Raw genomic sequence first — 72,089 nt, forward strand, 5'->3', positions numbered from 1 at the left:
GCATGAATATTCGAAGTTGGCAGGACTCAAACCTGCGCGGGGAGATCCCAATGGATTTCTAATCCATTGCGTTAACCACTTGGCCACAACTACATCCTCACAGTGGTTTTGGTATCTCTCAGTAACATGACTGTAGGCACCGCCAAGCATTATTCAGCGTAGCTAATTTGCAGCTCAAGATGTTTCTCTTTTATATATAAAATGTGGCTCATGTCCCCTTTCCCCTGGGCAGTAATGTGGTAGACAGGAGAAGAGAGGATGGAGCAGGGAGCACTTACTGTATAAGAGAGCAGAGAACAACCAATTTGCTGCAGCCCATCTCCTTCTGGATGTGAATGCATAGGGAGAAGCAGTGAAAAAGGGAACCAATGCTTGGGGGAGAAGAATATTGTCTCCATTTCCATCTCCTTATAAGTCAGCATTGGATAGCAGGCATATCCTGAGATTTTTTACGATACGTTATGCTTTACACTCCTTGTTATTTGTAAACCGGGTTGATGTGATGCCTATCATGAAACTCGGTATAACAAAAACAATAAATAAATAAATATCCTTCTCCCCTGGGCTGATCATTTTCTTTTTACAGGTCATTTGTACCTCTCATCACGTCAAATGTTTACACATCCTACGCTGATGAAGTTCTTGATTAAAAGAAGATGGATTGACCAAGAGACATTCACTTCTCAAGATATCCACTGGTTTCAGAGCTTTGTACTCGGATTTTTTAATTTTAAGAATATTCTTTTTCTTTGCTTTACAAATCAAGCCCTAGTGCAGTATATGGAAGGACAGAGGAGTAATAGGTGGTGAGCGGAGAGGGGAGAGGGGAGGGGGAGAGTTTTGAAATAGGAACAGAGAGAGAGAAGAAAAAACAGAGACATGAAGGAAAGACAGGACAAAAGTGAGATGAGGTAAACACCGAAGCAAAGAAATAATTTAATCTTTCAGCAATGGCCTTATCTTCTCTAAGTGCCCCTTTAACCCCTCAATCATCTAACGGTCCAACTGATTCCCTCACAGGCTTTCTGCTTCGGATATATTTTAAAAAGTTTTTACTGTTAGTTTTTGCCTCTACAGCCAACTTCTTTTCAAATTCTCTCTTAGCCTGTCTTATCAATGTCTTACATTTTACTTTCCTACGTTTATGCTTTATCCTATTTTCTTCTGCTGGATCCTTCTTCCAATTTTTGAATGAAGATCTTTTGGCTAAAATGGATTCTTTTACCTCCCCTTTTAACCATGGCGGTAATCGTTTTGACTTCTTTCCACCTTTTTTAATGTGTGGAATACATCTGGACTGTGCTTCTAGAATGGTATTTTTTTAAATATGCAAAGACATCTGGATCCACATGGAGATGTTTCAATTACTTTTCAGGATGGCAGAGAGGTCCAAGGCGCTGTGTTCAAGTCATAGGCTCCACTAGAGATGTGGGTTCAAATCCCACTTCTGACATTCTGTGTTGCTTTTAAACTTGGTTCGCCTGTCCATGATGCACAGGATCGGTGTTGGAAACCATGGAGCAGCAATGAAAGGGGAGGATCACCTTGCTTTTGGCTGAAATGAATAATTAAGTTTGGCTTGGGAAATTGTAAAATTATTGGGGATAAGTAAACTACTGGGATATATTATTTAGTTCTTGTGCTTTTAATAGGAAGCCAGATATTAAAGAGTTAAACAGTAAGGCAGCTAATAAGCAGAAGTAAGTGTGTTTTCATATTTAAAAAAAATGTATAAAACGGTATCCACAAGCTAGAAATATGCTAGGAGCAGAGTACTCCTAAGTAAAAGGTTGAAAAGTTCAGTTACTTACCTTGGAAAGGTGGAAAGGTGGTGTGATTTGGTTTCTTTGGGTACCATTGTTTGTTAATGAAGTCAGCAGTGAGTCACTCAGGCTGAATAAATGACGTGATAAGGTTGTGTGATTGCTTTGTTTAGGAACCATCGTTTCTTAATCAGAACAGCAGGGAGTCAGGCAGTGCAACTAACTGTAGTGTAAATTTCCAAAGGGATTGTTTTCCACTAAGTTACCTTAGAAGCAGGACATATAATGCCAGAGCAGAGCTCAGTAACCCACAATCAAGTGGCAGCTCTGAGAGGAGAGGATCACCTTGCCGGTGGCTGAAAGGAATCAGTAAGTTTTGATGCTTCCCACAAGCATTGAGATTTCCGACCATACTAAAATGCTCCCCATGCTGTGTAGCAGGTCTCTTGTGTGAACTGGTGATGGCTCTGAATGCTGATAACTCCCGCTAAGCCCCTTACAAAGGTTAGCCGTTTAATACCTTCCTCCTGTATATCTTTATCTTTTCAATATGCGTTTTAGGCTTGGGAAATAAAAATGTCCCTTATTCTTCAGGATTAAATGTGGATAGTTTGTGCATCTGATTTTGGAAATAAAATCGGTCTCAACTGAGCATAACTCAAAAAGTAGTAGAGCAGAAGGCTCCAGTGATCAGAATGGAAGGTGAGGGGAAAGGATGGAAGGTGAGCTAGGTTGATATGACTTTTAGCTGGAAATGGAGTTGTTTTAGCTTCATGTTATTGTTCCAGAATCTGATTGGTGGGGGCCACTGGGTAGTTGGTTAGCATGTGTCTTGTCAGTTTTCCTTGGTATTTGGTTGGCATAGAAATGGCTTGGTGTTTGGATGCTGTTTGTTGTGCAGAAGTAGGCATTCATGCGAGTGGCAGCAGATGAGGAAATCCTTGAAGGACAGTCGCCCGTTGTTTCTGGTGTGCATGGTGTTTTCTTTGCGAGCTGGAAGTTGTTATCCATCGAGTTTAATTGTGGTGTGTTAGACAGCTTGTACGTAGGCAAGAGTGATCATAAGGGTGATTATGTCAAAGTTATAGGAAGCCAAAGAATAACGCTCATATTTCCATAGTGCAGAAAACAATTCCTATAAGAAGGAGTCCTAAAGTGGGGCATGCTGATAGCTCAGCTGGTAGAGCAAAGGACTGTAGAGAAAGAGTGGAGATCCTTAGGTCTCTGGTCCAATTCCTGCTCAAAGGAACATTTTTCCAATCTTTGTTTTGTGATTATGTCACCCAATTTTATTTAATCTTGAATTTGCATTGCTAAAAAAGCAGAGAAGAACAGATGATGGTATTCTCTTGGACAGAGAGCGACAAAAGCCCTGTTTTGTCCCATGGGTATTCATTTTCCAAAGCCTGTCTGAAGTGAATAGGCATCTTCTGACGTCATCCTACTTGCTGAAATGTTAAGAACATAAGAACATAAGAAAATGCCATACAGGGTCAGACCAAGGGTCCATCAAGCCCAGCATCCTGTTTCCAACAGTGGCCAATCCAGGCCATAAGAACCTGGGAAGTACCCAAAAACTAAGTCTATTCTATGTTACCATTGCTAATGGCAGTGGCCATTCTCTAAGTGAACTTAATAGCAGGTAATGGACTTCTCCTCCAAGAACTTATCCAATCCTTTTTTAAACACAGCTATACTAACTGCACTAACCTCAACCTCTGGCAACAAATTCCAGAGTTTAATTGTGCGTTGAGTAAAAAAGAACTTTCTCCTATTAGTTTTAAATGTGCCCCATGCTAACTTCATGGAGTGTCCCCTAGTCTTTCTACTATCCAAAAGAGTAAATAACCGATTCACATCTACCCGTTCTAGACCTCTCATGATTTTAAACATCTCTATCATATCCCCCCTCAGTCGTCTCTTCTCCAAGCTGAAAAGTCCTAACCTCTTTAGTCGTTCCTCATAGGTGAGTCGGTCCATTCCCCTTATCATTTTGGTAGCCCTTCTCTGTACCTTCTCCATCGCAATTATATCTTTTTTGAGATGTTGCGACCACAATTTTACACAGTATTCAAGGTGCGGTCTCACCATGGAACGATACAGAGGCATTATGACATTTTCCGTTTTATTCACCATTCCCTTTCTAATAATTCCCAACATTCTGTTTGCTTTTCTGACTGCCGCAGGACATTGAACCGACAATTTCAATGTGTTATCCACTATGACACCTAGGTCTCTTTCTTGGATTGTAGCACCTAATATGGAACCCAACATTGTGTAATTATAGCATGGGTTATTTTTCCCTTTATGCATCACCTTGCACTTATCCACATTAAATTTCATCTGCCATTTGAATGCCCAATTTTCCAGTCTCACAAGGTCTTCCTGCAATTTATCACAATCTGCTTGTGATTTAACTACTCTGAACAATTTTGTGTCATCTGCAAATTTGATTATCTCACTCGTCGTATTTCTTTCCAGATCATTTATAAATATATTGAACAGTAAGGGTCCCAATACAGATCCCTGAGGCACTCCACTGTCCACTCCCTTCCACTGAGAAAATTGTCCATTTAATCCTACTCTCTGTTTCTTGTCTTTTAGCCAGTTTGCAATCTACGAAAGGACATTGCCACCTATCCCATGACTCTTTACTTTTTCTAGAAGCCTCTCATGAGGATATTTGTCAAACGCCTTTTGAAAATCCAAGTATACTATATCTACCGGTTCACCTTTATCCACATGTTTATTAACTCCTTCAAAAAAGTGAAGCAGATTTGTGAGGCAAGACTTTCCCTGGGTAAAGCCATGCTGACTTTGTTACATTAAACCATGTGTTTCTATATGTTCTGTGATTTTGATGTTTAGAACACTTTCCACTATCTTTCCTGGCACTGAAGTCAGGCTAACTGGTCTGTAGTTTCCTGGATTGCCCCTGGAGCCCTTTTTAAATATTGAGGTTACATTTGCTATCCTCCAGTCTTCAGGTGCAATGGATGATTTTAATGATAAGTTACACATTTTTACTAATAGGTCTGAAATTTCATTTTTTAGTTCCTTCAGAACTCTGGGGTGGATACCATCCGGTCTAGGTGATTTACTTCTCTTCAGTTTGTCAATCAGACCTACCACAACTTCTAGGTTCACTGTGATTTGATTCAGTCCATCTGAATCATTACCCATGAAAACCTTCTCCATTATTTATTTTATTTTATTTATTTTATTTTATATACCGGCAATCGTTTGCACATCGTATATAGGCGAGGCCTTTACAAAGAACAATATGTAACACAGTAACAAAGCAGATAACTAAATAACTTGGGGAAGGAGGGATAGATACAACAAGGGGGGGTGGGGGAGGGAGAGAACAGATACATAAGGATAAGATATATACATGGATTTGAGGAGCAGATGGTATGTACACTGGTTATATATGGAATTATATAAGTGCAGATAAAAACAGACACATTATTTTAAAGTAAGGGTTGAATGAAGTGTTTGAAGTTCTTAGAGGGAAAGGGGGTTAAGTGTAGGGTGTGGATCCTGGAGGGGATTAAAGGATTTTAGGGGGGTATTGGTGAGAGATGAAGGTTGGGTGAGAGTGTTAGTAGGTGGTGAAAAGGATTGGGGGAATGCTTGGAGGAAGAGCCAGGTTTTGAGATTCTTTTTGAAAGTGGGAGTGGAGGTTTCTGTGCGTAGGTGAAGAGGCATTGAATTCCAAAGGGAGGGGCCTGCAAGGGAAAGGGCTCTATTGGTGGTGGAAATGAGTCTTGTGGATTTTATGGAAGGAGGAATAAGGGTTGCTTGGAGTGATGAACGGGTAGGTCTAGTGGAGGTACGAGGAAGGAAAAGTAAACACCGATTCAAATAAATCATTTAATCTTTCCACAATGGCCTTATCTTCTCTAAGTGCCCCTTTAACCCCTCGATCATCTAACAGTCCAACTGACTCCCTCACAGGCTTTCTGCTTCGGATATATTTAAAACAGTTTTTACTGTAAGTTTTTGCCTCTACAGCCAACTTCTTTTCAAATTCTCTCTTAGCCTGTCTTATCAATGTCTTACATTTAACTTGCCAACGTTTATGCTTTATCCTATTTTCTTCTGTTGGATCCTTCTTCCAATTTTTGAATGATCTTTTGGCTAAAATAGCTTCTTTCACCTCCCCTTTTAACCATGCCGGTAATCATTTTGCCTTCTTTCCACCTTTCTTTTTTTTTTTTTTATTATTTATTCTTTATTAATTTTTAAGCCATTTACAAAGAAATACTTTGCTCAGAAATTCTGTAACATATTTTCAAATCAGGGAAAATTAAAAAAATTGAAGCATCATCTAGTATCTAGACCTGAAACATTAAAAAAAAAAAAGAGAACAGAAATCTTAGGAGTCTTTATAAGAAAATGATACATATATATATATCTACCAAAATGCAACATGTCACACCAAATAAATTTACCTCACTTTTATATGACCTGTATGAATTTAGCCCAGTTCCTGATTTGGAGAGGAGGTTGTAAAGGCCCTTTTTCTAGAGTCTATGAACATTCTAAGCTGTTCTGGGGCGTAAAAAATATAAACATCACGATTTAAGGTAACTACCCCTTTACAGGGGTATCTTAGAAGAAACTTTGCACCCAATGTGTTCAATTCCTGTCTCATAGAAAGAAAGGCCTTCCTCCTCTCCTGAGTTGTTTTTGATAGGTCTGGGAATATTTGGATTTTTTGACCCATGAAACTTTCATTGATATGCTGAAAATAGAATTTCATAAATAAGCTAACATCCATTTCTGTAACTAAAGAAACCAGTAATGTCGCCCTATCATAAATTTCTATAGAGGATTCTAATATTTCTGTCAAGTTACTTAAATTTAATTGTGGTTGATTACTTTCTCTATTTCTATTACATGGGAGGAAATAGACCTTATTTATAGATGGAATCTGATCTGATGGTATTCTCAGTATTTCAAATATATATCTCCTCAAAGTCATTCAAGGAGATTCCCCTATTACTTTTGGAAAGTTCAAAATCATTAGGTTCAATCTTCGCAGTCTGTTTTCAATAAATTCCACTCTTCTATTAGTCACTTGTTTGTCTTGAATTAACGCTTGACAAATATTCTAGGTCAATTTTACTGCTATTTTAAAATCCGTGATCTTGCTTATATTTTCACAAATTTTTCCATCATGTTCTTGGGATACTTTATCCAATTTCTCAGACATTGAATTTAGTTGCCTCGTCAGCCCTTGGAAACGTGGGCTATATGAGGCTACCAATTCCCAAAGAGAATCTAAAGTCACCGGACCCACCTTAACTGGTTCAGCTGCCGCAGCTCCTCCCTGTGTCCCCAACAGTTCTTCTTCTATTATGGAATCTCCAGATTTCATTCAAGACCCCTCTCTGCCTCCACTGAGGCTTTGCATGGTCAGGGACCCCACATTCTGCGGAGCTAAACTTTCCAGCTCACTAGATGTACCCAGTTCCTGACACACCGCTTCCGCTCCCTCTAATTTGTTCACTGGACTCACTGGTACTGTGTTCAAATCAGCGGATACTGGTGGTGGAATCTGTCCTGGAGTGGTAGGTGTCCTCAGATCTGGAGGACTCAATATTGTTTCCCCAGACAACCGTGATGCTCCCAACAGCGCTTCTTCAGCGGGGATTTTCGCCACTCCTTAAGGGTAAATGGCTGTGAGTTCAGGGAAGGCCTTTTGCCCGGGCAGTAGAGAGGGTATCGAGGGATATACCCTCACACGATCTTTTCTTTTGGGGGGCATTAGAATCTAAGCCTCCCACCGGGAAACTTCAGGCAAGCTGAACCACTGCTCATGGTGCAACTTCTTCTTTCTCCTCTATGGTAGCTGGAAAGGACAAGAATTTTCTGCCTACTCCGTCTATTCCGGACTAAGCCGGACCAAGCCGTGCACTCCCCTTAGGCACGTGCGGCTTTGGAGGCGCGCCGGCAGCAGCGGCATGCCGCTATCGTGCCGCTTTTATGGCACGTGGGCCCCTCTCAATGACGTCAGGGCCGAACGGAGAGAGCGTAAATGTTGTATAGCTGAAGGGAATTCTCACCAGGTATTCTCAGTTCAGTTCCGGCTGCACCCACCTTTCTTAATGTGTGGAATACATCTGGATTGTGCTTCTAGAATTGTATTTTTTTAAATATGCAAAGACATCTGGATCCATGTGGAGATACTTTAACCTCTTGTCAGGATGGCTGAGCGGTCTAAGACACTGTGTTTAGGACACAGTTTTTACTGTGGGTTCAAATCCCACTTCTGACATTCTGTGTTGCTTTAAAATTGGGTTCGCTTGTCCATGATGCACAGGATCCATGTTGGAAATCATGGAGCAGCAATGAGAGGGGAGGATCACCTTTCTGTTGGCTGAAATGAATCAGTAAGTTTGGCTTAGGAAAGTAAACTATTGGGATATATTATTTAGTGCTTGTGCTTTTAATAGGAAGCCATATATAAAGAGTCAAACAGTAAGGCAGCTAATAAGCAGAAGTTAGTGTCTTTGCATATTTAAAAAAATGTATAAAACGGTATCCACAAGCTAGAAATATGCTAGGAGCAGAGTACTCCTAAGTAAAAAGGTTGAAAAGTTCAGTTACTTACCTTGGAAAGGTGTAAAGGTGGCGTGATTTGGTTTGATTGGGTACCATTATTTGTTAATCAAGTCAGCAGTGAGTCACTCAGGCTGACTTAATATGGGTAGCCAGGACTGACTTTTCCCAGCACCCACCCTCTCACAAATCAATAACAAGCAATGCAATCGATAACATGAACGAGACTTAGACAAGAGTGGGATCAAACAGGCCGCAACTTTATTGTACCACAATTAGGTGCCCGAACCAGTACTTTACATCAGCTTCACTGCGCACCCACCACCTGCCAGCAAGGTGCGCAGATATTAACATTGCGTTGTACCCACTACCCCCGCCACCATCAGCAAGGGGTTATGACCACCAGCTCCCGCCACTTGCAGCAAGGAGCCTTCCGCAGGACAACAGCACCAAATTGTCCTGCCCCTCGACACATTGCCTCTCAATTGGCTTGGGCGACCCCACCACTGGCACAGGATGGACCCATCCTGTAACCCCCCAAAGATGCAGCCTAGGTCCCTAACACAGCAAAGCTTCCAAGGCGTCATGAAATGAATTTAGGAACAAGTCCTGTCCTATGAAGGAAAGATGAACCCCATCTGGGCGAAACAGCCCTTTCCCACATTCCCATGACCATTCATGACAAATGTGCCGACCTCCGAATAGGGTAAGCCAGGAACCTATTTGCCTGTTTGCTTTGGCCCGGCAGCGTTTCCAAATCTTTCTATTCATTTCAGCAGGCCTTGGAATAATGTCTGACCAACAAATGATTGTAGACGGAAGCAAGGCCATAGCAGATGTCAAGTCCTTACGGACCATTGCGATAAACTTGCGTCCAGACATCGCACCCCAGTCATTACCACCTAGGTGTATAATCAGAATCTGTGGTAGCCCGAATCGCACTACGCTCCTCTGTAGGCAGGGAAGAAGTTCATCCCAGCCCATGCCTCTGTGTCCCAGCCAATGGATTGTCGCATTGTACTTTGTTAAGTCCAAATGGACCCCGTAAGGGCGCTCCCGGGCATGCTTGAAAGCCCACGTGATAAAGGAGTGTCCCACAATCCATATTCGACATCCCCGACTTCTATGACCTGAAAAGAGAGGAGTGTTAGTATATTGCATCGTTTATAGGAGACCCGGGCGTATGTAGCCTTTGAAGGCGCCCGATTTCCAGTGCCCAATCCGCTGAATCACTCCTCCCGATAATCCGGCTTGAGCGGCTGAGGTCGCTGCACCTATTCGGAAGGAATGTGTCCCAAAGTGGGACGCATCCACTCCGAGGTAAGTTAAGCACCTGCGTAGGACCGCCTCAAATTGAAATTTGGTAAGTGGTCTGCTATCTGAGTGAACCAGAAATCTGGATCCCTAAGCCGGGTGAAGTTCCGCGAAAGCCATGTAGTTGGCCATGGGACAGGTATTGCAGTTGGGAATGGCGCGAAGGACTATGTAGGAGCCTTTCCCCATCTGATCTGTTTTGGAACGGGGTATAAAAAGTATGATTGAATCTGTCTCTCATGAGACGAACTGGGAGCGCAAGCCTGAAGACTCCCAGCCTTTCTTGGCCCTGGCCACTAGTTCACTGACCCGAAACGTGCCGAAGAATGCGAACACAAAATCAACGCGAAACAAACGTGTTTCATATTCAGAACTACATATGTTTGCTAAACTGTCCCATAGTCTTAGTAGCATGCAATGGGTAATGGGATGTTTCCCCCCTGTCGCTCTTGTCTTCTCTACAGTGCGTGCAGCTTCTTTCGCCCATCCTGACAATACCCGGTGTATCAAAAAGTGTCTGACTGGGAAACCCCAACCATGAGCTCTCATGAAGAAGGAAAAACCCGTTAGTTGTCTCGCCACTGCTGCCCTTGTTGTCCCTTGCGCATTTGCCACCTCTATGTAGCGCATTGTGTCCCACTCCGAAACTGGTCCCCCACGCCACCCACTTTTGGAGAAAAAGGACACCACCTTCTCAGCCCCTTTCACATATGCAGACCACGTGGAGGGGGCTAGTGACATTTGTAGCAATCTCCAAGCTTCTGGATACCAAACTGCCAAAGGAAAGTAGGCACTGAAGCTCCCTGTGGATCCGCTTCTGGCGCAAGTTTCTGGAAGGTGTCCCACTTTGAACAAGAAAGAGAATCAGCCAAAGTGTTAGAATATCCTGGCACGTACCGTGCCCACACAGTCACATTTAATTCCATACAGCGAAGAATGAATTCTCGCAGTAAATCAGATACTAACATTTTTTTTGCTGCTCTCTTGTTGATAACCTCGACGACACCTTGGTTGTCGCACCAGAAAATTACTTTTCTGTTCCTTATCCGCTTTCCCCATAGTACGACCGCTACGACGATGGGGAAAAGCTCTAGAAAGGTGATATTCCTGGTAGTACCACACTGTACCCACTCCTCAGGCCACTGTGCTGCGCACCAAGTTCCTTGAAAGTATGCACCAAACCCTACCGATCCCGCCATGTCGGTAAATAGTTCTAAGTCGTGATTTGAAACAGCTTCGGACTGCCACAGTAATGTTCCATTGAAGTTGGACAGGAATCTGTTCCAGATAAACAAATCCTCCCAGATTCTCTTCAAGATTCGGATATGATGGAAACTTTTCTTAACTCCGCTCGTTGCAGCTGACAGCCACCGCAAGAAGGCTCTTCCCATTGGGATAACTCTGCAGGCGAAGTTTAGGCTACCCACTAGTGATTGGACCTGCTTTAGCATCAGTTTCTTTGCAGTCTGTGCTTGTGAAATCAGTCGCTTGAGTTCATTCACTCTTTCTTCCCATAACCGTGACAGCATGGATATAGAGTCTATTTCAATGCCCAAGAAAACCAGCCGCGTGGAGGGCCCAACTGTTTTGCTTTCTGCAATAGGTATACCAAACTTATTGGCAACCCTGTGAAAGCAATGCAATAGGTCTGCACAGTCTCTCGTTTGAGGACGACCAACGAATAGGAAGTCGTCTAAGTAATGTACTATGTTCGTAGATCCGGATTCTTGTTCGAGCACCCAGTGTATAAAAGAGCTGAAAGCTTCGAAGAAGGTGCACGCAGTAGAGCATCCCATTGGTAGGCATTTGTCCACGAAGTAACCACCTTCAAATTGAAAACCCAGCAATGGAAAACTCTCTGGATGTATGGGTAGTAAACGGAAGGCTGACTCAATGTCTACCTTTGTCATCAATGCCCCTTGATCGCATATCTGCACTAGCCGCACTGCTGAGCTGAATGACTGGTATCTTACCACGCAGAGCTCCTGAGGAATGAAGTCGTTGACCGATCCACCCTCTGGGAAGGACAAATTGTGGATGAGTCTAAACTTGCCTGTCTCTTTTTTAGGGATGACCGTGAGGGGGGAGAGTACCAAGTCCGGAAAAGGGGGCATGTGGAAAGGTCCAGCAATACGTCCTAATGCAATCTCCGCGGAAAGTTTATCTTTGACAATCTTGGACAGGCTGCGCGTAGAAGGGCAATTTGCACCGCCCCCAACTCCAGCAGGGCCAATGAATGGGATAGCAAAACCATCTGAGAAACCTTTCAACAGGAACACAGATGACTCCGTGTGCGGGTATTTAATCAGCCATGGCTTCAATGCATCGACTTGAACCAGCGTTGGTGCTCTGCCGAGGTCCTCATTTCTGAGATCCTTTTGGTGCTCCTCCCAAGGCACTGTTCCCTTCTCCTGAGTGCTTTGCACATTTTGAGGCTGGACGACCTGCTCCACAGTTGAGACAGCTGTGGCGGAACTTACATTCCGGGTAATTGCACGATGAGCGATTGAATCGACAGCAGACGTCTGACATGCCTTTTCCGACTCTGCTGGAAGCTCCCGGGGTGGTGCTAGCACAAAAGGGACGCCCCCTCTTAACTGTCTGAATGCCCGCTGCGCTGCTTGGCACATTGGAAGGGATTTTAGCATTCATCTGTGTCAACCATAGACCCACATCTCTGGTGCGCCAAGAGAGAAATTTATTCTCTTCCATCCGGTCTCTGAAGCGCTCATCATAGTTAAGCCAGGACCAACCCTTGTAGTCTTTGCTGGCTGCCAATATCGTATCTGCGTATGCCAACATCGGGCCATACTGGGAGCTGTCATGATGGCCTATCACACTAGCCAGTCTCAGGAACGCGCGTATCCAATTTAATACATTCCGTGCCATTCTGTTCTTCTGTGTGCCTGGGAATCGTTCGGTTCCTCTCTTTTTTAACTTTTTCTCTCTGGTCTTCCTACCTTCGAGGAGGCAGAAGAGATCGATATATTTCCTTTGTCTTATTTTCTTGCGCATCACCTTGGGCATGTCCTCCCAAAGTTCTGATAAGGTATCTAATGCAGGCGCACCTCTGTTTTGCCCTTTATCCCCTTTTTCTGAGTCCCCACTAGAGGACGATCCAGAAGAACTCGAACTTGACGAGGAAGAGGATGTAGAGGAATCGGAGGAGCTGGATCTACTTCGCTTGCGCTTACGCTTGGCCTTGTCCCGCTTCCTGTATTTATTGCTTATGTCATGCTCTGTTGCGGCCCCTGCTGACTGCGCTATGCTTGCATTAGGTATGTAAGGATATAAGTCTTGCTGTGCCCTAGCGGTTAATGAATTAGATACCGCAACTTGTGACCCTGCCCCGATACCCATCTCACCTCCGTTTGGGACCTCTCTTGCTGTGGATTCGGCCGCCAAAGTTGGACGTCTGGGGGTACCATCCATTGTCGTCATTTCGTTCTGTTCAATATCATAGTACCTCTCACCGATGTGGTTGGTCTCTGTGAAGAGAAGGAAACAACAGGTGCTGCAGGACCCAGCGAGTCTTTCATGAAGGTGTTATCATGTGGACTTGAAGTGTTCATGTAGGTACCACAACCTGGATGTGATCCAGTGCCTCTTATCGATCCCGGGGGCGGATAATGGTGAGGGAATGCTCCTGCTGTCCTGGATGGGTCGATGGGACCACTGAGGGGGGACACCGATATGCGCAGAGGTTCGAGACCGCACCTTGCCCCTAATCCCGGAGTGGGCCACCATTCCGAATAAAAGTAGGCATCATTTGGGACGGGGACGGGAAGACTTTGCAGCAGTTGAACCCTGGAGACAGGACGCCACTCGCCCGAGTGATCTGCAGTTGCCACAGTGTCCTTGCTTGGCCTTGCCTGTCTGCTTGCTGGGGATCTGAGGTTGACTGGCTCCTCTTGCGATGGTCTGATGTTCTCGCTGTACTGCCCCATCCTTGTGGAACTGTTGGTCATTTCCGTGTGCTCCATATGACCACGGCTTACAGTACTTTGGCCGAAGTAAGCGCCGCTCGTGGGATTGATAAGGCATCTTTCCCCCGTCTCAAGGGCGTATGCTTCGTCTCTCGTTGGTTCCAAGGGGCCGGCTATTTTGTGGAATCGTCTACCGGTGATGTCAGTACTGCCTGGGGCAGTAGTTCGTTGAACGTTGGTCGCGGTTGCCGATGACGATGTTGCCAGATCGGTCTTTCTTTTCGTGCGCCCTCTTCCTCTTTTTGGGACTGGTGGTTCTGTGATGTCTGAATCCTTTGGTCGAGTTGAGACCGATTTCTTGGACGCGGACAGATGGGGCTTGGCCTGGCGTCCCTTCCCACGATGCTTCTGAACTATCGGTGACTCATCCGTTGTCTCTCCCAGTACTACTGTGGCCTCCTCGGACTCCACCTCGCGAAGGCAGGGATTGGGTGCCATGCGGGAGGTAACCTGATGGTGTCCATATCCTGGCTGGAATGCCTGTGGAAATGGGACCTCCATCGCTTTGGGCTGATTAGCTGCCATCTCTAAAGCAGAGTTGAGGCGTGGGGGTTTCCATTAGGGATCGATCGCAGGGGCGCTGTAAGCTGGCTAAAGCGGCGGCGATATTGGCCTGGAGCACGGATGCGATCCCGGGAGCATCGGCAGGCAAAGAGGGAGCTGCCGGTGCTCCCTGGGAACCTACTCGGCTGGGTTCCATCCGATTGGTTCCCTTCCTCTCAGGGAGCCAATTAGGGCTCCCGGCCTGCCTCCCCGAGGACCGGATTCATCCTCGGGGATAGCAGCCAATAAGCGGGCACGCTGGCGCAGGCATGAGCACACAGTGGCTCGCTTTCCCCCTTTCAACCTCCCCCCCCCCCCCCCGGGTGCCGGCACGGCGTGTGCCTGGCACCCACATTATGCCCGGGCACCCCGATACTCCGTCAGGGTGCCCTTCTCAAATGAAGTGATAAGGTTGTGTGATTGAAACATAGAAACATATAAATGACGGCAGAAGAAGAAGACCAAACGGCCCATCCAGTCTGCCCAGCAAGCTTCACATTTTTTTTCTCATACTTATCTGTTTCTCTTAGCTCTTTGGTTCTATTTCCCTTCCACCCCCACCATTAATGTAGAGAGCAGTGATGGAGCTGCAACCAAATGAATGATGGAGCTGCAACCAAGTGAAAGTGATTGCTTTGTTTAGGTAACATCATTTGTTAATCAGAACAGCAGGGAGTCAGGCAGGACAACTAACTGCAGTGTAAATTTCCAAAGGGATTGTTTTCCACTAAGTTACCTTAGAAGCAGGATATATAATGCCAGAGCAGAGCTCAGTAACCCACAATCCACTGGCAGCTCTGAGAGGAGAGGATCACCTTGCCGGTAGCTGAAAGGAATCAGTAAGTTTTGATGCTTCCCACATGCAGGGAGATTTCCGACCGTACTAAAACGCTCCCCCATGCTGTGTAGCAGGTCTCTTGTGTGCACTGGTGATGGCTCTGAACGCTGATAACTCCCGCTAAGCGCCTTACAAAGGTTTGCCGTTTAAGACCTTCCTCCTGTATTTCTTTATCTATTCAGTTTGCGTTTTAGGCTTGGGAAATAAAAATGTCCCTTATTCTTCAGGATTAAATGTGGATAGTTTGAGCATCTGATTTTGGAAATAAAATCTGTCTCTACTGAGCATAACTCAAAAAGTAGTAGAGCAGAAGGCTCCAGTGATCAGAATGGAAGGCGAGGGGAAAAGATGGAAGGTGAGCTAGGTTGATATGACTTTCAGCTGGAAATGGGGTTGTTCTAGCTTCATGTTATTGTTTCCGAATCTGATTGGTTGGGGCCGCTGGGTAGTTGGTTAGAATGTGACATGTCAGTTTTCCTTGGTATTAGGTTGGCATAGAAATGGCTTGGAGTTTGGATGCTGCTTGTTGCGTATAAGTAGGCATTCATGTGAGTGGCAGCAGATGAGGAAATCCTTGAAGGACAGTCGCCCGTTGTTTCTGAAGTGTGCATGGAGTTTTCTTTGCGAGCTGGAAGTTGCTATCCATCGAGTTTAATTGTGGTGTGTTAGACAGCTTGTAAGTAGGCAAGAGTGATCATAAGGGTGATTATGTCAGTTATAGGAAGGCAAAGGATAACGCTAGTATTTCTGTAGTGCAGAAAACAATTCCTATAAGAAGGAATCATAAAGTGTGAAGTGCTCATCATAGCTCCTTTGATAGCTCGGGTGGTAGAGCGGAGGACTGTAGAGGAAAAGTGGAGATCTTAGGTTGCTGGTTCAATTTCTGCTCGAAGGAACATTTTTCCAATTGTTGTTATGCGATTATGTCACCCAATTTTATTTAATCTTGAATTTGAGTTGCTAAAAAAGCAGAGAAGAACAGATGATGGTATTCTCTTGGACAGAGAGTGACAAAAGCCCTGTTTTGTCCCATGTGTATTCGTTTTCCAAAGCCTGTCTGATGTGAATATGCATCATCTGACCTCAGCCTACCTGCTGAAATGTTATTGAGCATCTGGATCCACGTAGAGGTGCGCCAACCACTTGTTAAGATGGCCGAGCTGTCCAAGGCGCTGTGTTTTATATTACACGGTATCCAGAAGCTAGAAATGTGCTAGGAGCAGAGAACACCTATCTAAAAAGGATGAAAAGTTCAGTTTCTTAACTTGGAAAGGTATAAAGGTGGTGTGATTTGGTTTCTTTGGGTACCATTATTTGTTAATGAAGTCAGCAGTGAGTCACTCAGGCTGAATAAATGACGTGATAAGGTTGTGTGATTGCTTTGTTTAGGAACCATCATTTGTTAATCAGAACAGCAGGGAGTCAGGCAGGACAACTAACTGTAGTGTAAATTTCCAAAGGGATTGTTTTCCAGTAAGTTACCTTAGAAGCAGGATATATAATGCCAGAGCAGAGCTCAGTAACCCACAATCCAGTGGCAGCTCTGAGAGGAGAGGATCACCTTGCCGGTGGATGAAAGGAATCAGTAACTTTTGATGCTTCCCACAAGCGGGGAGATTTCTGACCATACTAAAATGCTCCCCATGCTGTGTAGCAAGTCTCTTGTGTAAACTGGTGATGGCTCTGAACGCTGATAACTCCCGCTAAGCGCCTTCCAAAGGTTTGCCGTTTAAGACCTTCCTCCTGTATTTCTTTATCTCTTCAGTATGCATTTTAGGCTTGGGAAATAAAAATGTCCCTGTGTCAACTGTGAGTGCACAGAATAAAATAATGTTTTATTCTTATGACAATTAAACCATGATGAAATGTCCAAATAATTCACACAACTGGAAGCACTTTCTAGAATGTATCAAAATTTGTAATCCTTCTTGCGTAAATATCCTGTCAATATTTTCACAGTCAATTTTCTCTAGCAGAACAAACCTGCAGTACAAATGTATATGGCCCATATTATTATCTACTTGCTGATTAAATTGTGCTCATTAAAATACTGGAAATAAATATAATAACAGCTTGAAACCTCGTGGCCAGAAATGCCATTGCCACTTGATGCTCAGAAAAAAAGATTTAGACAGGAATCCTAATAAAGTGTCTTCATTGAAAGAATAATTTTACAAAAGCGAAATATGCCTTTTATACACATATGAGAAGACGTGAAACTCAAAAACAAATAAATCACTAAAATATGTTTAGATTAAGATGACCTAAATCTGCGAGTCCTACTCGGTCGCTGTCTTACGACACGGTTGCAAATATTGAATTGTTTGAATCCCTACAGCTGTATGAAATGTGACTTAAGCAAAGATTGTGAGAACCAATATCTGCTGAAAAAAGGCTTTTTCTCCAAGCCTGACTAGCTCAGTCGGTAGAGCATGAGACTCTTAATCTCAGGGTCATGGGTTCAAGCCCCATGTTGGGCGAGGGGTATTTACTTTTCAGTTTCAGTAATTCATTAGGAAACCTACAGAAATGTTAGTGAAGCATTGGGTACTTGCCAGGTTCTTATGGCCTGGATTGGCCACTGTTGGAAACAGGATGCTGGGCTTGATGTATCCTTGGTCTGACCCAGTATGCCATGTTCTTATGGGTATCTCCTTTTCTGAACATTTAAGCCAGTTAAGGTGCCAGAAAAAATATACTATCAGTTTCCAACCTGCAGAGCGGAAATGACAACTTCATATGCTTCTCAGAAAAAAGGAATCCATGTTCAAAATCACAAATATTCACCCAAAGGGAACCAATTTCTAGAAATTATAAAGGAATTGTACTTCTTCCTGGGTGAACATGCTGGTCGCTGTTTCCCCAATCAATTTGCAATAGCAGAGCAAATCTGCAATACATAATATATGGCTTTTACTAGAATCTATTTTGACCAGAAACCTAGTATGGTGTCTTGAATGAAATACTGTGAATTCCAATGAGAATTCTGACATTTTATTTCATCCTCCCCATACTGGGCTGCTTTCTATTGATGGACAATTTACAGAAATGTTAGTGAAGCATTGGGTACTTGCCAGGTTCTTATGGCCTGGATTGGCCACTGTTGGAAACAGGATGCTGGGCTTGATGTATCCTTGGTCTGACCCAGCATGGCAATTTCTTATGTTCTTAATTGGCAGGAGCAAAATCTAATATTAGTGTCAACTGTGAGTGCACAGATTAAAATAATGTTTTATTCTTATGACAATTAAACCATGATGAAATGTCCAAATAATTCACACAACTGCAAGCACTTTCTAGAATGTATCAAAATTTGTAATCCTTCTTGCGTAAATATCCTGTCAATATTTTCACAGTCAATTTTCTCTAGCAGAACAAACCTGCTGTACTAATGTATATGGCCCATATTATTATCTACTTGCTGATTAAATTGTGCTCATTAAAATACTGGAAATAAATATAATAACAGCTTGAAACCTCGAGGCCAGAAATGCCATTGCCACTTGATGCTCAGAAAAAAAGATTTAGACAGGAATCCTAATAAAGTGTCTTCATTGAAAGAATAATTTTACAAAAGCGAAATATGCCTTTTATACACATATGAGAAGACGTGAAACTCAAAAACAAATAAATCACTAAAATATGTTTAGATTAAGATGACCTAAATCTGCGAGTCCTACTCGGTCGCTGTCTTACGACACGGTTGCAAATATTGAATTGTTTGAATCCCTACAGCTGTATGAAATGTGACTTAAGCAAAGATTGTGAGAACCAATATCTGCTGAAAAAAGGCTTTTTCTCCAAGCCTGACATTAGGAAACCTACAGAAATGTTAGTAAAGCATTGGGTACTTGCCAGGTTCTTATGGCCTGGATTGGCCACTGTTGGAAACAGGATGCTGGGCTTGATGTATCCTTGGTCTGACCCAGTATGCCATGTTCTTATGGGTATCTCCTTTTCTGAACATTTAAGCCAATTAAGGTGCCAGAAAAAATATACTATCAGTTTCCAACCTGCAGAGCGGAAATGACAACTTCATATGCTTCTCAGAAAAAAGGAATCCATGTTCAAAATCACAAATATTCACCCAAAGGGAACCAATTTCTAGAAATTATAAAGGAATTGTACTTCTTCCTGGGTGAACATGCTGGTCGCTGTTTCCCCAATCAATTCGCAATAGCAGAGCAAATCTGCAATACATAATATATGGCTTTTACTAGGATCTATTTTGACCAGAAACCTAGTATGGCGTCTTGAATGAAATACTGTGAATTCCAATGAGAATTCTGACATTTTATTTCATCCTCCCCATACTGGGCTGCTTTCTATTGATGGACAATTTACAGAAATGTTAGTGAAGCATTGGGTACTTGCCAGGTTCTTATGGCCTGGATTGGCCACTGTTGGAAACAGGATGCTGGGCTTGATGTATCCTTGGTCTGACCCAGCATGGCAATTTCTTATGTTCTTAATTGGCAGGAGCAAAATCTAATATTAGTGTCAACTGTGAGTGCACAGATTAAAATAATGTTTTATTCTTATGACAATTAAACCATGATGAAATGTCCAAATAATTCACACAACTGCAAGCACTTTCTAGAATGTATCAAAATTTGTAATCCTTCTTGCGTAAATATCCTGTCAATATTTTCACAGTCAATTTTCTCTAGCAGAACAAACCTGCAGTACAAATGAATATGGCCCATATTATTATCTACTTGCTGATTAATTTGTGCTCATTAAAATACTGGAAATAAATATAATAACAGCTTGAAACCTCGTGGCCAGAAATGCCATTGCCACTTGATGCTCAGAAAAAAAGATTTAGACAGGAATCCTAATAAAGTGTCTTCATTGAAAGAATAATTTTACAAAAGCGAAATATGCCTTTTATACACATATGAGAGGACGTGAAACTCAAAAACAAATAAAATATGTTTAGATTAAGATGACCTAAATCTGCGAGTCCTACTCGGTCGCTGTCTTACGACACGGTTGCAAATATTGAATTGTTTGAATCCCTACAGCTGTATGAAATGTGACTTAAGCAAAGATTGAGAGAACCAATATCTGCTGAAAAAAGGCTTTTTCTCCAAGCCTGACTAGCTCAGTCGGTAGAGCATGAGACTCTTAATCTCAGGGTCATGGGTTCAAGCCCCATGTTGGGCGAGGGGTATTTACTTTTCAGTTTCAGTAATTCATTAGGAAACCTACAGAAATGTTAGTAAAGCATTGGGTACTTGCCAGGTTCTTATGGCCTGGATTGGCCACTGTTGGAAACAGGATGCTGGGCTTGATGTATCCTTGGTCTGACCCAGTATGCCATGTTCTTATGGGTATCTCCTTTTCTGAACATTTAAGCCAATTAAGGTGCCAGAAAAAATATACTATCAGTTTCCAACCTGCAGAGCGGAAATGACAACTTCATATGCTTCTCAGAAAAAAGGAATCCATGTTCAAAATCACAAAGATTCACCCAAAGGGAACCAATTTCTAGAAATTATAAAGGAATTGTACTTCTTCCTGGGTGAACATGCTGGTCGCTGTTTCCCCAATCAATTTGCAATAGCAGAGCAAATCTGCAATACATAATATATGGCTTTTACTAGAATCTATTTTGACCAGAAACCTAGTATGGTGTCTTGAATGAAATACTGTGAATTCCAATGAGAATTCTGACATTTTATTTCATCCTCCCCATACTGGGCTGCTTTCTATTGATGGACAATTTACAGAAATGTTAGTGAAGCATTGGGTACTTGCCAGGTTCTTATGGCCTGGATTGGCCACTGTTGGAAACAGGATGCTGGGCTTGATGTATCCTTGGTCTGACCCAGCATGGCAATTTCTTATGTTCTTAATTGGCAGGAGCAAAATCTAATATTAGTGTCAACTGTGAGTGCACAGATTAAAATAATGTTTTATTCTTATGACAATTAAACCATGATGAAATGTCCAAATAATTCACACAACTGCAAGCACTTTCTAGAATGTATCAAAATTTGTAATCCTTCTTGCGTAAATATCCTGTCAATATTTTCACAGTCAATTTTCTCTAGCAGAACAAACCTGCAGTACAAATGTATATGGCCCATATTATTATCTACTTGCTGATTAAATTGTGCTCATTAAAATACTGGAAATAAATATAATAACAGCTTGAAACCTCGTGGCCAGAAATGCCATTGCCACTTGATGCTCAGAAAAAAAGATTTAGACAGGAATCCTAATAAAGTGTCTTCATTGAAAGAATAATTTTACAAAAGCGAAATATGCCTTTTATACACATATGAGAAGACGTGAAACTCAAAAACAAATAAATCACTAAAATATGTTTAGATTAAGATGACCTAAATCTGCGAGTCCTACTCGGTCGCTGTCTTACGACACGGTTGCAAATATTGAATTGTTTGAATCCCTACAGCTGTATGAAATGTGACTTAAGCAAAGATTGAGAGAACCAATATCTGCTGAAAAAAGGCTTTTTCTCCAAGCCTGACTAGCTCAGTCGGTAGAGCATGAGACTCTTAATCTCAGGGTCATGGGTTCAAGCCCCATGTTGGGCGAGGGGTATTTACTTTTCAGTTTCAGTAATTCATTAGGAAACCTACAGAAATGTTAGTAAAGCATTGGGTACTTGCCAGGTTCTTATGGCCTGGATTGGCCACTGTTGGAAACAGGATGCTGGGCTTGATGTATCCTTGGTCTGACCCAGTATGCCATGTTCTTATGGGTATCTCCTTTTCTGAACATTTAAGCCAATTAAGGTGCCAGAAAAAATATACTATCAGTTTCCAACCTGCAGAGCGGAAATGACAACTTCATATGCTTCTCAGAAAAAAGGAATCCATGTTCAAAATCACAAATATTCACCCAAAGGGAACCAATTTCTAGAAATTATAAAGGAATTGTACTTCTTCCTGGGTGAACATGCTGGTCGCTGTTTCCCCAATCAATTTGCAATAGCAGAGCAAATCTGCAATACATAATATATGGCTTTTACTAGAATCTATTTTGACCAGAAACCTAGTATGGTGTCTTGAATGAAATACTGTGAATTCCAATGAGAATTCTGACATTTTATTTCATCCTCCCCATACTGGGCTGCTTTCTATTGATGGACAATTTACAGAAATGTTAGTGAAGCATTGGGTACTTGCCAGGTTCTTATGGCCTGGATTGGCCACTGTTGGAAACAGGATGCTGGGCTTGATGTATCCTTGGTCTGACCCAGCATGGCAATTTCTTATGTTCTTAATTGGCAGGAGCAAAATCTAATATTAGTGTCAACTGTGAGTGCACAGATTAAAATAATGTTTTATTCTTATGACAATTAAACCATGATGAAATGTCCAAATAATTCACACAACTGCAAGCACTTTCTAGAATGTATCAAAATTTGTAATCCTTCTTGCGTAAATATCCTGTCAATATTTTCACAGTCAATTTTCTCTAGCAGAACAAACCTGCAGTACAAATGAATATGGCCCATATTATTATCTACTTGCTGATTAAATTGTGCTCATTAAAATACTGGAAATAAATATAATAACAGCTTGAAACCTCGTGGCCAGAAATGCCATTGCCACTTGATGCTCAGAAAAAAAGATTTAGACAGGAATCCTAATAAAGTGTCTTCATTGAAAGAATAATTTTACAAAAGCGAAATATGCCTTTTATACACATATGAGAGGACGTGAAACTCAAAAACAAATAAATCACTAAAATATGTTTAGATTAAGATGACCTAAATCTGCGAGTCCTACTCGGTCGCTGTCTTACGACACGGTTGCAAATATTGAATTGTTTGAATGCATACAGCTGTATGAAATGTGACTTAAGCAAAGATTGTGAGAACCAATATCTGCTGAAAAAAGGCATTTTCTCCAAGCCTGACTAGCTCAGTCGGTAGAGCATGAGACTCTTAATCTCAGGGTCATGGGTTCAAGCCCCATGTTGGGCGAGGGGTATTTACTTTTCAGTTTCAGTAATTCATTAGGAAACCTACAGAAATGTTAGTAAAGCATTGGGTACTTGCCAGGTTCTTATGGCCTGGATTGGCCACTGTTGGAAACAGGATGCTGGGCTTGATGTATCCTTGGTCTGACCCAGTATGCCATGTTCTTATGGGTATCTCCTTTTCTGAACATTTAAGCCAATTAAGGTGCCAGAAAAAATATACTATCAGTTTCCAACCTGCAGAGCGGAAATGACAACTTCATATGCTTCTCAGAAAAAAGGAATCCATGTTCAAAATCACAAATATTCACCCAAAGGGAACCAATTTCTAGAAATTATAAAGGAATTGTACTTCTTCCTGGGTGAACATGCTGTTCGCTGTTTCCCCAATCAATTTGCAATAGCAGAGCAAATCTGCAATACATAATATATGGCTTTTACTAGAATCTATTTTGACCAGAAACCTAGTATGGTGTCTTGAATGAAATACTGTGAATTCCAATGAGAATTCTGACATTTTATTTCATCCTCCCCATACTGGGCTGCTTTCTATTGATGGACAATTTACAGAAATGTTAGTGAAGCATTGGGTACTTGCCAGGTTCTTATGGCCTGGATTGGCCACTGTTGGAAACAGGATGCTGGGCTTGATGTATCCTTGGTCTGACCCAGCATGGCAATTTCTTATGTTCTTAATTGGCAGGAGCAAAATCTAATATTAGTGTCAACTGTGAGTGCACAGATTAAAATAATGTTTTATTCTTATGACAATTAAACCATGATGAAATGTCCAAATAATTCACACAACTGCAAGCACTTTCTAGAATGTATCAAAATTTGTAATCCTTCTTGCGTAAATATCCTGTCAATATTTTCACAGTCAATTTTCTCTAGCAGAACAAACCTGCTGTACTAATGTATATGGCCCATATTATTATCTACTTGCTGATTAAATTGTGCTCATTAAAATACTGGAAATAAATATAATAACAGCTTGAAACCTCGAGGCCAGAAATGCCATTGCCACTTGATGCTCAGAAAAAAAGATTTAGACAGGAATCCTAATAAAGTGTCTTCATTGAAAGAATAATTTTACAAAAGCGAAATATGCCTTTTATACACATATGAGAAGACGTGAAACTCAAAAACAAATAAATCACTAAAATATGTTTAGATTAAGATGACCTAAATCTGCGAGTCCTACTCGGTCGCTGTCTTACGACACGGTTGCAAATATTGAATTGTTTGAATCCCTACAGCTGTATGAAATGTGACTTAAGCAAAGATTGTGAGAACCAATATCTGCTGAAAAAAGGCTTTTTCTCCAAGCCTGACTAGCTCAGTCGGTAGAGCATGAGACTCTTAATCTCAGGGTCATGGGTTCAAGCCCCATGTTGGGCGAGGGGTATTTACTTTTCAGTTTCAGTAATTCATTAGGAAACCTACAGAAATGTTAGTAAAGCATTGGGTACTTGCCAGGTTCTTATGGCCTGGATTGGCCACTGTTGGAAACAGGATGCTGGGCTTGATGTATCCTTGGTCTGACCCAGTATGCCATGTTCTTATGGGTATCTCCTTTTCTGAACATTTAAGCCAATTAAGGTGCCAGAAAAAATATACTATCAGTTTCCAACCTGCAGAGCGGAAATGACAACTTCATATGCTTCTCAGAAAAAAGGAATCCATGTTCAAAATCACAAATATTCACCCAAAGGGAACCAATTTCTAGAAATTATAAAGGAATTGTACTTCTTCCTGGGTGAACATGCTGGTCGCTGTTTCCCCAATCAATTCGCAATAGCAGAGCAAATCTGCAATACATAATATATGGCTTTTACTAGAATCTATTTTGACCAGAAACCTAGTATGGTGTCTTGAATGAAATACTGTGAATTCCAATGAGAATTCTGACATTTTATTTCATCCTCCCCATACTGGGCTGCTTTCTATTGATGGACAATTTACAGAAATGTTAGTGAAGCATTGGGTACTTGCCAGGTTCTTATGGCCTGGATTGGCCACTGTTGGAAACAGGATGCTGGGCTTGATGTATCCTTGGTCTGACCCAGCATGGCAATTTCTTATGTTCTTAATTGGCAGGAGCAAAATCTAATATTAGTGTCAACTGTGAGTGCACAGATTAAAATAATGTTTTATTCTTATGACAATTAAACCATGATGAAATGTCCAAATAATTCACACAACTGCAAGCACTTTCTAGAATGTACCAAAATTTGTAATCCTTCTTGCGTAAATATCCTGTCAATATTTTCACAGTCAATTTTCTCTAGCAGAACAAACCTGCAGTACAAATGAATATGGCCCATATTATTATCTACTTGCTGATTAAATTGTGCTCATTAAAATACTGGAAATAAATATAATAACAGCTTGAAACCTCGTGGCCAGAAATGCCATTGCCACTTGATGCTCAGAAAAAAAGATTTAGACAGGAATCCTAATAAAGTGTCTTCATTGAAAGAATAATTTTACAAAAGCGAAATATGCCTTTTATACACATATGAGAAGACGTGAAACTCAAAAACAAATAAATCACTAAAATATGTTTAGATTAAGATGACCTAAATCTGCGAGTCCTACTCGGTCGCTGTCTTACGACACGGTTGCAAATATTGAATTGTTTGAATGCATACAGCTGTATGAAATGTGACTTAAGCAAAGATTGAGAGAACCAATATCTGCTGAAAAAAGGTTTTTTCTCCAATCCTGACTAGCTCAGTCGGTAGAGCATGAGACTCTTCATTTCAGGGTCATGGGTTCAAGCCCCATGTTGGGCGAGGGGTATTTACTTTTCAGTTTCAGTAATTCATTAGGAAACCTACAGAAATATTAGTAAAGCATTGGGTACTTGCCAGGTTCTTATGGCCTGGATTGGCCACTGTTGGAAACAGGATGCTGGGCTTGATGTATCCTTGGTCTGACCCAGTATGCCATGTTCTTATGGGTATCTCCTTTTCTGAACATTTAAGCCAATTAAGGTGCCAGAAAAAATATACTATCAGTTTCCAACCTGCAGAGCGGAAATGACAACTTCATATGCTTCTCAGAAAAAAGGAATCCATGTTCAAAATCACAAATATTCACCCAAAGGGAACCAATTTCTAGAAATTATAAAGGAATTGTACTTCTTCCTGGGTGAACATGCTGGTCGCTGTTTCCCCAATCAATTCGCAATAGCAGAGCAAATCTGCAATACATAATATATGGCTTTTACTAGAATCTATTTTGACCAGAAACCTAGTATGGTGTCTTGAATGAAATACTGTGAATTCCAATGAGAATTCTGACATTTTATTTCATCCTCCCCATACTGGGCTGCTTTCTATTGATGGACAATTTACAGAAATGTTAGTGAAGCATTGGGTACTTGCCAGGTTCTTATGGCCTGGATTGGCCACTGTTGGAAACAGGATGCTGGGCTTGATGTATCCTTGGTCTGACCCAGCATGGCAATTTCTTATGTTCTTAATTGGCAGGAGCAAAATCTAATATTAGTGTCAACTGTGAGTGCACAGATTAAAATAATGTTTTATTCTTATGACAATTAAACCATGATGAAATGTCCAAATAATTCACACAACTGCAAGCACTTTCTAGAATGTATCAAAATTTGTAATCCTTCTTGCGTAAATATCCTGTCAATATTTTCACAGTCAATTTTCTCTAGCAGAACAAACCTGCAGTACAAATGTATATGGCCCATATTATTATCTACTTGCTGATTAAATTGTGCTCATTAAAATACTGGAAATAAATATAATAACAGCTTGAAACCTCGTGGCCAGAAATGCCATTGCCACTTGATGCTCAGAAAAAAAGATTTAGACAGGAATCCTAATAAAGTGTCTTCATTGAAAGAATAATTTTACAAAAGCGAAATATGCCTTTTATACACATATGAGAGGACGTGAAACTCAAAAACAAATAAATCACTAAAATATGTTTAGATTAAGATGACCTAAATCTGTGAGTCCTACTCGGTCGCTGTCTTACGACACGGTTGCAAATATTGAATTGTTTGAATGCATACAGCTGTATGAAATGTGACTTAAGCAAAGATTGTGAGAACCAATATCTGCTGAAAAAAGGCTTTTTATCCAAGCCTGACTAGCTCAGTCGGTAGAGCATGAGACTCTTAATCTCAGGGTCATGGGTTCAAGCCCCATGTTGGGCGAGGGGTATTTACTTTTCAGTTTCAGTAATTCATTAGGAAACCTACAGAAATGTTAGTAAAGCATTGGGTACTTGCCAGGTTCTTATGGCCTGGATTGGCCACTGTTGGAAACAGGATGCTGGGCTTGATGTATCCTTGGTCTGACCCAGTATGCCATGTTCTTATGGGTATCTCCTTTTCTGAACATTTAAGCCAATTAAGGTGCCAGAAAAAATATACTATCAGTTTCCAACCTGCAGAGCGGAAATGACAACTTCATATGCTTCTCAGAAAAAAGGAATCCATGTTCAAAATCACAAATATTCACCCAAAGGGAACCAATTTCTATAAATTATAAAGGAATTGTACTTCTTCCTGGGTGAACATGCTGGTCGCTGTTTCCCCCATCAATTCGCAATAGCAGAGCAAATCTGCAATACATAATACATGGCTTTTACTAGAATCTATTTTGACCAGAAACCTAGTATGGCGTCTTGAATGAAATACTGTGAATTCCAATGAGAATTCTGACATTTTATTTCATCCTCCCCATACTGGGCTGCTTTCTATTGATGGACAATTTACAGAAATGTTAGTGAAGCATTGGGTACTTGCCAGGTTCTTATGGCCTGGATTGGCCACTGTTGGAAACAGGATGCTGGGCTTGATGTATCCTTGGTCTGACCCAGCATGGCAATTTCTTATGTTCTTAATTGGCAGGAGCAAAATCTAATATTAGTGTCAACTGTGAGTGCACAGATTAAAATAATGTTTTATTCTTATGACAATTAAACCATGATGAAATGTCCAAATAATTCACACAACTGCAAGCACTTTCTAGAATGTATCAAAATTTGTAATCCTTCTTGCGTAAATATCCTGTCAATATTTTCACAGTCAATTTTCTCTAGCAGAACAAACCTGCAGTACAAATGTATATGGCCCATATTATTATCTACTTGCTGATTAAATTGTGCTCATTAAAATACTGGAAATAAATATAATAACAGCTTGAAACCTCGTGGCCAGAAATGCCATTGCCACTTGATGCTCAGAAAAAAAGATTTAGACAGGAATCCTAATAAAGTGTCTTCATTGAAAGAATAATTTTACAAAAGCGAAATATGCCTTTTATACACATATGAGAAGACGTGAAACTCAAAAACAAATAAATCACTAAAATATGTTTAGATTAAGATGACCTAAATCTGCGAGTCCTACTCGGTCGCTGTCTTACGACACGGTTGCAAATATTGAATTGTTTGAATCTGGAAATAAATATAATAACATCTTGAAACCTCGTGGCCAGAATTCTGACATTTTATTTCATTATCTCCATACTGGGCTGCTTTCTATTAATGGACCAATTTATGGAAAAAAAAACAACAAGATTTTTGTAAAACTTTCTGTGAGGTAACATAGGTGAACATAAGAACATAAGAACATGCCGTACTGGGTCAGACCAAAGGTCCATCAAGCCCAGCATCCTGTTTCCAATCCATGCAATAAGAACCTGGCAAGTACCCAAAAAACTAAGTCTATTCCATGTTATAGTTGCTAGTAATAGCAGTGGTTATTATCTAAGTCAACTTAATTAATAGCAGGTAATGGACTTCTCCTCCAAGAACTTATCCAATCCTTTTTTAAACACATCTACACTAACTGCACTTACTACATCCTCTGGCAAGAAATTCCTGAGTTTAATTGTGCGTTGAGTGAAAAATAATTTTCTCCTAGTAGTTTTAAATGTGCACATGCTAACTTAATGGAATGCCCCCTTCTATTATCTGAAAGTGTAAATAGCTGATTCACATCCACTTGTTCAATACTTCTCATGATTTTAAAGACACAGAATTAAGATTAAAACAACATGTAGCCTTAAAAGTGAGAGAAGGATACACTAAATTCATGGTTCTCAGAAGACTCAAACCACTTCTAACGACTACCAACTTTCGCTCAGTACTACTAGCATTGGTTTTTGCAAGCACCGACTATGTAATGCCCTATTCCTAGGTCTACCATACACATCACTCAGACCACTACAAATTTTACAAAACACTGCTGCAAGAATTTTGACCAGAAAAAGTAAAAAAGACCACATCACTGAAACCCTAGTCGAGTTACACTGGTTACCCGTTGAGCAAAAAATACAATACAAAACACTTTACACCATACATAAATTAATAACAAAAAAGCGGAATGGCTTAACACAGCCATCCACATACACGTAACAAACAGAAACCTGAGATCGGCTAACAAAGCACTCCTTACTATTCCATCAATTGAAACAGCAAGACAAACTCAAGTAAGAGAGAGAGAGAGCTCTATCCCTGGCAGGACCCATACTGTGGAACACCATGCCATTGGAGTTAAGGTTACAAAGAGATAACAAAACCTTTAGAAAAAGCTTAAAAACCTGGCTAAGCAAGCATCAAATCGAGAAGGGGGAATAGTGAAGCCGGCGAAGTGTGAGGTACGAACAAATGAACATCAACACACACCAACACAATCAATATGTGTGTAGCTGTATTTTTATTTTTATTATACTTTATCTTTTCGTCCATCATATAAGATAAAGCGACACTTATAAAGTTAGCATTGTGTTCAAAACCGAGAGAAAATTCTGGACAGTATTGTATCACAAACTAATTATTTTGTTTAAAAAAAACTATGTACCGAATCATTATGGCACCTTTGTAAATTAATATATTTCAGCATCCTTATTTTATGTGCCCTATTGTAAACAGTTGTGATGGACCCTTCTTAATGATGGCATAAAAAAGATTTAAATAAATAAATAAAGACCTCTATCATACCCCCCTCAGCTGTCTCTTCTCCAAGCTAAACAGCCCTAACCTCTTCAGCCTTTCCTCATAGGGGAGCTGTATCATCCCCTATATCATTTTGGTTTCCCTTCTCTGTTACCTTCCGAAGTGCAATTATAACTTTCTTGAGATGCGGCGACCAGAATTGTACACAGTATTCAAGGTGCGGTCTCACCATGGAGCGATACAGAGGCATTATGACATTTTCTGTTTTATTCACCATTCCCTTCCTAATAATTCCTAGCATTCTGTTTGCTTTTCTGACCAGCGCAGCACACTGAACTGTTGTGATTTCGGTCGCGAGGAGCGCGACTGAATCACTTACCTGGCCCCGGGTCCCGAGCGTGGCACGGCTGCAGAAACGCCTCGGCAGCTGCGGCCTAGTCGGCGGCGCTCCCACGAGGGAGACGCCGCCAGAGAAGTTGGGCCCCGCCCCTAGGGCTCACGCGCGCGCAGGGGAGGCCCTTTTAAAGGGCCTCTGGCGCGAAAACCCGGCGCCCCCCTCAGGATGATGTCAGACGCCGAGGGGGATTTAACTCGGTGTCTGACTCTCCTCGGGGCCTTTGCAACGTGGTCGCTCCTCGAGCCTGCTAGTTGCCTGTGTTCTTGCCTTCCAGCCTGCTTGTTCCAGCTACCCTGTTCCGGTATCCTGCCTGCCCGTTCCAGCCTTCCGGTTCCTGCTTTCCTGCCTGCCTGGTGTTCCAGTCCGCTTGCTCTGGTAATCCTGCCAGCCTGCTTCTGCTTCCTGCCTTGACCCCGGTCCGCCTCATCGAATCCGTCTTCAGCTGCCTGCCTTGATCCTGGTCTGTCTCATCGACTCCGTCTCCTGCTGCCTGCCCTGACTCCGGTCCGGTCCTGGTCTTCTCTGCTGTTAGCCGTTCTCCTAAGTCCCAGCAGTCCGGGTCCCTAAGGGCTCCTCCTGGGGGGACCTCGGACTTCCAGGGCGAAGCCACCTAAGTCATAGCAACCCGGTCTCCAACAGCTCCTCTGGGGGCATCTCGGGTTTCCAGGTGAAGACTCTTCGTCGGCTCAGTAGTCTGCCTCCCGTCCGCCTCTCAGGTGGTCGGCCCAAGGATCCACTTCCGGAGTCCAACAGTTTGCAAAGGACATGGATCCGGCAGACGTCGCCGGCCTTCAGGCCATTCCCGGGCTGGCCCAGCGGTTAGTACAGCAACAACATGTCCTGTACACCTTAGCTGCCACGGTGGAGCAATTGGCTACCCGGTTGGATGCAGTGCCTGCACCCATGCCAGAACATGCTCCTGCTCCGGTGGTAACCATCAATGCTCCTACTCAGCTTCCAGCACCTTCCCGATATTCGGGGGACCCCAAGGCCTGCAGAGGTTTTCTGAACTAATGCTTCGTAAGGTTCGCCCTCCTGCCCAGTCAGTTTCCTACGGACGCCGTCAAGGTGGCATACATTTTCTCGCTGCTGGACGGTCGGGCATTGAATTGGGCGTCCCCCATGTGGGAGAAGAATGATCCGGCTCTGAGTGATATGAATATGTTCGTGGGAGACTTCAAGGCAGCCTTCGATGAACCAGCTCGCCAAACCTCCGCAACGTCCGAATTACTCCAGCTTCGACAGGGAACTCGGAACCTGGCGGATTACGCTCTGGAGTTCCGTACACTCGCACTGGAGGTTGGATGGGATGATGATGCCCTCCGGGGAATCTTCTTGGAGGGTCTGGCGGCAAGGATAAAGGATGAACTGGCTGCCCGGGACCTCCCCGAGGATCTCAACGCGCTCATAGAAGTGGCTGGCTGCATCGACCGTCGTCTCCAACAAAGAGCTAAAGAAGGACGTCCTCCACGCCGTATGGCTCCTTTGGCTCCAGCTTTTTCTCGCCCTTTCATATCAGGCCCTCGAGGGGCCAGCGCTCCTGCAGAATCCACAACCAAAGAGCCCATGCAATTAGGATGAGCGTCCTTGACCCCAGAAGAAAGGCGGCGCTGCCGCAGCCTGGGTCTGTACCTGTACTGCGGGGGTAAAGGACACTTCCTTTTGCAATGCAAGGAGTGGGCGGAAAACTCCCGCGCCTAGGAGTAAGAGAGGAGTGTCTCCTAGGCTGTCTTAACGCTGCTCCTCAATGTACAGTTCCTATAACCTTAAGATACCCTGAAGGGTCCTTTAAGACACAGGCCCTCATTGACTCTGGGGCTGGTGGGAACTTTATCACCCTAAGCCTCGTACAGCAGCTCCAACTCGCCATGCTTCCTCGGGTACCCCCCTTGCGGGTTACTTCTATTTAGGGTACCCACTTGCCTGGCCTCATTTCTACGACCACCGCACCGCTCATGCTGCAGACCAGGTTACTTCACACCGAAGAGATTTCGTTCCTGGTCTTGGAGAAGTCCATTCACCCGGTGGTTCTCGCACTACCCTGGCTCCAGCAGCACTCCCCAGTAATCCAATGGGACGAGCGACAGATTACCCAGTGGAGTCCCCACTGCTTCCAGACCTGTATCAAGTCTCTGCCGGTCCAGCACGTTCCCTTGGCTCACACTGGCCTCCTACTTCCTAGCCAATACGCGGATTACGCTGATGTGTTCTCAAAGGAAAAAGCGGAACCCCTTCCCCAACATTGGCCCTTTGATTGTGCTATTGAACTGGTGGCCGGGGCAACTCCGCCCCGAGGCAGGGTATACCCATTGTCACAACCTGAGACTCAGGCAATGTCCGAGTATATCACCGAAAATCTTGCCAAGGGGTTCATCCGCCCATCAACATCACCTGCAGGTGTGGGATTCTTCTTTGTGGCAAAGAAGGACGGGTCTTTGAGACCCTGTATTGACTATCGGGGACAACGCTATTATCAAGAAGAACCGCTAACCGCTACCACTAATCCCAGAATTACTGGACAGACTCCAGGGGGCATGAGTGTTTACCAAGTTGGACTTGAGGGGCGCGTACAATCTGGTGCGGATCCGTCCCGGGGATGAATGGAAGACCGCCTTCAATACCCGGGACGGGCACTACGAGTACTTGGTTATGCCTTTTGGATTGTGCAATGCTCCTGCGGTGTTCCAGCATCTCATGAATGAGATCCTCCGCAAATTGCTATACTCTTGTGTAATAGTATACCTGGATGATGTCCTCATCTATTCGCAGGATGTGACCTCCCATCGGCAACAGGTCCGGCAAGTACTTCAGATCCTTCATGACCACCACCTGTACGCTAAACTAGAAAAGTGCCTCTTTGAACAAGAATCACTGCCGTTTTTAGGATATATTGTTTCAGCAACAGGCTTCCTCATGGACCCAAGCAAGGTATCCGCTATCAGGAACTGGCCCCGGCCGGTGGGTCTAAAGGCCTTGCAGCATTTTTTAGGATTCACAAACTTTTACAGACACTTCATACCCCAGTATTCCCGACTGGTAGCTCCTCTAGCCGCCTTGACCAGAAAGGGGGCGGACGCCCGAGTCTGGCCTACCGAGGCCTGTAAAGCCTTCGAGGATTTAAAAGAGGCCTTTCTTCTGGACACCTGCTTACGTCACCCGGACCCGTCTCGGCCTTTCTTCGTGGAGGTGGATGCCTCCAATATAGCCGTGGGAGCGGTACTTTCTCAAAGCTCCATCTCCGGCATCTGCTACCTTGCTCCTACTTCTCCAAGAAGTTCACCCCTGCCAAAGGTAACTACGGAATAGGAGACAAGGAGCTGTTAGCGATCAAGTTGGCATTTGAAGAATGGAGGCAGTGGTTGAAGGGAGCCACTCATCCAATTATGGTCTATACCGACCATAAACATTTGGAGTTCTTTAGTCAAGCACAACGACTTAACCCAAGGCAAGCACACTGGTCGTTATTCTTCAGCCGTTTTAATTTCACTCTCAAGTATCGTCCCGCATCTAAGAATGTTTGAGCAGATGCCCTCTCCCGGAATGCCATCTTGGAGGAAAGGGAGGAACCTCCCCAATACGTCGTCGATCCAGCAAAGATCGATTTAGCCAGCACCACTGTCTCCGCACAGGGCAGGGTGGTCATTCTGCATAGAGACCGAAGGAAGGTCCTGCAGTGGGCTCATGACTCCCTCAGCGGAGATCACGCCGGCTGAGAGAGAACTCTCGACCTTCTAAACCGCTATTATTGGTGGCCCAGAGTGTGGCAAGATGTGCGGCTGTACGTGGATTCATGCCCGGTATGTACCCGACAGAAACCTCTCTGTGGGCGACCCTGGGGCCTCCTACAGCCACTACCCATACCTACTGAACCATGGACCCACATCGCCACGGACTTCATGGTGAACTTGCCTCCCTCTAAAGGTAACACGGTGATCTGGGTCACCGTTGACCGTTTTTCTAAAATGGTTCACCTGGTACCATTACCCAAGCTTCCGTCAGCGCCAGAGTTGGCCCTTCTGTTCACGCAACACATCTTCCGGGCTCACGGCCTCCCACAGAGCATAGTCTCTGACCGAGGGCCCCAATTTACAGCCCGGTATTGGTGTGCGCTATGCAAGAAGTTCGGCGTACAATTGAACTTGTCCACTGCATTCAACCCACAGAGCAACGGACAAATGAATGAACCACTCATTCAAGATGTTCCTCCGCATCTTCATCTCCGAGAAGAAGGACAACTGGGTCTCCCTTCTTCCTTGGGCCGAATTCGCCTACAACAACCACACCAACTCGGTTACTGGTCAATCTCCCTTCCAAACGGTCTTCAGACGCCATCTCCGACCACCCGTCCCAGTACCGATTGATATCTCTTCTCCAGTGGCTCAGACAGTGGCTACCCAACTCCACTGCATCTGGAGAGCCCTCCAGCAACGTCTCACCACAGCTGCGAAGAGGGCGCGAAGATGCGCAAATCACCACCGACGTTCAGCACCAGTATTTTTACCCGGTACCAAGGTTTGGTTAAGTACTAAGAATCTCCACTTTCTGGGGCAGTCCCGGAAGTTGGCGTCCAGGTACTGCGGCCCCTTTCAAGTGGCAGAACGAATAGGCTTGGTGTCCTATAGACTCCGTCTCCCTTCAGCCTTGCACATCCACAACGTATTTCATGTGTCATTGTTGAAACCTGTTGTACTTTCCCGCTTCCACCAGCCTACTCCAGATGTGGCCTTGACCTCCCCAACCGAAGAACCTATTTATCAGGTACGGGAAGTACGGGACGTACGCTTCCACAACCATCGCTGGGAGTACTTACTGGCTTGGGAGGGCTGCGGCACCGAGGAAGACACATGGGAACCTGCTCGGAACATTCTGGACAAGTCCTTGCTGACTCAATTCCATCACGATAATCCCGGGAAACCAGGGCCCCTGCGGAGGGGGCGTAAAGGGGGGGGGGGGGTTACTGTTGCGATTTCGGTTGCGGGGAGTGCGACCGAATCACTTACCTGGCCCGAGCGCGGCACGGCTGCAGAAACGCCGCGGCAGCTGCGGCCTACTCGGCGGCGCTTCCACGAGGGAGACGCCGCCAGAGAAGTTGGACCCCACCCCTAGGGCTCGCGCGCGCGCAGGGGAGGCCCTTTTAAAGGGCCTCTGGTGCAAAAACCCGGCGCTGCCCTCAGGATGACGTCAGACGCCGAGGGGGATTTAACTCGGCGTCTGACTCTCCTCGGGGCCTTTGCAACGTGGTCGCTCCTCGAGCCTGCTAGTTGCCTGTGTTCTTGCCTTCCAGCCTGCTTGTTCCAGCTACCCTGTTCCGGTATCCTGCCTGCCCGTTCCAGCCTTCCGGTTCCTGCTTTCCTGCCTGCCTGGTGTTCCAGTCCGCTTGCTCTGGTAATCCTGCCAGCCTGCTTCTGCTTCCTGCCTTGACCCCGGTCCGCCTCATCGAATCCGTCTTCAGCTGCCTGCCTTGATCCTGGTCCGTTTCATCGAATCCGTCTTCGGCTGCCTGCCTCGATCCTGGTCCGTCTCATCGACTCCGTCTCCTGCTGCCTGCCCTGACTCCGGTCCGGTCCTGGTCTTCTCTGCTGTTAGCCGTTCTCCTAAGTCCCAGCGGTCCGGGTCCCTGTGGGCTCCTCCTGGGGGGGACCTCGGACTTCCAGGGCGAAGTCACCTAAGCCCTAGCGACCCAGTCTCCAACAGCTCCTCTGGGCGAGTCTCGGGTTTCCAGGTGAAGACTCTTCGTCGGCTCAGTAGTCTGCCTCCCGTCCGCCTCTCAGGCGGTCGGCCCAAGGATCCACTTCCGGAGTCCAACACTGAGCAAACAATTTCAATGTATTATCGGTCTCCAATGGGTTTGCAGAGCATCATGAAATCTGTTTACTTGGGGACACAGACCACACTTTGGATGTGTGGTTAATTTTCTATAAAGCTTTCTCCCTTTTACAAAGATTACTTGTAACATAGTAACACAGACCTGAAAAAAAGGAAAAATATAGATAAATCTTGAGCAGAATTCCTGTTAAAACTACTTAACTAAACATGTCAAATGAACCAAACTGAGGTATCAGCAAGCCATAGACGTGGTTTATTAAGAAACCCCTACCAGTCTTCTCATTCATTTATCTCAGAAAAACCTAGACCAGAAAAAGCATTTTTTTTTTAAATATTTTGTCTAGCAAACAAACATTCCAAGGTTAAAACATCCAAATGTGTCATAACCAGCAACCTAGATAACACCCGACTTCTTGTTGCTCCCAACTGCATCAAGCCCGAATGGTTCACCATCGGATCTGTGTTGAGATAAATAACAATATATTTATTTTCCCCTGATGCAGTTGAGGGCAAGAAATGTCAACTGAGGATGTGTTTCATCTAGGTATACAGCAGTGATGATCACAGCACAGATAAGCACCAAGGTCACTATGCAGTAAAAACACACTGGAAGCTGACGTTGATTTCCAACAATACTTTTACTGAGATGTTGTAAAATTATGAAAATATTCTTTACAGCTTTTTAGTTCACTTATCAATGGTACAAATGCTTTTAATAAGTGTTTTACTTCTCACAGTCTTGCTAAAAGTTTAAGATGTACAAACCAATTTAATCACTCTTTAATCTGATATTTCTCCCATCTGGGGTTGCCAACATTTCCACACACCAGAACTGGACATTTGAGGAATGGGGGTCGGCAGAAGAGAGATAGTGTCCCTCATTTGCATAAATGTCTGTGTCTGCATTAAAGGGCCATAATGAATTGGCAGGCTGACACAGGCAACAATTTCTCTCAGCCTCTCAGGGCAATGAAGGGGGACCCCTGCCACTCAGCTGCTCCCCATTTCAGTTTCTCATGGATTATATTTATTTATTTATTTATTTGAGTTTTTTCTATACCGGCATTCGCGGAGGGAATCGCATCATGCCGGTTTACAAATAACAAGGAGTGAACAACAATAAAGTGATAAGAAAACATTAACAAGTGCTAAAAGAAGGGAAAAATTGCAGTTACAATAAAACAGGGACATACTACAACTTGGAACAGAAGAAAAGGAGATAGTAATTTAACAGTGGCGAATAACTGGGAAAGCCTGCCAGTTTAAAAGGGATTGTACAATTGATGGGATTGTCAAGACTGTTGATTATCCTGAAGGGTGTTCTGAGTTAATTATATTGATTTTGGGTTTGATTGTTGTCTGGAAAGGCTTTCATAAATAACCAGGTCTTTAGTCTTTTTCTAAATGTTGGAAGGCAGGGTTCCTGTCTCAGTTCTGGTGGGATGGAATTCCACAATGTAGGTCCTGCTGTAGAGAATGCCCTGTCTCTAAGAGTCGTGTGGTGAAAGGTTTTAGCAGGGGGAACCTGTAGTGAATCTCTGTAGGACTCTCGGATTGGTCTGGCGGAGGTATGTTTTTTAAATGGGATTTGGAGGTTAAGCGGAGAGAGTTGATGAAAAGCTTTGTAAATGGTGGTAATAGACTTATATAAGATTCTGTAATGAACTGGCAGCCAATGCAAGTCTTTGAGAATCGGAGTTATGTGTTCTCTTCTTCTTGTGTTTGTCAATATTCTTGCCGCAGTGTTCTGAACCATCTGAAGGGGTTTAGTGTGAGAAGCCGGTAGACCCAAAAGAATGGAATTGCAATAATCTAATTTAGAGAAGATTATTGATTGCAAGATTGTCCTGTAGTCGTGGGAGTGGAAAAGTGGTTTAATTCTTTTTAAGACATGCAGTTTATGAAAGCAGTCTTTAGTAGTTTGATTAACAAAAGATTTTAGATTTAGCCGATTATCAATGATGGCTCCTAAGTCTCTCACTTGTGATGTTTGAAAGCCGGTTGGTGGATTTGAGGCGAGGTTACTGTTTTCAGGCGAAATTATGAGAAGTTCGGTTTTAGAAGTATTCAAGATTAGATTTAGACTGGATAGGAGGTTGTCAATTTTTAGAAGGCAATCTTCCCAGACTTTTATGGTTCTTGTAAGGGATTCTTTGATAAATGTTAATGTTGTAAGGGATTCTTTGATAAATGTTAAAGAGCGTGGGAGAGAGGGAGGAGCCCTGAGGAACTCCTAGCGTGGAAGGATAAAACTGAGATTCTTTGTTATGTATTTTGACTTTGTATCCTCTGTTTCCCAAGAATGATTTGAACCAGGCCAGTGCGGCGCCTGTTATTCCGATGTTCGCTAGTTGATTTATGAGGAGTGCGTGGTTAACAGTATCAAAGGCGGCAGATAGGTCGAGGAGTATCAGCAGGTAGGCATGACCTTTGTCCAGGCCCATGATGATGTAATCTGTTAGTGATATGAGAAGTGATTCCGTGCTTAAAGATTTACGGAAGCCATATTGAGGTGGGAGTAATATATTGTGGTCTTCAAGGTATTCTGATAGTCTGGCGTTAACTAATTTTTCCATTACCTTAGCAATGAACGGGAGGTTGGAGATTGGGCGAAAGTTTGAGGGGTCTTTGGGATTTAAATTAGGTTTTTTTAAGAGGGGTTTGATGGAAGCAATTTTCAAGTCATCTGGATAGATTCCTTGTGTTAAGGAACAATTGATAATGTCAGTCAGGGCCTTAGAGATGGTATCTGGAATTAGTAGCAGTAGTTTGGAAGGGATATGGTCAAATGGGTGAGAGGAAGGTTTCATTCTCTTCAAAACTGAGTTAGTCTCTGATGTTGCAATAGGATCGAAAGCTTGTATAGAAGAGCCTTTGCAAGGATGAAGGTATGTGCTGAATGGAGCTATGGTGTTGGGTTTCAGCTGTGATTGCAGGTTGGAAATTTTGTTACTGAAGAAGCTGGCCAAATCCTCTGCTTTTTCGTGCGCTTGGTTGAGAGGGATGTCTGGTTGGTTGACTTGAGTTAAATTCGAAACGTAGGTAAAAAGGGCTTTTGAATCGAAAATGAGGTGATGAATTTTGTGAGCGTAGTAGTCCCTTTTTGTTTTTAATGTGGCGCTCTTGTATAGGTGGAGTGCAAGTTTGTAAGCTGAGAGGGAGGTCGTTGAAGGGGCTTTACGCCATTTATTTTCTTTTTGTCGAAAGGAGAGTTTGAGTTTTTGAAGTTCTTGGTTAAACCAGGGTTGTCTTTTGTAGGCATTGTGTTTCTGTTTTTTTGTTGCCAGAGGACATAGTTTATTTGCTGCCGATTCTGTAATGTTGGACCATGAGTGGAGAGCTGAGTTGGGAGTAGAGATGTCTAGGCGAGGGAGTTCTAGAACAAGGTGTTCGTGTAGTTCATCGGAAGAACAAAGATTTCTGTAGGTAAATTGAGGTTGAGGATTGTGTTTGATACTGGACTGTGCCAGTATCAAACACAATCTGCGGGGGTTGGTGGGTAGCACCAACATTTTCCTCTGTCCCTCTCCATCCACATGCACATTCATTCTGCCACTCACAAACACACTCACTCGTACATGCTCCCATCTCTTTCACAAGTGATTTCAGAAGGTCAGAGGCATGTTGGGTAGGGGAGAAATAGAGGATAGGACCAGGTCTGTCAGAAGAGACAAGCAGCTGTGCAGGGTGCCAGGCCCAGGGGGCACTAATGCACCTCATCAGGGGGCCGGTCACCATTGTAGTGGAATAAGTGTTCCTTAGACCCAATGTGGCTGCCAGTCAGGTCAGCCTGCGCTCTCCCCCTCCACCAGCCGTATTTATTACATTACCTGGGGAACTGAGCAGCCCAGTAAAAGGCCTGAGGGGAGCTGGGAGATAATACGCAGGGGATGCTGAGCAGAGAAAGAGCCTGGAAAGGGGAACAGGCATGGGCAGAGAGGGGTCAGGGGTCACTGCAGTACATTATGGGCTAGATTTAAAAAACCCTGCACTCATAAATCCTGCAGGATTTACGTGCGCCTATTTTGGATAGGCCACCGGTGCGCGCAAAGCCCCAGGATGCACATAAGTCCCGGGGCTTCGTAAAAGGGGAGGGAAGGGGGCGTGTCCAGGGGCATGTCGGCAGTCCGGGGGGCATGTCCGGGGTCAGGGGGCGGTCCAGGGCGGGTCCGGGGGTGTGGCAATGGTTCAGGGGTGGGCCTAGAGGGCGGTTCCGAGTCCCCCGGCACTGCAGCCTGTGCCGGGGATGCCGATGCAGCGTGCGCAAGTTACGCTTGCTTCAAGCAGTTGTAACTTGCACAACAAAGGTAGGGGGGTGGATTGAGGTAGGGGTGGGGGGTGGGTTTGATAGGTGAAGGGGGGGAAGGTGGGGGGATGCAGAAGGAAAGTTCCCTCCGAGACCGCTCTGATTTCGGAGGGAACGGAGTCAGGCTGTGCGGCTCGGCACGTGCAGGCTGCCAATTTTGCGAAGACTTGCACGCGCCGACCACGGATTTTATAAGATAGGTGCGGCTATGCACCTATCTTATAAAATCTTTCGTACTTTTGTTTGCGCCGGTTGCACGAACAAAAGTAAGTGCACACGTACTTTTTAAATATCTACCCCTATATGTTTTTGTTTAACATCAGGTAAGTTCCAGATTGCTATGGGACAAGGTATGGGTCCAGAGTGAGACCTGAGGGAGGAAGGCGCAGCCGATAGAGCAATTTCCCAACAGCTGCAGTTGTCAGCTGGACTCAGCAAGAGACCCTATGACCTCCTCCCTCTTTTCATGCTCCCCTCTGTATCTGAACCCTACCATGGTCCCCCTGTGTCTATCTCCCCACCCCAATCCCTCTCCTCTACTCACCCTGTATCTCCATCTCTCTGTCTGTTTCTCCACCTTCTCCTGGTCTTGGCCCCACATGTTGTGAGAGGGGAGGGAGGATGGGACCAAGAAGGTCACTGGTACAGAAATCTGTGGAGTTCCTGGAGCTCTGCTATGCCCCCATACACACACCTCAGAGCTAGGGACAGGAATACAGTGCATCCCCATCTGAGAGGCTCCCTTAATATCCCAGGCCAGGCAGACTCTAGTCCGGGTGGGGGCCCTAATATTGATTTCACAAATTGCTTATTTTATTGGAGGAGAGTATTTGCAACAAGTTTAAAGAGCCGATCCTTATTGGATTCGAGGCAGATAGGGTCTCATGGTCCTTATTTTGAAAGCAAGATAGTGTAACTGCAAAGGTCTCATGTTTGAATATATTAAAATTCTATGCCCCAATCCTGAAGCAAGGATTTGGGGGAAGGACACATTGTCAGACTCCTTGAAGATCCAGGGATGCATGAGACAGGGGTGGCCACTCTCTCCTTTAATGTTCCTTTCATCTTCAGACCCTTAGTCTTTAAGCTGGAATCTGAATTCACCGACACTGGAGAAATCTCCAAGTTACCAGTTTTGCAGGCACTTCTTTTTGCTGATATTCTTTTGTTTGTACCTGAAGCCACAGTTAATTCGCTAATAGCACTGAATATTTTTTTTTGTGATTATGGACAGTTTTCTAGCTGTAAGTTAAACCTGGATAAATCGGAGGCATTAGATCTCACGGGATCTGTGAAAAAGGGGTTGAGTTATGCTTTCCTTTGAACTGGGCTGATGATTTAGATATTTGGGATTACACATTCATAAAGATCCTGCTAAATGGTGTTCTTGGAATATTCCTCCCATGATTCAGGAATTTAAAATTAGACTACAGGACTGGATGCAATTTCCTGGTTTATTAACAGGTAGAATAGCGCTTCTAAAGATGCTGCCGCTCACAAAATTACTTTTTATATTGCAAATCCTTCCCTTAGTATTGAAGGAAAGAGATCTTTGACTAGTAAATGTTAGAGACACTGGCCATGGCAGCCTGCGGCCGGGGCAGCGAATCATGGCCACTGGCTGCGCTGGGCCGCAACCAGGGTCGGGCCGGCGGCCGCAGCGAAAATAAAATCTACCCAAGGCGTCGGGCTTCATCGAGGGCTCCTGCGGTGGCAGGCAGCCCTCTCTGGTTCCCTTCTTGCAGCCGCTACCGCTGCCTGGCCCAGCCGCAAGGTTCCTTTTGCATGGGCTGGCTCCTCCTCCTCCACCTCAGCCGCGCGTGCGGCTGATGAGATTTCTTAAAGGTGCCATGGCAGGAAATAGTCATGTCTCCCCCTGAGACTCCTCCCTTGACTTCCTTTATTTAAGGCAAGGTCTGATCCTCAGACCTTGCCTTGGTATCAAGGTTCCTGGCTGGGTTTCTTCCTGAGCTCCGTGTTCCTGGTTTGGTTCTTCATCCCACTCTGCTTCCCCGCTCCATTGGATTGACTCTTGGCTTCTGACCTTTGTACCGGCGTTCATGTTTCCGTGACTTGATCCTGGTAAGGCTTTCCACCCTTCTCCTGATTTGATCCTGGACTGGCTGTCGACCCTTCTTGTGTACCTAACCCTCGGACTCACTCTGGACTACTCTGCGACTCCTTCTCCAAGACTACTATGACTGCTGGAGGCACCAGCCATCTGGAATCCATGAACTGCAGGAGGCGCCTGCATCTAGACCTTTCTTCAGTCTTCAGTGTATAAAATGTCTAAATTCAAAAATAAATTATAGCTCAAAATTTATCTGTGAGGGAAAGAAGACGGATTGAGAAAGTGTCAATCCCTAAGGAGGAAGAGGACATCCTAATATGAAATGTAGGGATGTGAATCGTATTTCTGATGATTGAAAATATCTTTAAAAATGGTGCAGGCCAGCCAGTGCTCCTACCATGTGACAGGGGCTGGCCAATGGCACGGATACCCTGTCGCATGGTAAAGGCAAAGGGCCAATCTTTGTTTTGCGATTATGTCACCCAATTGTATTTAATCTTGAATTTGCATTGCTAAAAAAGCAGAGAAGAACAGATGATGGTATTCACTTGGACAGAGAGCGACAAAAGCCCTGTTTTGTCCCATGTGTATTCGTTTTCCAAAGCCTGTCTTAAGTGAATATGCATCTTCTGCCATCATCCTACCTGCTGAAATGTTATTGAGCATCTGGATCCACGTGGAGATGCTTAAACCATTTTCCAGGATGGCCAAGCAGTCCAAGGTGCTGTGTTCAGGTCACAATCTCCACTGGAGGTGTGGGTTTGAATTTCACTTCTGACATTCTGTGTTGCTTTTAAACTGGGTTCGCCTGTCCATGATGCACAGGATTGGTGTTGGAAATCATGGAGCAGCAATGAGAGGGCAGGATCACCTTGCTGTTGGCTGAAATGAATCAGTAAGTTTGGCTTGGGAAATTGGTAAAATTATTGGGGAGAAGTAAACTATTGGGATATATTATTTAGTTCTTGTGCTTTTAATAGGAAGCCAGTTATTAAAGAGTCAATCAGTAAGCCAGCTAATAAAGCAGAAGTAAGTGTGTTTTCATATTTAAAAAATAAATATAAAACGGTATCCACAAGCTAGAAATATGCTAGGAGCAGAGTACACCTAAGTAAAAAGGTTGAAAAGTTCAGTTACTTAACTTGGAAAGGTGTAAAGTTGGTGTGATTTGGTTTCTTTGGGTACCATTGTTTGTTAATGAAGTCAGCAGTGAGTCACTCAGGCTGACTAAATGAAGTGATAAGGTTGTGTGATTGCTTTGTTTAGGAACCATCGTTTCTTAATCAGAACAGCTGGGAGTCAGGCAGGACAACTAACTGTAGTGTAAATTTCCAAAGGGATTGTTTTCCACTAAGTTACCTTAGAAGCAGGACATATAATGCCAGAGCAGAGCTCAGTAACCCACAATCCAGTGGCAGCTCTGAGAGGAGAGGATCACCTTGCCGGTGGCTGAAAGGAATCCGTAAGTATTGATGCTTCCCACAAGCAGTGAGATTTCCGACCATACTAAAATGTTCCCCATGCTGTGTATCAGGTCTCTTGCATGAATTGTTGTTGGCTCTGAACGCTGATAACTCCCGCTAAGCACCTTACAAAGGTTTGCCGTTTAAGACCTTCCTCCTTTATCTCTTCAGTAAGCGTTTTAGGCTTGGGAAATAAACATTTCCCTTATTCTTCAGGATTAAATGTGGATAGTTTGTGCCTCTGATTTTGGAAATCAAATCTGTCTCAACTCAGCATATCTCAAAAAGTAGTAGAGCAGAAGGCTCCGGTGATCAGAATGGAAGGTGAGGGGAAAGGATGGAAGGTGAGCTAGGTTGATATGACTTTTAGCTGGAAATGGGGTTGTTTTAGCTTCATGTTATTGTTTCCGAATCTGATTTGTTGGGGCCGCTGGGTAGTTGGTTAGAATGTGACATGTCACTTTTCCTTGGAATTAGGTTGGCATAGAAATGGCTTGGTCTTTGGATGCTGCTTGTTGTGCAGAAGTAGGCATCCATGTGAGTGGCAGCAGATGAGGAAATCCTTGAAGGACAGTCGCCAGTTGTTTCTGAAGTGTGCATGGTGTTTTCTTTGCGAGCTGGAAGTTGCTATCCATCGAGTCTAATTTTGGTGGTTTAGACAGCTTGTAAGTAGGCAAGATGATCATAAGGGTGATTATGTCAGAGTTATAGGAAGCCAAAGATTAATGCAAGTATTTCTGGTCTAGTAACAACAAGTGGTAGTTGACTTATCTGCTGTGAGGGCTTCTGTTCACACTCTTGCTCATTATCTTCCCCTCTAGATGGTTCACCACTTTTCAAAGATGTTCTTACCACTTCTACAGAGAATTCCCCCAGATGCAATTGGGGGGGGGGGGGGGATTGCGGGTAAGGGCTCAGTAGGAAAAAACCTTATTTTCCATTTCCTTTTGGGTGGCATATTAACAATCTAACTCCTTCAACTGCAATGATACTATGCTCCTCAGCGCTATGCCATTACTGCTCAGCTCCAGAGAAGAGAAACAATTCAAATGAGATATCACAAAAAGTTATTCCAAGCCACTCCTAGCTACTCTGAGCTAAGCCGAGCAAAACACGTGCCTTTGGCGATGCACCTGCGGCAGCAGTGTGCCACAGTAATGCCTGTTCTTAATGCTCCTCTGGCCCCTCCCTCCGACGTCGGGTACGGTGTTCAGGTCTCACCAGGCAGATAATTATCCAAAAGAAGAAACAGTTCTCTTGAGAGAAGGAAAATTGAGTGAATTCTCTGGCTGATCTTAGTCTAAGCTGTAAGAGTGCCTGTTCTTGACGCTCTTCTGGCCCCTCCCTCCGACTTTGGGGACTGCGCTCAGGTCTCACCAGGAAGGTAATTATCCAAAAGAAGAAACAGTTCTCGTGAGAGAAGGGAAATCAAGTGAATTCTCTGGCTGCCCTCTTTTCCCATCTTTTTTTTTTTAATTTAATATTTATTAATTTTCAATATTCACTCCGGTAAATATAATACATTGCGTAGATTACATCCATCATCAATTTTTATAACAAACAGACTTTTCATTTCTTACTCGGTCATACATCTAGTTTTTTATCTACTATTCCAAGAAATTTGGGGGAGTCAATTTAACATGGCGGTTTACAAGAATTTTTTATTTTTTTACATTTTATGACATATTTAACCGTCGTGTGATCGTAACAGGAATTACTAATAGCTTCGAAAGCTACAGGCTCTGGGGGTTACTAGGCTCTAGAAACCTCTGTAACTGGGCCGGTTCAAAGAAAATATATTTCATATTCAAGTGTTTAATTACACACTTGCTAGGGTACCTCAGACTGAAACTGGACCCCTTAGCTACAACATCAGGCCTAAGAGCCAAAAATTTTTTACGTCTCTCTTGGGTGACACGTGAAATATCAAGCGCTAATTCTGTCTCACACGAATGCATGTTGTTAGCAACATGCTCCTTCTCTTTTTCCCATCTTTTAAAAAGCTGTGGCTTTCAAAGGTCGGACTTGAAAGCCATATCCCAATATGTGCTTGTTCCAGGATGTATGGCAACAATCTTTCATTAATATCTGCACACAGGTTGGTCTATCCTGAATCTGGAATCCTTTCCACCAGCACCACCACCCCCTTTAGAAGTCTTTCTCTCCACGAAAGCTCTAAGTTTCTCCAGCTGTGTAAGAGAAGTGTCTCATGCCTTGGCATTGCCTGGATACTGCCGAGATATGAAAAAGACTGAAATGTGTTGCCATATTGTATTCTGGCATTTGAGTCCATCTGCACGATCCACTTTAAAGTCTGAATGTATTAGAAAAGTGCAATACTGCTCAGATGCAGATCATAAAATGCTAGCAGATATCATCCATACTATTAATTTCAATCTGTCCTTGCCATCATGGAGTATGAATATTCATAGCTGGCAGGACTCAAACCTGTGCGGAGAGACCCCAATGGATTTCTAGTCCATCACCTTAACCACTCGGCCACAACTACATCCTTGTGATCAATTTTGTATCTCTCAGTAACATGACTGTAGGCACCGCCAAGCAATATTCAGAGTAGCTAATTTGCAGCTCAAGATGTTTCCCTTTCCCCTGGGCAGCAATGTGGTGGACAGGAGAAGAGAGGATGGAGCAGGGAGCACTTACAGTATAAGTGAGCAGAGAACAAAAATTTTGCTCCAGCCCATCTCCTTCTGGATGTGAATGCATAGGGAGAAGCAGTGAAAAAGGGAACCAATGCTTGGGGGAGAAGAATGTTGTCTCCATTTCCATCTCCTTATAAGTCATCATTGGATAGCAGGCATGTCCTGAGGTATCCTTCTCCCCTGGTCTGATCATTTTCTTATTACAGGTCATTTGTACCTCTCACCACGTCAAATGTTTACACATCCTACGCTGATGAAGTTCTTCATTAAAAGAAGATGGATTGACCAAGAGACATTCACGTCTCAAGATATCCATTGCTTTCAGAGCTTTGTACTCGGAATTTTTCATTTTAAGAATATTCTTTTTCTTTGCTTTACAAATCAAGCCCTAGATCAGTATATGGAAGGACATAGGGGTAATAGGTGGTGAGGGGAGGAGAGTTTTGAAGTAGGACAGAGAGAGAAAAAAAGAAGGCAGGAAGGAAAGACAGGACAAATGTGAGATGGAGAGAAAGAGACACAAATGCCCACTCAACTTCCAGACATCTGCTCTAGCCCTCCATATATATAAGCACCTTGCTTTCTCCTGATCCAGCCTGAGGTGCTCATATAAGGTTTGCCGTTCTGAATAAGACCAAAAATCCATCAATTCCAGTATCCTATTTCCAGCAGTGGCCAAGCCAGATCACAAGTGCTTGGCAGGAACCCAAGGGGAGATTCTGGGCAGCTGTGGATAGCTGCACTCTACCTTAATAATGGTTTATTGGCTTTTCCTCCAGGAACTTGTCTAAATCTTTTCTAAACACAGCTACACTAATAGCTTTCACTACATCCTCTGGTAATGAATTCCAGAGGATTTGTGGAAGTTCCTGTAGATTTATGATTAAATGTATTTTAAAGCTCAGAGCTGCCTTATTATGTTATTTTCTCAGTACAAACACACACACTTCTTTCTTGCTGGTTCTGTTTAATTGTCCAGCTGAAATAATGCTTTCAAATATTTTACAAGCTTTTTATAGGCTTCTACTGTCACCTTTATGCACCTGTGTGAATTGTGGGGTGCTTATATGCTGTTTGTCATCGGAAGCCTGGGCCAGTTTCACCCGTAACTAATGAAAAAGCAGCTGCAAAAGAGATTTTTCAATCTAAGGAGAGAGGCCCTAAGGAAAGGTTAACAACTTTAGTCATCTCTTCCCCCAAAATACTAAAAAGAACCCCACAGTAATAGTTATAAGAAATAAAATAGCTTCTGATTGACCAGAGGAGAAGCGGTAGAGCTGACATTGAGGCAGCAGAGTTTTTGTGTCCTGTGTCTCTCTCTCTGAGCTGCGTCAGGAGGGTGGAGCTCTGGAAGCCGCCTCCATCGTGTTCCTTGGAGATATGTGAAGATGACTCAAAACCGATCCAGGTCTGTTTTCAACCAGTGACATTGTCTGTCTTTCTCCTTTCTGTGTCTGAGGAAAGGCAGACTTCGTCTTTAGAAGGATTCACTTGCCTGTGATTGCTCTGGTGCTACTTACTGCTCTGATTCTGGCTTTGATTCTGGGTATAACAGTCCTGGCAGGTAAGTGAGATGCACCGGGATGCTTTCTGCACTCGGCGCCTAACAACGGGAGGGACACAACCACAGTGCTGAGTAACTGCCCCTGTATAACAAAGGAAAGGACAATTTACAGGGTTTTAAGGTCAGCAAACAGATTGCAGGCCAGATCCCTATTGCACTAACCTACGGCATATGTTGGCTTTGAGGATGTAGACTCGTATGACATAGTGAGGGCAAAAGTAGCGCCGGCGCCATTTTGAATATTGGCAATATGGCCCGACTGCAGGAGGTCGCTCCCAGACCCCTGCTGGACTTTTGGCAAGTCTTGGGGTCAGGAGGCCCCCCCAAGCTGGCCAAAAGTCCCTGGGGGTCCAGCGGGGGTTTGGGAGTGATCTCCTGCACTCGTGACGTCGGGTGACAGGAACCAAAATGGTGCCGGCGCTACCTTTGCCCTGTCATATGGTAAGGGCAAAGGGCCACCGACGCCATTTCTATTAACGCCCGAGAGCGGGAGATCACGCCGGGACCCCTCCCCCCACTGGACCCCAGGTAATTTAAAACATTTTGGGGGGGTTCGGGAGGGTGGGGGATTTGTTTTAAAGGGTCGGGGTGGGTTTTAGGGTTGTTTTGGTATGCCGGTTTTCCCGCCCTCCCCCGATTTACGATTTTTTGACGATAAATCGGGGGAATTGCTATTGTATCGCGGCTCTAACGATTTTTGACGATTTAAAATATATCTGACGATTGTTTTAAATCGTCAAAAAATGATTCACATCCCTATTAATTATGCCTATTTTACCCACCTCCAACTGCAGGTTAACAGTGTGCTCGGCTCAGTGCACCATATTGCATCAGCCACATTGGTAGCTGTGTGGTTAAGGTTTAGCAATTTTCCTTAATTAATTAAAGTTGCTATAAGTTAACAGTTTACAATTTTCCTCAATTAAGTTTCACCAACAAAAGAAAAATGATTATTTTGACACTTTGTATTAGTAAAGTTAAATTTATTAAACTGGCAATTGAGGATATGGTTTACAAGTATAAACATGTATGATGACACAAATATATTTTAACCTTGGTACCAGGTTTTATAACATTCCAAACAAGTTACTTTCAGATAAGCATAGCAATATTTCAAATTCTGTCTATTTTATAAAATATTTATCAGCTATTAAATATATATATTTTTTTTTTACAGAGGTTGTAAACTTTCAGGGTCATCAAGCAAAAATGATAAATATATTACTTAACAATAGTAATACCACTAATGTTACTAATATCAGTTCTCTGTTAATACTTTGAATAGTGTTTGCAGATTACACAGTTTTAAAGTCTTATTTATAACTCCCACGATGACTTGTGTACGCTGGTCTTTGGATGAAGATGAGAAGTTTTGGAGACTACAGTTCTTCCTGGATGGACGACTCTTATGCTTGACCACATCGTCTCTGGAACAATTTCCTACTATCCTGACTTTAACAAATCAATAAAGGAAGCTGTCTCCATGAGACTGTCAATTTTCACTTTCTTGAATGTTACTAGCTAAGTGTAGGTTGTATCTTAGTGTACTTTCTTTACTAGCTTCAAAATCAAAGGTTAATTCAGTTCCCTAACTACGTGTAGGAAAGGTGGATAAGAATAAACTCATGAGTTTTTATATCAGACACCATTTAAATGTGTTAACTAACACCCAAGATCCTTACACCCATTCAGACACTCTTTCCTCAAACAATCCTCGGATAACTGTATGTAAATGGAAATGAGGTTCTGAAAATAAGCCCCAAATTAAAATCTTTTACACTTTTGACAAAAGTGCTTTTAATTTTCCTTTGTAATTCAGCAGCAGTCACCTTTATCTTCAGGAGTACAGCAAAATATATAAGCAGCAATATTTGTCTGGATCTAATAGGGCTTTAATTCAGGGTAATTATGATATCACTCAATCAGTTTCAACATTTTCTTTCATTCAGCTAACTGCTGAGAAAATATCTGGGCTTCAGCTATTTTATCTCTAATCTCACTAAGGTAATTTTCTTACCATTGGCAGTCAAATAAACATTAATAATCCCTCTCATTCACTCTTAGTTAGGGATCTATGTAAAAAGGTTGTGCTGAAAGTGGGCACTGTGTGTTCAGTGCCCACGTTCACAATGTGCCCCCAGGCACCTCTCCTTGGGGTGTGATGCAATATTTAAATTAAGGCTCGCGCTGTTGATCAGGTGTTAGGGGTGATTGCGCGCCCCAGCGCCTCTTTGACAGCGTGAGCTGGAGAGAGGTCTGCTGTCAGTGGCTGTCCACTAGTTAAGAAAATGGATGCTGAATTTATCAGCGTCCTGTTTTCCTAACCATATACTTCAGAAGGAGTGTATAAATCAATATTAAAGGGTCGGGCACGTAATATTAATGTATTCATTCCTTCACTTATTGCTGATTGGTCCCTTTACTGCCACATGTCAGTGAAAGGACCAATCACCTTTCAGAAGGCTGTCCTGAAACTAGACATCTGCATTCATTTATGACGAAGTAGGCAATTTCAACGAAATTGTCTAATTCATCGTGGTTCGGGGGCCCTGCCCCCCGAAACAGATTTTCCCTGAACTACAAGAAAAATGAGTTTTTAGGGTTTGTAGGGGGGGAGGGGCACATTTTATTTTTTTTAAATAAAAAATCACCCCAAGCATTAAAATTTAGTATAATACACCCACCCCCCCCCCCCACCATCCCGGTCCCTCCCCAAGACTTACTAACATCCCTGGTGGTCCAGCAGGGTCCCGCGAGCAATTTCTCCCTCCATGCCATTGGGCTGTCCAGCCTGCCTCACATCAAAATGGCACCAATAGCCTTTGACCTACTATGTCACAGGGGCTACCGGTGCCATTGGTCAGCCCCTGTCACATGGTAGGAGCAATGGATGGCCGGCACCATCTTGTGCTCTTACCATGTGACAGGGGCTGACCAATGGCACTGGTAGCCCCTGTGACATAGAAAGGGCAAAGTCTATCGGCGCCATTTTGATTACTGGCAGCCGATGGCCCGAGTGCAGGAGATTGCTCTCGGACCCTCGCTGGACCACCAGGGACTTTTGGCAAGTCTTGGGGGACCATCCCAGCCATCTTGGGGGACCATCCCGGCCATCCATTGCTCCTACCATGTGACAGGGGCTGAACAATGGCAACGGTAGACCCTGTGACATAGTCGGTCAAAGGCTATCGGCACCATTTTCATGTGAGGCAGGCCGGACAGCCAGACGGCACGGAGGGATAAATTGTTCGTGGGACCCCGCTGCACCAGGGATGTCAGTGAAATGGACCCCGCTGGACCACCAGGGATGTCAGTGAAAAGGACCAATGGGCAATAAATGAATGAGTGAAAAAATGAATAAGAACATAAGAAATTGCCATGCTGAGTCAGACCAAGGGTCTATCAAGCCCAGCATCCTGTTTCCAACAGAGGCCAAACCAGGCCACAAGATCCTGGCAATTACCCAAACACTAAGAAGATCTCATGCTACTGATACAATTAATAGCAGTGGCTATTCCCTAAGTAAACTTGATTAATAGCCGTTAATGGACTTTTCCTCCAAGAACTTATCCAAACCTTTTTTGAACCCAGCTACACTAATTGCACTAACCACATCCTCTGGCAATAAATTCCAGAGCTTTATTGTGCGTTGAGTGAAAAAGAATTACCTCCGATTAGTCTTAATTGTGCTACTTGCTAACTTCATGGAATGCTCCCTAGTCCTTCTATTATTTGAAAGTATAAATAACTAATTCACATCTACTCGTTCAAAACCTCTCATGACCTTTAAGACCTCTATCATATAGCCCCTCAGCCATCTCTTCTCTAAGCTGAACAGCCCTAACCTCTTCAGCCTTTCCTAATAGGGGAGCTGTTCCATCCCCTTTATCATTTTGGTTGCCCTTCTCTGTACCTTCTCCATCACAACTATATCTTTTTTGAGATGTGGTGACTAGAATTGTACACAGTATTCTAGGTGCGGTCTAACCATGGGTGATATAGAGGCATTATGACATTTTCCATTTTATTATCCATTCCCCTACTAATAATTTCTAACATTCTGTTTGCTTTTTTGACTGCTGCAGCACACTGAGCCGATGATTTTAAAGTATTATCCACCATGATGCCTAGATCATTTTCCTGAGTGGTAGCTCTAATATGGAACCTAATGTTGCGACCCCAGTCGCTTACGCAGCGACCAAGGCTCTTACCTTCCCCGCGGGTCTCCTCCCTGCGCCGCGAGCCGCGCGATTCCGGGCCGGCCTGGCCGCATGGCAGCGGCGTCCTCCTCGTGGGGACGCCGGCAAGCCCGAGGATAGCTCCGCCCCCTGCGGGGGAATGCATGCGCGCGAGGGCTGTCCTTTTGAGCTCCCAGCACCCGGATGTGCCGATCCGCCCTCCTTCTGACGTCAGCCCCGGAGGGGGATTTAAACCCGCAGCTTTCTTCTTTGCTTTGCCTTGCAACGTGGTCACTCCTTGGAGAGAGTTAGTTGCTGCTATCCTGCGTGTCTTGATCCTGGTTTGTCTCACGATTCTGCCTGCCTGCTGCCTGCCTTGATCCTGGTTTGTCTCACGATTCTGCCTGCCTGCTGCCTGCCTTGATCCTGGTTTGTTTCATGTCTCTGCCTGTTCACTGCCTGCCTCGACTCTGGCTCGCTTCTTGGAGCCACTACTTGCTGCATACCCAGACTCCGGCACACCTCCTCGTTCCTGTCTTCAGCTACCAGTCCAGACTTCTGTCCGTCCTCGGTTTTCCCTCACGCCAGTGACTCTCCTAAGTCCCAGCGGTCCGGGTCCCTACGGGCTCCTCCTGGGGGGACCTCGGACTTCCAGGGCGAAGCCACCTAAGTCCTAGCGACCCGGGCCGTAACAGCTCCTCTGGTGGGGTCACGGGTTTCCAGGTGAAGATCCATCCCGCACTGTGTGTGTCTGCCTTCCGACTGTCCCATATTGCCGGTCGGCCCAAGGATCCACACCCGGAGCACAACAGTTTGCAAGGCCATGGATCCGGCAGACCTAGCTGGTCTACAGGCCATTCCCGGATTGGCTCAACGTTTGGTTCAACAACAACAGGTACTGGACACCCTGGCGGCCACCGTGGAACGGTTGGCTACCCGTATGGACGTTGAGCCCGCGGCACCGGTTCCGGTAGCCATACCTGCCCCAGTGGTGACGCTTCATACTCCCACGCAGCTTCCAGCTCCCACACGTTTTGCTGGGGACTCTAAGGCTTGTGCGGGCTTCCTGAATCAGTGTTTTGTACGGTTCGCCCTGCTACCCAATCAGTTTCCCTCAGATGGAATCAAGGTGGCTTACATCTTTTCATTACTTGATGGTCGAGCCTTAAACTGGGCGTCTCCCATGTGGGATAAGAATGATCCCGCCCTGAGTGATCTGAGTTTGTTCGTGGAGGAATTTCGAGCAGCATTCGATGAACCAGCACGTCAGGCCTCCGCAACTTCTGAACTACTCCAGCTTCGGCAGGGGACACGAACCCTAGCCGACTACGCTCTGGAATTCCGCACCCTTGCCCAAGAAGTGGGTTGGGCCGATAACGCCCTTCGCGGGGTTTTTCTTGAAGGCCTGGCGGCTAGAATAAAGGACGAGCTTGCAGCTCGGGACCTTCCAGAGGACCTGAACTCACTTATTAACGTGGCTGGGCGCATCGACCGACGCCTGCAGCAAAGAGCGAAGGAAGGGCGCTTCCCTCGCCGTCTGGTCCCCGTACCGTCAGCTACCGCTAGATCTTCGAACTCTGGATCTCGGACCACCGGCTCCTCAGCAGAGTCTTCTCAGGAAGAGCCTATGCACCTAGGAAGATCCGCTCTGACCCCCGAGGAGAGGCAACGCCGCCGAGACTTGCGTTTATGTTTATACTGCGGAGGTAAAGGCCATTTCCTGGCCCAATGCAAGGAGCGTCCGGGAAACTCCCGCACCTAGGGGTAAGTGAGGAGGTTCCCCTAGGTTGTCTGAATGCAACTCCTCATTGTACCGTACCCGTAACCCTCAAATATCCGGGGGGTTCTTTCAACACAAAGGCCCTCATAGATTCCGGCGCAGGAGGGAACTTTATCACTCAGGATTTGGTACGACACCTTCAGCTCTCCACGCAGCGTCAGGAACCTCCCTTACGGGTCACCTCCATTCAGGGTACACCGCTCGCCGGCAGTATAACTACTAGTACCAAGCCCATCATCCTTCAGACTGGTCTGCTTCACACTGAGAGGATTTCGTTCCTGGTTTTGGAGAAATCAGTGTATCCCGTGGTCCTGGGGTTACCCTGGCTCCAACTACATTCCCCGGAGATTCGATGGGACGATTTCCAGATTGTCCGTTGGGGTGCACACTGCTCCCATTCTTGCATCCAGCCCTGGAGGGGTCCGCAAACGCCTCTGGCGCAGACTGATGTCAGGCTTCAGCTTCCGTTTCCCTACCAGGATTTTGCTGATGTGTTCTCTAAGGAAAAAGTGGAGTTGCTTCCACAGCATCGTCCATTTGATTGCGCGATTGACTTGCTTCCTGGCTCCACTCCCCCCCGTGGGAGAGTATACCCACTTTCTCAGCCTGAAACCCGAGCCATGTCTGAGTACATTTCGGAGAATCTCGCCAAGGGGTTTATTCGCCCCTCTAAGTCGCCCGCAGGAGCGGGTTTCTTTTTTGTGGCTAAGAAAGATGGGTCTTTGCGGCCCTGTATAGACTATCGTGGACTTAATGCCATAACCAAGAAAAATCGCTACCCACTGCCGTTAATCCCGGAGCTGTTGGACAAACTCCAGGGGGCACAAGTATTCACGAAGCTGGACTTGCGAGGGGCCTACAATTTGGTTCGTATCCGTCCCGGGGATGAATGGAAGACCGCTTTCAACACCCGGGATGGACATTACGAATACTTAGTGATGCCATTTGGCCTATGCAATGCTCCTGCAGTGTTCCAGCACTTAATGAATGAGATCCTCCGGGACTTCCTACAATCATGCGTTATAGTATATTTAGATGACGTTCTTATCTACTCCTCGGATCTAGCCTCTCACCGAAGACATGTTCGACAGGTACTCCAGATTCTGCGGGATCATCGGTTATATGCGAAATTAGAAAAATGTCTCTTTGAGCAGAATTCCTTGCCCTTTTTAGGGTATATCGTTTCTGCAAATGGTTTTCGCATGGATCCCAGCAAAGTATCTGCCATCCGAAATTGGCCCCGGCCGGTGGGCCTGAAGGCTTTGCAACGTTTTTTGGGCTTTGCAAATTTCTACCGCCACTTTATTCCACGGTATTCCCAGCTGGTGGCACCTCTCACCACCCTAACCAAGAAGGGTGCGGACACTCGAATCTGGCCTTCCGAGGCTTGCAAAGCTTTTGAGGACTTAAAGGAGGCTTTCCTCCATGACACCTGTTTGCGACATCCGGATCCCACTCAGCCATTCTTCGTGGAGGTAGATGCCTCTAGTGTTGCGGTAGGGGCGGTCCTCTCACAAAAGTCCTCTTCTGGCCATTTGTTCCCTTGCTCCTATTTTTCTAAGAAATTCACTTCCGCCGAAAACAACTATGGGATTGGCGACAAGGAGCTATTGGCAATCAAGTTGGCACTAGAAGAGTGGAGGCAATGGTTGGAGGGGGCGACTCATCCTGTGACGGTCTACACCGATCACAAGAATTTGGAATTCCTGAACCAAGCCCAGCGGCTGAACCCCAGACAAGCACGTTGGTCGCTGTTTTTCAGTCGGTTTGACTTTCTCCTCAAGTATCGACCTGCCGCGAAGAACGTCCGGGCGGACGCCCTCTCGAGGAATGATATTCCGGAGGAGAAGGAGGAGATCCCTCAGTATATTATCGATCCAGCCAAGGTCCAGTTAGCCAATACTATCATATCCTCTGTTGAACGTGTTGTAGTCTCTCGCAGGGACCGCAAAAGAGTTCTTGCCTGGGCTCATGATTCCCTCTCTGGTGGTCACGCCGGTAGGGAGAGGACCCTCAATCTTCTCAACCGCTATTACTGGTGGCCTAAGGTGCGCCAGGATGTACGCCTGTACGTGGATTCTTGCCCAGTTTGCGCCCGGCAGAAACCTCTGAACGGTCGCCCATGGGGGCTTCTGCAGCCTCTTCCCATTCCCACGGAACCCTGGACCCATATCGCCACTGATTTTGTGGTGGATTTACCCCCTTCCAAGGGCAATACGGTGATATGGGTAACAGTAGACCGCTTCTCCAAAATGGTTCATCTCGTACCATTACCCAAGTTGCCATCAGCACCAGAGTTAGCCCACCTGTTCACACAGCATATCTTCAGGGCTCATGGACTTCCGCAAAGTATCGTTTCTGATCGGGGCCCACAGTTCACGGCTCGATTTTGGCGGGCCATCTGCCGGAAATTTGGGATACAGTTGAACCTATCTACAGCCTTCCACCCACAAAGCAATGGGCAGACCGAACGCATGAATAGGTCCTTGAAGACGTTCCTTCGAAGTTTTGTCTCCGAAAGAGGAGACAATTGGGTGTCCCTCCTTCCCTGGGCCGAGTTTGCCTACAACAACCACACCCACTCGATAACAGGACAATCACCTTTCCAGACCGTTTTCGGTCGCCACCTGAAACCTCCGGTGCCCATTCCTGTTACCGTGCCTTCACCGGCAGCACTAACGGTGGCCCAACACATTCATCATCTATGGAGGTCGGTCCAACGCCGACTCACTTCCTCAGCCGAAAAGATGCAGAAATATGCCAATCGCCACCGTCGACCAGCACCCATATTCTTACCCGGTACTAAGGTATGGCTAAGCACCAGAAACCTCCATTTGCCAGGTCGCTCCAAGAAATTGGCATCAAGATACTGTGGCCCTTTCACTATCGCTGAACGCATAGGGTTGGTCTCTTATAGACTCCGTCTACCCTCCTCTTTACGTGTCCACAACGTGTTCCATGTCTCTCTACTGAAGCCAGTGGTACTCTCCCGTTTCCATCAACCCTCGACTGATGCTGTATCATCCCCCTCTAATGAAGAACCTACCTATCAGGTACGCGAAGTACTAGATGTTCGTTTCCGGGCCCGTCGCTGGGAATACCTGTTGGCATGGGAGGGTTGCGGTCCTGAAGAGGATTCCTGGGAGCCAGCTCGGAACATTCTGGACAAATCGCTGTTAGCTCGCTTCCATCAGGACAATCCCGGTAAGCCGGGTCCCCTGAGGAGGGGCCGTAAGAAAGGGGGTACTGTTGCGACCCCAGTCGCTTACGCAGCGACCAGGGCTCTTACCTTCCCCGCGGGTCTCCTCCCTGCGCCGCGAGCCGCGCGATTCCGGGCCGGCCTGGCCGCATGGCAGCGGCGTCCTCCTCGTGGGGACGCCGGCAAGCCCGAGGATAGCTTCGCCCCCTGCGGGGGAATGCGCGCGCGCGAGGGCTGTCCTTTTGAGCTCCCAGCACCCGGATGTGCCGATCCGCCCTCCTTCTGACGTCAGCCCCGGAGGGGGATTTAAACCCGCAGCTTTCTTCTTTGCTTTGCCTTGCAACGTGGTCACTCCTTGGAGAGAGTTAGTTGCTGCTATCCTGCGTGTCTTGATCCTGGTTTGTCTCACGATTCTGCCTGCCTGCTGCCTGCCTTGATCCTGGTTTGTCTCACGATTCTGCCTGCCTGCTGCCTGCCTTGATCCTGGTTTGTTTCACGTCTCTGCCTGTTCACTGCCTGCCTCGACTCTGGCTCGCTTCTTGGAGCCACTACTTGCTGCATACCCAGACTCCGGCACACCTCCTCGTTCCTGTCTTCAGCTACCAGTCCAGACTTCTGTCCGTCCTCGGTTTTCCCTCACGCCAGTGACTCTCCTAAGTCCCAGCGGTCCGGGTCCCTACGGGCTCCTCCTGGGGGGACCTCGGACTTCCAGGGCGAAGCCACCTAAGTCCTAGCGACCCGGGCCCTAACAGCTCCTCTGGTGGGGTCACGGGTTTCCAGGTGAAGATCCATCCCGCACTGTGTGTGTCTGCCTTCCGACCGTCCCATATTGCCGGTCGGCCCAAGGATCCACACCCGGAGCACAACACCTAACATCGTGTAACTACAGCAAGGGTTATTTTTCCCTATACGCATCACCTTGCACTTATCCACATTAAATTTCATCTGCCATTTTGATTTTATTGGATTCATCCGTGGCTTTTGACACTGTTAATCATCAAATCTTACTAAAAATACTTTCTGAAATTGGTTTATCGGATACGGTGTTAAAATGTTTGAATCTTTTTTAACAAACCATTTTTTTCTAGTGCAAGTGAACAATACGTGTTCCAGCAAAGTCAATCTTGAAACTGGGGTACTGCATGGTTCCTCATTTTCGGCGCTGTTGTTCAACATTTATATGTTGCCGTTATGTCATCTGTTGTCAGGTCTTGCTCTGACATATTTCTTGTACTCAGATGACATTCAGATTCTGTTGCCAATAGAGTATTCATTTGATAACACTTGTGTTTGAACTGAGTTCAAACGTTTGTCACTATACTATTCTATGTTCAATTTGTACTTTAGTTCAATTTGTACCTTAGTTCTATTGTTTTATGTAAAGCCCCTCCCTTTTGGGCAACTCACTGTTTGATGTAAACCAGAGTGATTTGTATTCCCTATAAGAACCTCAGTATATAAAAATTAAAAATAATAATAATAATAATAAATTGATGTCAATATACCTGAAAGCTATAAAACAAGTACTCGCTCAGTTGATACTAGTATTAAATATTGAGAAAACTTAGATCATTTATCTCGAGAGGAAAATAACTCCTAGAAGTACAAATCATATAGTTTTGCAGTATTACACCACTTTAGGACTTTCAGAAACCATTAGGGATCTGGGAGTTTACAGTGACCAGGAATTTTATTTTAAAAAGCACATTTTGATTAAAGTACAAGACAGATATGCTAAACTACTAGCACTTAGACGTTTGAAACCATTATTAGATGAAAATGATTTCTACACAGTTTTGCAGGCACTGATATTTGGAAGCCTAGACTATTGCAATTCACTGCTATTGGGTTTATCTGCTGCTACAATCTGATGTCAGGTTCTCGAGAATGTGGCAGCCAGAATCTTAGCCAATACAAAGAAAAGTGACCATATTACCCCAATATTGATTAATCTACAATTGTTCCCAATAGAATCTCGGATCAAATATAAAACACTCTGCATTATACGTACGCTAATTGATGCCGATTATGAAGACTTTTTGAATGCTGCCATTATTTATTTATTTATTTATTTATTAACTTTTATTTACCGACATTCGTGCAGCACATCGTGCCGGTTTACAAAGAACTCAGGTGGGCGATACAATAAAACAGTAAAACAATGTACAAAGAATAAAATAAAAGTAAAACCATAACAATGTAACCTTAGGACAAAATACTATTAAATTACATGTGCTACAGAGAAATCTACGATCTGCCAATAAAGGTTTACTAACTTTGCCATCTATACAATCACCCCACCTAAACCAGGTGAGAGATAGAGCGTTGTCTTTGGCAGGACCCAAAATTTGGAATATGCTCCCTGCATCCATTAGATTGGAGTCCAATCTTAAGCAGTTTAAGAGAGATCTTAAGACTTGGCTTTTTAGTGAAGCTTACGTAAGCCAATCTTAATTAGTGTTTTATGATTTTAGCTAATCTTAACTAATGTTTTATGCTTTTTGCTTGGATAGAATTATAGATGGAGGAATATCATTTACTGTTTGATTAGTTTAATTAGTAATTTTTGACCTTAATTGTAATTAATAATGCTAAGGCGCTACAGGATGTTTTGATGTTATTAGTGATTTTTAGATTTATTTTTAGCTTTTTAGAGTCATTTTACTGCTAGATATTTATGTTGATGAATAGGAATTTTTAGGCTATGTTATCATGTGTAGCTGATTTGATTTGATGTTTTATTATTGTTGTAAACCAGTACGATTGTCCCCTAGTGATGGTATACAAAACCAATAAAATAAATAAATAAATAGGAATGGAGGGCTCGGGGCATGGGTGCCGGGATACAGTGCCTGATCTCTAGGACTGTAGGGTCAGGGGATGGGTGCAGGGATACAGAGCCTGTCACCTCTAGGACTGGAGGGCTCAGGGATGGGAGAAGGGATACAGAGCCTGTCACCTCTAGAACTGGAGGGATCAGGGGATGGGTGCAGGGATACAGAGCCTGTCACCTCTAGGACTGGAGGGATCAGGGGATGGGTGCAGGGATACAGAGCGTGTCACCTGGAAGGCTCACGGGATGAGTGCAGGGATACAGAACCTCCGAGAGGGGAGACTCTGAGTCTCCCTGAAAGAACACATTAGACAAGATTATAAGCCCTCTGGGGATTGGGAAATACCTACAGTACCTGAATGTAAACCGATGTGATATTTCAGATCGAATGTCAATATATAAAAATAAATAAACAAACAAATAAATTTGTCTAGACAATTGGAATAATTCTTTTTACATGGCATGCAGGAATTAACTTAATGCCAGGAACAGTGAGAATCAAACTTGCAAACTTAGATGTTCAAAACCATGATATTTTATCATGAAACCATGGGGACTCTGCTGGAACTGATTGGGAGAGGTGAAGAAACTTCCACTAGGCTTCTGTCTGCAAGAACCAAACCATATAAAAGTTATGTTCTGGAAACAAAAAAGTAAACAAAACATGGGATGTGTCCCTATGGTCTTCAGTGTCCAACAAGTAAAGCATAGGGCAATGAAAACAGGTACCTCTCAAATGAGCTATAATTTAAATCATAAAAACATGCAGATGCCCATTAAGAAAAGGGTTCTGTGTTACCTTTTTTTTGCTACAACTTCTCTGCTTTTGCCGCTGCCTATCTAGGCCTTCATCACAATAGATTATCAATATTTCTAAGTAGTTTCAGATTTTACACTCATAAAATCATATCTGCTCACACACCTCTTCTGCTCCTCCTTTCAGCCTCTCTCTAAAGAGAGAGCAGTGTTAAGCGCAGTGCCGCAAGGTTCAGTGTTAGGACCGGTCCTGTTCAATATCTTTATGAGCAACATTGCGGATGGGATAGAAGGTAAGGTTTGTCTGTTTGCGGATGACACTAAGACCTGTAACAGAGTGGACACGCCGGAAGGAGTGGAGAGAATGAGACGGGATTTAAGGAAGCTGGAAGAGTGGTCGAAGGTATGGCAGCTGAGATTCAATGCCAAGAAGTGCAAAGCCATGCATATGGGGTGTGGAAATCCAAAAGAACTGTATTTGATGGGGGGTGAAGGGCTTATGTACATGGAGCAGGAGAGAGACCTTGGGGTGATAGTGTCTAACGATTTGAAGTTAGCAAAACAATATGACAAGGCGATAGCTAAAGACAGAAGAATGTTGGGCTGCATAGAGAGAGGAATATATAGTAAGAGAAAGGAAGTGATGATCCCCTTGTACAGGGCCTTGATGAGGCCTCACCTGGAGTACTGTGTTCAGTTCTGGAGACCGTATCTCCAAAGGGACAGAGACAGGATGGAGGCGGTCCAGAGAAGGGTGACCAAAAAGGTGGATGGTCTTCATAAAATGACTTATGAAGAGAGATTGAAGAACCAAAATCTGTATACCCTGGAGGAGAGGAGGAGCAGGGGTAATATGATACAGAATTTGAGATACTTGAAAGGTTTTAATGATCCATGGTTAAAAACAAACCTTTTCTGTTGGAAAAAAAATCAGTAGAACTAGGGGTCATGATTTGAAACTCCAGGGAGGAAGACTCAGAACCAATGTCAGGAAGTATTTCTTCATGGAGAGAGTGGTGGATGCCTGGAATGTCCTTCCAGAGGAAGTGGTTGAAGACTAAAACTGGGAAGGATTTCAAAGGGGCACGGGATAAACACTGTGGTTCCATAAAGGCTAGAGGATGGGAATGAAGAGAAGAGCCATGGGGGTGGCTTGCTGGAATGGTGGCTACTACCTGGTGATTGCTACCCTTATTCAATAAGCCTTCACACAGTTGATGCAACTTCAACATTGCTTCAATGGCAAGGAGAAATGTAGAAAAGAGGATTTGCATTCAGACAACAACCAACAAGGACTGAACTATAGAGTCTGAGTAAACAAATAAGTGTGGGGTAGCTTGCTTATTATGACGATTACTACCCTAAACCAATTAAGCCCGATACTTCACTTTAAACACATATCCAGTGTTGCTCTCTGCTTCAATGGCAGGGCGAAATGTGGAAAAGAGGATTTACATTCAGACAACATCAAACAAGGCATTGATCTATGCAGTCTGGATAAATAAGCATCGGGGTAACTTGCTTGATGCGGCGGTTACTACCCTTAACCATTAAGCCTTATGCTCACCTTTGATGCAGCTCCAACATTACTCTCTGCATCAATGGCAGGGGGTGGCAGGAAATTTGAATCAAACAGTTACCAACAAGGGCCCTGAACTTGGTAGTCGGTGTATGAAACAGATAAGTATGGGAAAATAAGTGTGGGAACTTGCTGGGCAGACTGGATGGGCAGTTTGGTCTTTTTCTGCCGTCATTTCTATGTTTCTATATTCCTAGCTCTGTTTTATTTTTTGTCCCTAATACATTCTGTTTCTTGTGAGTTGTTTGCTCTTTTTTTTTTATATAATAGAAAGTCAAAATCTTTCATAAAAGCAGCAACCCCTGTCTTCAGCTGTCTATGCTGCATTCATGCTTTATGGTTAGTTATGAACACCGCCCAGCAACACCTATGATATTTTTAGGTTCATAAGAGTGGGACCTGCTGAGCTGAAGAAGCTATCAAAAAATATATATATATTTTACAAAACTGCAGGATCTCCTGTTAAATAAATCTCAGTTTGAAGAAGAAGTGAGGGAACTGAATGTGGGTGCATCAGCTGAATAAGGTGATGAGGCAGGCCTGTTTGTGCACTTGACTATGTAGAAACAGAGATCAACAAATCAGATGTAGAGGAGATCTTTTTACTGGACTAACTCTCTGGAGTTCATCACAAAGATTAAACCCAATAAAAGGATCTTGCATGTTGGGTAACCATTGTGTTCTTCCTGTGTGCTTTAATCTTTCTCTTTCTTAATTCTGTAGCTTTAAGACATGAAGTTTGGAGCAGGCATGGAGCTTGGCATTCAGCTTTCCAGCCGAATGTCCCATGAGAAATAATTAAAGTTTGTCACTTGCTTTAAGCTCATTAGTAATGGTACAGTAGGATGTGTCACGCTGATGGATACATTTAAATGAGGCTCGGAGGGATGCTGACGTTTATCTCTTTCTTTTAACACATTTAATTGCAGAGCGTGCACAAGGGAGATGCCTGGGGGAGGTTATTCAAAGTTTGTGATTGCAGAACTGAAATCTCTATATGTGTGAATCCTCTCTCCTCTTGTACCTGCTCCAATCTTCATATGCTATTTTATATGCAGGGGCATAGCCAGAGGCCTCTGCAGGGCCACTGGGTCGGGGACCGCGCACCAACAGTCAGCCGGTGCGCATAACTTCTACAACAAAGGTTTCTTTAGGGCTGGGGGACGGGACAGGTAGGGGAAGTTGGGAGGGAAAAGGAAAGGTCCCTCCGAGGCCGCTTCAATTTCGGAGCGGCCTCGGAGAGAATAGGGAAAACCAGCTGATCTAGTGTGCACCCCCTTGCGCATGCCGACCACCTGATTTTATAACATGCGCACGTCTGCGCATGCATGTTATAAAATCGGGCGTACATTTATGCATGCCTGGTAGCTCACACAAATGTAGGCCGTGCATGTAGGTTTTAAAATCTGTCCCACACACATACTCACACACATACCCACTCACCTACACACACACACACACACACACACACACACACATTCACACACACACACACACACACACACACTCTCTCTCTCACACACACACACACACACACACAGCTCTGCAGACCTCACACTGGTACATATGAAGCATGAATACAGCATGGACAACTGTAAAACCTCCCTTCATCAGAGCCCCATGCAGGCATCACATTGATTTATATAAAGGATGAATATGGCACAGACAGTCAAAGAGTAGGCTGCAGTCATAATTAAAGGTGCACTCCTCTTCTACCAAATACCATTATTATATAAGAAATACATTATATTAGTGAACACAAAAGAAAGGAATCCCAGTAATAAGACTCCCAGAGTAGGCAATTGAAGAAAGAATGAGGCAGGCTGATTAGTGGATAAACTGAAGAGTAACAGAGACCCACCTTGCATTTAGATATCGTGATTTCTAAATCAGGTCAGGCCTGTCTCACCCAGCATCCCATTTTGGCAGCAGGGACCAGTGGCTGGGGCTTAGAAGACACATATAAGAAACCAGACATGTGAGGAAGTGTCTGTCCCCTATTATACCCCTCCAGTCTAGGAATGGAGTGAACTCAGGGTGACGTCCTGGACTGTGACATTATTAGCCAGGTAGACTAAGGAAAGGTATTGCTCTCTCTCGGAGTGATAGGAAGTAGGTCTAGTTTATGGGATCTGCCAGGTACTTGGATTAACCACTGTCGGAGGCAGGATGCTGGGCTTGATGGACCTTGGTGTCACCCAGCATGGCAATTATCATGTTCTTATGACTGGTTTGTCTTCCAGAAATGTATTTAATCACTTTTTGACCCCAATGAACAATTGTCTGTCATGGCAGCGAGACCCACAAGTTAACTTCTGCATTATATAACTAAGTACCTCCTGGTGTCTCTGACAGTGCAACCCTCCCCACCTCCGACCCCAGAACATAAGAACATAGGATATGCCATACTGAGTCAGACCAAGGATCCATCAAGCTCAGCATCTTCAGTGGCCAGTCCTAGTCACAAGTACCTGACAAGTGGTTGGTATCAGGGAATTTTCCCACGTACAACAGTAAACAACTGAGTAAAATGAAGCATTCACACAAGTCTGAGTCAGTGATATCTGAATTGATAAGAGCACCAAGAGGGAGGAGTTACAACTCCTGCCCTGAACAGTTGCAAATTCCTTTCTCACCCAGTTACAAGTTTTTATTTAGTATAACTGAGGAGCTCAGATCCTGCAGGATTCAGACTTCTGGAAGTTGACATGCAGATGGATTTCTTTTGGATCTTATTTTCAACATCAAAATGGAATGCAAGCTTTGTCATATATATTTCTATAAAAATCTATCTATCTATCTAATATTAGATAGTAATAGGTACATATTTAGGCATTCTCTCTAGTAATTGTTATCTGCAATAAACTCATCTGTACTATCTGGCTTCATTTGTTCTCTCTTCTATGATCTTACTGCTCAAATAAACGTGCTATTAAATATTATTTCTGTGCATTCATTTTAAACAAAATAGGAAATAATAACATTTCTTATTTTATTTCATTAAATTTTCAAAATGAAGCGATAGAAAATTCAATGAAATTCCATTAGTTTTCTTGTTTCATTTAAAAAAAGAAATAGTCAGCCATCTGGCCTAGACACAGGCTCAAGGCTGAGGCCTTGCCTAGGTATTGGCTGAGACCCAAAGCAGGAGCCATGGTAAACACCTGGGAATGATGCTGAGGCCTCACCTAAGCAGAGGATTAGGTATGACAAAGGGGCTGCAACCTACACCCGGCTGCAAAATTGAGGTCTTGGCCTAGGCCTAGGCCTAGACCCAGGCCCAACACCGAAGCCTTGCCTGAGACTAGGGCCAGGCAAAGAGCCCCCCCCCCCCCCCCCACACACACACAAACAACATTTTTATGGGCTAGGAAACTCCCCCCTTACTGCATCAGCTGGAGTTCAAGAAATGATGCCAGAGAAGTCCCAGGCTCAATTCCAGGGTCAAACCCAGAGGACAGTTCTAATGCCGGGTTCCCAGAGAAGACACAGACACAGGCCCAATCCTAGACCCAAGTACCATGCCACAGCACAACTTGGAGGCTGGGTATTGACACCAGGGCACTGGATTAGGACAAGACCAAAAACATGGTATAATGGGCCCCCCAGTCTCATTACCATTAAAGCCCTTAGTTAACTCCTTTAGCTAATGTTAGAGAGTTCTGGGAGGTTCTTATGTTCTTATGTTCCATTCCGTACACTCCCTTCCTTTGAAGGTGCTGGTATGGCTGTCCCTCCCTGGGTAAGATTTATAAGCTGCTCTTTATTGTTGTAATTATGTGTGTTTGTGGATCCTTGGGTGCTGTGGAGGTGACCACGTCCACAGCACTGGGCCAGACTCGTACTACACAAACACAAGAGTTCTTTTATTGCACAGCTTGAAGCTAACCACCAGAGGTGGCAGTAGTGAGGCAGTCTCGTAGTTGCAGTCCCAGGGACCTCAGCAGAGGGAGCCCTTCTCTCCTTGATGACGTCAGGCGGTTCCGCAGCAGGTCTCCCAGTGAGGAGATACTGTGGATGAGATAGACAGAGAGGTAGAGTACTCACTAGGTGTTTGCTGTTTATATGCAATTCCACCAGGTATGTTGTAGAAGGTGCAGGCACCGAGGCAGGGAGAGCAGGCCCTCGAGGAGCAAGTACCTGTTCCCTGTAAGGCACCTAAAATAAAGCAGAGGGCCCCTAAGGAGCAGGTACCCAGGTTAGCATATACCCCGAAAGGCAGAGAGAGAGAGCTTCCTGCGGCAGCACGGAAGTGGCAGAGTAGCGTAGACAAGAATGGATTTGAGTCCTTGCTAACTCGGGGAGCTAGGAAATGAGGAAAGGTAATAAACCCAGATGGCGTGATGTCAGCATGAGGGTACACCGTCGAGGTTCGCGCCAAGGGTGGTACAAAGACATGGGTTGTGCGCACGCGTGCACCCTAATATGTAGTTGTACCTGAGAGGAGCAATGGTGGGAGGCTGCACAATAGCCGTTCCGGGGACGCCAGAGAGGTCGGCCTGCAGATGCGACAGTAGCCATCTTGCCCAGGTAAGCGGGAGGAGCCGTGAATAAGGTGAGGCAAACGGGGCGAGGCCGTCGAGGACTGATGGACACAACAGTACCCCCCTTCAAAGGGCTTCCACACTGTTTCCTACCAGGTCTTGGTTTTTGAGGATGCAAGTGATGAAAGTCCTGTAGCATCTCTTTATCCAGTATATTAGACATTGGTGTCCAAGAGTTTTCTTCAGGGCCATACCTATCCCATGACCGGAGGTATTCCCAATATCTACCTCATCTTCTCACATCGAGAACTCCGTCTACTTTATATTCAATGTCTTCTTCTGCATCTATAGGTGTAACATCAGGTATCTTCTTGGAGAACTCCCTAAGGATCAATGGCTTCAATAGTGAAACGTGGAAGTAGATCATAACTTCAGACTGTAGGTGAGATTGCCCAGTCATCGGAGAATGGGAAAAGGTCCAACAAAATGAGGAGTGAAGTGAGCTGAAGGAAGCTTAAGTCTTAAGTGCTTCGTGGAAAGCCAGACTTTATCACCAGTCTTGAAGTCTCGAGCCTTGCAGGGATGAACATCGTATCCTTTCTTTGCTCGAAGTCCTGCTTTAACAATCATCTCTTTTCTCTGAATCTGTAACGGTCCCGGGCCATGCCCAGGTACCTCTACTCACCTCGGGCCGGCCCGGGCTGCTGAAACACCTCCCTTGCGACTAGGCCCGATCCTGGCCTCTGCCATGGCATTCCCTCCGTGAGGGAGACACCGCCAATCTGACGTGCTTGGCCCTGCCCCCTAGGTGCACTCGTGGGGGTTCAAGCCTTAAAGGAGCCAACGTGGGAAGAAGAAAGAACGGCTCTCTGATGACATCAGATGCTGCAGGGGTATTTATACCCTGCAGCTTGGCTTAGACGTCGCCTTGCAAGAAGGTTCACTCTCTGGTGAGAGCTACTAGTTGCTGTTTCGTCTTCTGGCTTCCAACCCCGGCTTCTGACTCCTGGCTTCCAACCCCAGCTTCTGACTCCTGGCTTCTGACTCCTGGCTTCTGATGCCAGCTTTCACCCAGGGGGGCCTCTCCTAAGTCGAAGCAGCTCGGGTCCTCACGAGCTCCTCTCGGGAGGACCGCGGGCTTCCAGTGGTGAAGTTCCAGTTGGCCTCCTGGCTTCAGCTCTACTCCTCTACAGACACTGGCCTACAGGAGACCGTATGTAAGGCCAAGCGGCTCGGGTCATCACGGCTCCTCCAGGGGGGACCGCAGGCTTCTACTGGTAAAGATCTATCCAGTCTCCTGTTCTGTGTTGCCTTCTGGCTTCGACATCCACCATTGGCCTTCCCACGGTGAGTCTTCATCTGTCCCAGCTGGCTCAAAGGTCCACGAATCTAACAGTTTTCAAGGCCATGGACCCGGCGGACGTGACAGGCTTAAAGGCCATTCCCGGAATTGCACAGTGATTGCAACAGCAGCAAATCTGCATTTATTCCCTGATGGAGACCGTACAGAGACTGGCCAATCTCTTAGATGGAGTCCCTGCAATCGTATCTCCAGTACCAATTGCCCCGGCCAATCTCGGACCGGTGATGCCTACACAACTGCCAGCACCCTCACGGAACTCAGGGGAAGCAAAGTACTGCCACCCATTCCTCAATCAGTGTTTCATCTGATTCAAATTACTGCCTTCCTAGTTTTCATCGGATCACATTAAGACCAGTTACATTATTTCTTTGTTGGACAGGAAGCCCTTAGCCTGGGCTTCTCAGCTATGGGAGCATAAAGATCCCCTGCTAAGGAATCTGGAACAGTTTATCTCTGCCTTCTGACATATCTTCTTCAGCGGACAGCAACGGCAAGGGTAGCGGAAGTCAGAGCCTGCGCGATCGTCGCTGAAAGCTTGTCAGGGTAAGGCCTCTCTAATTTGCTCTTACACCCTACGGGATCTCCCGCCGACCGCAAGACTGGTCGTCTTGGCCCTCCGCTCCACCGGGCCCTCCTCCACCTCACGATCCTCTCTGCAGCAGCCAATCGGACGCCGGTGTGACCTCATCTTCAGGCGTTCTCACTGGATTTAAAAGTCTTCTCTCTTCCCGGCGGCTCTCTCTTCTTCGGCGGACGGCAAGGGTAGTGGCAGTCAGGGCCTGCGCGATCGGCGCTGAAAGCCCCTGGTTCTTCAAATACTGATCGGAACAATTCCAAGAAACGAGGAAAGTCCTGTAATACTGGATCAGCGTGTTGCCATAACGCTGACCCCCATGCTAGTGCTTTGGCATCCAACAGGGACAAAATGTAAGTAGTTCTAGTTATATCATCCGGAAAAAGTGAGGACTGTAGATGGAAATGCATATTGCATTGATCTACAAATCCCAGGCATAAACGCGAATCTGCAGCATACCGAGGTGGAACAGGTAAAGGTATAACCGGACGAGGAAGGCCTTGTAGAACTGGCATAGCAGGTGTGGGCAGTGAACTTACAGCGGGCGGGTTAGAGTGCGTCGCAACCACAGCATCTAACCGGGCGTTAAGTCGTTCAATGGAGGCGGCCATGGATTCCAACATATTCTGCTGTTCGACTATTTTCTGTGCCAAACCGGGAATTGCTCATAGTGCTGAGGCCTCTGCTGGGTCCATGGCCTTGACTTCTGTTCTACTTCGGGATGTGAACCCTTGGTCCAGCGAGGCACGTAAGTCCGGTCGCTGGAAGACAAGACCTCGCCTGGAACTCTCCTCAGACGGCGGGGCCAGAGATCTGGATGCAGGCGCCTCCTGCAGGTCGTGGAGTCCAGATAGCTAAAGCCTCCTGCCAGTCGTAGGATCCGAAACGTCTCCGAGGAATCGTGGAAGATAAAGCTGAGCTGGCGCCTCCAGCAGGTCGTGAAGTCAAAGAAGAGTAGTCCAGACGGAGCGGAGGCAGAGGAGATCCAAAGCCGGTCCAGAAGTTGAAAACCAAGAATACTTCACAGCCGGTCCAGGGATCAGAAAACCAAAGGGAACACTGCAGCCAGTCCAGGGCTCGAGAGCCAGAGAGTATACCAGAGCCAGTCCAGGGGTCGAGAGCCAGAGAACAACCGAAGCCAGTGAGGAATCGAGAACCAGAAGACACCGCTGCCAGACAGGAGTCGAAACGAAGGATCAGACGCAGGAACCAACGCAGGCACAAACCAGGAGCCCAGAAGAAGTCAAGGCAAGGTCTGAGGAGCAGACCTTGCCTTTAAATAGTTCCCTTCAGCCAGCACACCAAGGGAGAGCCAATCGCTGAGGCAGGAAAGACTTCTGCAGCGAATCCCCTGCTGCCACGTAGTCCCTGGAGGGGGCGGAGCCAGCGACCCGGAAGGAGGATGACGCTGCGGCCATGTTGTGCGGGGCGAATCTCGGCCCCGATCCCTCAACCCAGCACCTCCTCCTCTACAGAAACGCGGCGGTCTGCCGCGCAGGTAGGAACAGCTTCTCATCGCGGCTTGCCGCCGCCGCGCTTCATAACAATCCAATCCTTTTTCTCTGGGCTATCTCATCCCTCCTTATCCGCACAACAACTACAGGACCTTGAGTCTCCAATTTCTCTATAGGAAATCGAACAGGCTATTCAAGATCTCCCTACTGAAAAAGCCTCCGGCCTGGAAGGCTTTACTACTGACTTTTACAGAACTTTCATCAAGGAACTTACGCCATATCTGCAGCAATATTACTTTATCGCTCCGAACCAACCGCATCTCTTTTCAGCCTTTTCTACAGCATGTATAGTGGTTCTTCCAAAGCCAGGAAGAGATGCAACGGAAGTAGGCAACTACAGACCCATTTCTTTATTAAATACGGATTACAAAATATTTACTAAAATATTGGCCACCAGGCTTTCTAGCATAATGCCCAGCATAATCCACCCAGATCAATCAGGCTTCATTAAGCATAGATTGATAGCCAACAATACCAGGCTTTTTTTTCATATCCACGAAACAGTTTTTTCTGCATCCTTTCCGGTCATTGCAGTTTCTCTCGATGCAGAAAAAGCTTTTGACCGGGTGGAGTGGTCCTTTCTTTTTACTACTTTACACAAATTTGGTTTTGGCCCTAATTTTATCTCTTGGATTAAGCTTCTATATAATTCCCCCAGTGCCTTTTTATATATTAATAATCGTCGTTCTCCTATTTTCTCTCTCCATAGAGGAACCCGTCAAGGGTGCCCCCTTTCTCCTCTGCTCTTCAACCTGGCTTTGGAACCTCTTCTTATTGCTATTCGACAAAACATGCTTATTAAGGGAGTAATGGTTGGTTCTGAAGAATACAAGCTGTCAGCGTACGCAGATGATGTGCTGTTATTTCTTTCTCATCCTGATTCTTCTCTCCCAAATCTCTTGCAGCAAATAGACACATACTCAGCTTTCTCAGGCTATAAAATTAATTGGCACAAAACTGAGCTTCTCCCTCTTAACGCTCTGGGTTCTTTAGTCGACCTTACCAACTCGACTATACAAAAAGTCCCCCAAAAGATAAAATATCTAGGCATATATTTCCATTCCGATCCCCAGTCAACTGTTTCTAATGCTGAAACTCAAATTCTACAATCACTCAAGGACTTAACTCTTAACTGGTCACCCCTTCATCTAACATGGTGGGGACGATTAGAAACTATCAAAATGGTGGTTGCTCCCAAAATAACCTATACTCTATCTATGATACCCATCTTTTTTTCCAGAGCTTTCTATAAACAGGTAGATAGAATTTTATCTTCCTTTTTATGGAAAAACAAGACACCGAGAATTGCTCTAAGCTTAAACTCATTAAATCTGAAGGAGGTGTCAATTTCCCCAATTTTTATGCTTATCATCAAGCATTCATGCTTCAACAAGCTTATCATCACTTTCATAATCTTACCAAACAAGGGGAGCAACCCAGATGGCTAGACCTGGAACGTTTGTTGTTATCTCCTTTTCCACTCACTTGCCTTCCAGGGATGAAAATCTCAACAGATATAGAATCCAATTCCATATTACGTTCCCTACATAAGGCACATTCTCTCTTTGATTCCATTCGTCCTAAGCATATATGCCCTTGGAATGGATCCGTGATGACCCCT

General features: G+C 44.9%; 9 non-coding genes across 9 annotated transcripts; 7 read left to right on the forward strand and 2 right to left on the reverse strand.

Moving 5' to 3' along the window:
- Window positions 1-11: 11 nt before the first annotated feature.
- On the reverse strand, window positions 12-93 carry TRNAS-AGA. Its single transcript has one exon. It is a non-coding gene; the product is annotated as a tRNA-Ser (tRNA).
- Window positions 94-17,421: 17,328 nt separating this feature from the next.
- On the forward strand, window positions 17,422-17,494 carry TRNAK-CUU. The gene has a single exon. It is a non-coding gene; the product is annotated as a tRNA-Lys (tRNA).
- A 2,616-nt stretch (window positions 17,495-20,110) lies between these two features.
- TRNAK-CUU lies at window positions 20,111-20,183 on the forward strand. Its single transcript has one exon. It is a non-coding gene; the product is annotated as a tRNA-Lys (tRNA).
- A 1,324-nt stretch (window positions 20,184-21,507) lies between these two features.
- On the forward strand, window positions 21,508-21,580 carry TRNAK-CUU. Its single transcript has one exon. It is a non-coding gene; the product is annotated as a tRNA-Lys (tRNA).
- A 1,324-nt stretch (window positions 21,581-22,904) lies between these two features.
- On the forward strand, window positions 22,905-22,977 carry TRNAK-CUU. The gene has a single exon. It is a non-coding gene; the product is annotated as a tRNA-Lys (tRNA).
- A 1,324-nt stretch (window positions 22,978-24,301) lies between these two features.
- Window positions 24,302-24,374, forward strand: TRNAK-CUU. Its single transcript has one exon. It is a non-coding gene; the product is annotated as a tRNA-Lys (tRNA).
- A 1,324-nt stretch (window positions 24,375-25,698) lies between these two features.
- TRNAK-CUU lies at window positions 25,699-25,771 on the forward strand. Its single transcript has one exon. It is a non-coding gene; the product is annotated as a tRNA-Lys (tRNA).
- A 1,324-nt stretch (window positions 25,772-27,095) lies between these two features.
- TRNAK-CUU lies at window positions 27,096-27,168 on the forward strand. The gene has a single exon. It is a non-coding gene; the product is annotated as a tRNA-Lys (tRNA).
- Window positions 27,169-46,408: 19,240 nt separating this feature from the next.
- Window positions 46,409-46,490, reverse strand: TRNAS-AGA. Its single transcript has one exon. It is a non-coding gene; the product is annotated as a tRNA-Ser (tRNA).
- Between the last annotated feature and the right edge of the window lie 25,599 nt (window positions 46,491-72,089).

The sequence above is a fragment of the Rhinatrema bivittatum genome, chromosome 16 (assembly GCF_901001135.1).
Source record: "Rhinatrema bivittatum chromosome 16, aRhiBiv1.1, whole genome shotgun sequence".
NCBI classification, from domain to species: domain Eukaryota; kingdom Metazoa; phylum Chordata; class Amphibia; order Gymnophiona; family Rhinatrematidae; genus Rhinatrema; species Rhinatrema bivittatum.